The sequence below is a fragment of the Peromyscus maniculatus genome, chromosome 1 (genome assembly GCF_049852395.1).
Source record: "Peromyscus maniculatus bairdii isolate BWxNUB_F1_BW_parent chromosome 1, HU_Pman_BW_mat_3.1, whole genome shotgun sequence".
NCBI lineage: Eukaryota > Metazoa > Chordata > Mammalia > Rodentia > Cricetidae > Peromyscus > Peromyscus maniculatus.
The window spans coordinates 229,694-301,782 of record NC_134852.1 but is presented as its reverse complement, the minus strand read 5'-3'; the positions used below and the strand labels follow the sequence as shown (position 1 = coordinate 301,782).

The 72,089-nt window shown below is 37.3% G+C and overlaps 1 pseudogene; it reads right to left on the bottom strand.

The window, feature by feature from the left end:
* Positions 1-33,868: 33,868 nt before the first annotated feature.
* Positions 33,869-69,922, bottom strand: LOC143271861 (vomeronasal type-2 receptor 116-like; annotated as a pseudogene).
* Between the last annotated feature and the right edge of the window lie 2,167 nt (positions 69,923-72,089).

Genomic DNA, 72,089 nt, shown 5'->3' with positions numbered 1-72,089 from the left:
TCTGTTGAGAATTCTCTGTTTAGATCTATAGCCCATTTTTTAATTGGACTCTTGGGTATTTTGATGTCTACATTTTTGTCTTCTTTATATATTCTGGATTTCAACTCTCTGTCAGATGTGTGGTTGGTGAAGATCTTTTCCCATTTTGTACTCTGTCGTTTTGTTTTATTGACTGTGTCCTTTGCCCTACAAAAGCTTCTCAGTTTCAAGAGGTCCCATTTATTAATTGTTGCTCTCAGTGTCTGTGCTACTGGTGTTATATTTAGGAAGTGACCTCTCATGCCAATGAGTTCAAGATTAATTCCTACTTTCTCTTCTATCAGGTTTAGAGTAGCTGGATTAATGTTGAGGTCTTTGATTCACTTTACTTAAGTTTTGTCCACGGAGACAGATATGGATCTACCTGCAGTCATTTGGACATCCAGTTATGCCAGCACCATTTATTGAAGATGCTTTCTTTTCTCCATTGTAGAGTTTTGGCTTCTTTGTCATAAATCATATGTTCATAGGTGTGCAGATTAATAGCAGGGTCTTCACTTAGATTCCATTAGTCCACATGTCACTTTTTATGCCAGTATGAAGCTGTTTTTATAACTGCAGCTCTATAGTAGAGCTTGAAGTCAGGAATCATGATGCCTCCAGAGGTTGTTTTATTGTACAGGATTGTTTCAGCTATTCTGGATTATTTGTTTTTCCATATGAAGTTGAGTATTTTTCTTTCCAGGTCTGTTATGAATTGTGTTGGGATTTTGATGGGGATTGCATTGAATCTCTAGATTGTTTTTGGTAAGATTGCCATTTTTACTGTTAATCCTTCCTATCCATGAGCAAGGAGAGCTTTCCATTTTCTGACATCTTCTTCAATTTTTTTCTTCGAAACTTAAAATTCTTTTCATACAGGCCCTACGCTTGCTTTTTTAGAGTAACACCAAGGTATTTTATGTCATTTGTGGAAATTGTAAAGGGAGATGTTTCTCTGATTTCTTTTTCAGTCCATTTGTCATTTGTATATAGTAGGACTACTGATTTTTTTAGTTAATCTTTTATCATTCTACATTACTGAAGGTGTTTATATGCTGTATGAATTCCTTGGTCGAATTTTTGGGGTCACTTATGTATACTATAACGTCATCTGCAAATAGTGAAAGCTTGACTTCTTCCTTCCTAATTTGTATCTTTTTTTTTTTTGGTTTTTTGAGACAGGGTTTCTCTGTGTAGCTTTGCACCTTTTCATGGAACTCACTTGGTAGCCCAGGCTGGCCTCGAACTCACAGAGATCCACCTGCCTCTGCCTACCGAATGCTGGGACTAAAGGTGTGTGCCACCACTGCCTGGCTAATTTGTTTCTTTTTGATATCCTTATGTTGTATTATTGCTCTGACTAGAACTTCAAGTACTATATTGAATAAGTATGGGGAGAGTGGACAGACTTGTCTTGTTCAATTTTAGTGGAATCATTTTGAGTTCTCTCCATTTACTTTGATGTTGGCTGTTGGCTTGCTGGTAATTGCCTTTATTACATTTAAGTATGTTCCCTGCATTCCTGATTGCTCCAAGACCTTCATCATGAAGGGGTGTTGCATTTTGTCAAAGGCCTTTTCTGCATCTAGTGAGATTATTATCTGGTTTTTCTCTTTCAGTTAGTTTATATGGTGTATTACATTGACAAATTTTCATATGTTGGACCACCCTTGAATCTCTGGGAATGAAGCCTACTTAATCACGGTGAATACTTGCTTCGATGTGTTCTTGGAGTATGTTTGCCAATATGTTATTGAGTACTATTGCATCAATGTTTGTGAGGGACATTGATCTGTAGTTCTCTTTCTCTTGCATCTTTGTTTTGCTTGGGAATCATGGTAATCATAGCCTCATAGAAGGAGTTTGGCAGTGTTCCTTCTGTTGCAATTGTGTGGAACAATTTAAAGAGTATTGGTATTATCTCTTCTTTGAAGATCTGGTCGAATTCTGTACTGGAACCATCTGGTCCTGGGATTTTTTTGGTTGAGAGACTTAATGACTGTTTCTATTTCCCTAGGGGTTGTTGGTTTATTTAAATAGTTTAGCTGGTGTTGATTTGATTTAGGCATGTAGTACCTATACAGAAAATTGTCCATTTCTTTTAGATTTTCCAGTTTTGTGGAGTACAGGTTTTTGAAGTATGACCTGATGATTCTCTGGATTTCCTCAGTGTTTGTTGTTATGTCTACTTTTTCATTTCTGACTTTGCTAATTTCAATGCTCTCTCTCTGTCTGCCTTTTGGTTAGTTTGGATAAAGGCTTGTCTATCTTGTTCTTTATCTCAAAGAACCAACTCTTTGTTTGATTGATTATTCTCATTATTTCTATTTTATTGATTTCAGCTCTCAATTTGATTATTTCCTGGCATCTATTCCTCCTGGGTGACTTTGGTTCTTCTTCTTCTAGAGCTTTCAGGTGTGCTGCTAAGTTACTAGTGTGAGATTTCTCCAACTTCTTCATGTGGGAATTTACTGCTATGAATTTTTCTCTTAGCACTGCTTTCATATGTCTTGTAAGTTTGGGTATGTAATATAATCATTTTCATTGATCTCCAAGAAGTCTTTAATTTCTTTCTCTGTTTCTTCCTTGACCCATTGGTAAATCAGTTGAGCATTATTCAGTTTCCATGAGATTGTAGGCTTTCTGTAATTTTTGTTGTTGAAATATAACTTTAAACCATGGTGGTCTGATAGAACACAGGAGGGTATCCCAATTGTTTTGTATCTGTTGAGATTTGCTTTGTGGCCAAGTATGTGGTTGATTTTAGTGAAGGTTCCAAGGGGTTCTGAGAAGAAGATATATTCTTTTTTGTTAGGATGAAATTTTTAGTAGATATTGATTAAGTCCATTTGATTCATAACAACAGCTATGTCCCTTATTTCTCTGTTAAGTTTTAATTGGCAGATGTGTCCAGTAGTCAAGTGTTCAAGACATCCACTATTAATGTGTGGGGTTTTATGTGTTATTTAAGCTTCAGTAATGTTTCTTTTACATATGTGGGTGCCCTTGTTTTGGGGCATAAATGTTCAGAATTGAAAGTTCATCTTGGTGGTTCTTTTTTGTGATGAGGATGTAATTCCTTTCTTGATCTATTTTGATTGATTTTTGTTTGAAATCTATTTTGTTGGATATTAGGATTGCTACACAGCTTGCTTCTTAAGACCATTTGATTGGAAAGACTTCTCCGAGCCTTTTATTCTGAGCTAGTGCCTATCTTGTAATTGAGGTGTGTTCCTGTATGCAGCAGAAAGATGGGTCCTGCTTTCCTATCCATTCTCTTAGCCTGTGTCTTTTTATAAGTGAATTAAATCCATTGATATTAAGGGATATTAATGACCAGTGATTGTTCATTCCTGTTAATTTTGGGGGGGTACTTTGTGTGTTCTTCTCTTCTTTGAATTAATTGTTATGAGGTTATCTATTGCCTGTGTTTTTGGGGTGTATCTGTTTTCCTTAGGTAGGAATTTTACTGCTAGTGCTTTCTGTAGTGCTGGATAGGTATTGTTTAAATCTGGTTTTCTCTTGGAATGTCTTGTTCACTCTGTCTATGATGATTGAAAGTTTTGCTGAATATTTTAGGCTAGGCTGGCATCCATGGTCTCTTAGTGTCTGCATTGCATTTGTCCAGGTACTTCTGGCTTTCAAAGTCTCCATTGAGAATTTGGGTGTTATTCTGATGGGTTTGTCTTTATAAGTCACTTGGTCTTTTTCCTTTGCTGCTCTTAATATTCTTTCTTTATCCTGTACAGTTAGTTTTTCATTATTATGTGGCAAAGAGACTATTTTAGGGAGTCTATTCTGTTTGGGGTTCTTATAGGCTTCTTGTATCTTCATAAGAATTTCCTTCTTTAAGTTGGGAACGTTTTCTTCTATGTTCATGTTGTATATATTTTCTGTGACTTTGAGTTGTGTATATTCTTCTCCTTCCTCTATCCCTATTATTTGTAGGTTTGTTCTTTTCATGGTGTCCCAGATATCTTGGACATTTTGTGTTATGTCTTTTTTGGCTTTGGTATTTTCTTTGACTGATGAATCTGTTTCCTCTATTGTATCCTCTACACCAGAGATTCTCTTTTCCATCTCTTGTATTTTCTTGGTTATGCTTGCATCTGTTTTTGCTCTTCCTTTACTCAGATTTTCTATTTCCAGCATTCCTTCTGTTTGTGTCTTCCTCATTGTTTATATTTCCCTTTTCAGGTCTTGAACTGTTTCCCTCGCCTGTTTAATTGCTTTTCCATGATTTTCTTTAAGGGATTTATTGTTTTCTTTCATTTTTTATTTGTCTTTTCCTCTTTTACTTTATAGAATTCTTCCAATTTTTTATTTCTTTTTCTCAATTTTTATTGATTTCTTCCACTTTTTTGTTAGGCTCTTCCTCAATTCCATTCTTCATTTTTTTCTTGAAAAGCCTCTAGCATCTTCATGATGCTATTCTTAATGTTGCATTCTTCTGCTTCTTCTACCTTGTGATGTTCAGGCCTTGCTGTTGGAGGAGGGCTATGTCTGGTGATGCTGTATTGCTCTTTATGTTGTTGTATGTACCTCTGCCTTGATGTCTGCCCATCTCTTCCTCTAATGGGTATAAGAGGTGCCTGTGTCTTAGCAAGTTGCTGTTTGTCCACTTTGTGCTTGTTGTGTCTTTGGCTCAGGGAGCCTTCTGGGTATGACAGACTCACTCACCTCTAGGACCAATGAGAGCTGTCAGAAAGTTTAAATTGTATACCTTAAAACCACCCACATCAGAATTCATTCCTATAATATACCTTAGGTTCATAGAAGTATACATCATTTATAAACTTCCAAAGCCATTTCTTTTACTACCAATAATACATCATCCCCACACAGATGAGGAAAATAGGCACACCCTTGTTTGTTTGAGAGATCTGTAAAGAATTATTGGAACCAAGGAATTTTCCTCTATTTAGTAATTTTTTTTTTTTACAAAACGTGCTTCATGGCTGGAGAATTGGCTCAACTGTCTATAACAATTTCTGCTCATATATAGGGTTCAAGTTTGACTTTCAGCACCCAATGGGTGGCCATTCACTGTGTCTACAACCCAGAGATTCAAGCCATTGTTTTGGCATCCATATGCACCGGGCATACCAGTGTTGCAGAGTATATATGCAGACAAGACATCCATACACATTTAACAGAAAAATAGGAACAAAGAAAGGAGAGAAACAGAGGGAAAGAAAGAAAGAAGTGAAGAAAGGAGGGACCAAAGACAAACAAAATTATAATTCATAAGGTATCTAAATGGGCCATGAAAATGTTACCTTAATATTTAGTAAGCAATGTTGGCAATTTAGGACCTGTTGGTACAAAGGCTTAAAACAAATTATTCAAAAATAATTAATGGTTTGCATGTGTTTACTTTACTCCTCCTTACATTTACCTTCAGTCTTTCAGCATCTATATCAAAGATTCAGCAGGAGAAAGGATAAGCACTGTGTAGTATTCAGAATGGTATCAAGCGGATATTGCACATTTTACTGGAAATAATATAGTACAGTGGTAACTATTAATTTTCTTTTTGTAATAAAAACAAGAAACATGTTCTGGAATGATTGAAAGATTACTCTATGCATGGTATGCATGTCTGATAACCTCAAAGAATTAACAAAATGTCAGATCAAGAACTGAAAAGAAAAAACATGAAGAGAGAAACTGGAAAATGCTTCTTAATGTGACAGTCTGTTTCAGTGCATCAGTTACAAGGCAGCACAAATGGACCCACTTGACAGTGTAACTGCTGTATGACAGAAATAATAACAATTAGGTCAAACCTATCTGTGTACTTCCTGTGACCCAATCTATCACGTCTTCATATAAATGGAGCTGTTGACCATGTGGAAAATATGGACTAAACTCTCCTATCTTCACCTTGAGTCCAAATCCATTTGGGAAATTCCAAATCTGGAAAATGTCATACTCTGCCTGTAGGTTTTCTCCCTGGCTCATATTCACGTTTTCTCAAACAAGACTAGTGAAATGAGTCTTCCTCAGAAAGGAGTGCAGCTGAAAGAGAGGCAGCATTCTATAGTGTATGTGTCCTTCCTTGAAGTCAGAAAGCATATACTGATTTCATCTTAAGGGCAATATTATTGAAGGTGTCCATGAGAGAAATATAATAAGAGAAATAAAAGCAAGTGAATAAATAAAAGTTTCATAGCATTCCTAGAATTTAATGTCTTTCATAGGAAACTACCAAACAGAAACCCAGATATACATGCAGACACAAAAATTTGTTAAGAAAAATGCACACACACACACACACACACACACACACACACAGATACATAGACTCACATCCATATAGACATATATACATAATACGGATAAATACAATATGCATACATGTATATATGTCAGACACACACATTAAAATACAGTCAGAATCAGACAGTCATACTAACCCAAACAGACACACAGAAACAGAAATCTGAAAAATACAGAGGCTCACAACAAATCCACATATTTATAAACAAATATACATGGGGAGTCATACACATATTGAAACACCCAGACTGAGAAACATTGACATATACAAATTTATACTCACAAAAAAGATTGACACACACACACAGAGAAAAACAGATATTCATATGTGCAAGCAGACACACAAAACACGCAGTAGTTACATGCAGCTGAACTGAAAAACACACAGGAAAATATACATAAATCAAACACACATACACAAAGACATTGACACAAGATAAATTTTTGCTCAATTCCTCAGATAGATATTCAGATAGACAGATATATATGATATACGCAGCAATGCAGATATACACAGATACACAGAAAAAAAGAATCATTCTCCCATACACAGTGAGAACAATTCATTCACAAACATGGATTCATGTATGTCCAGAAATAAATAACAGCACCACTGTTAAACAGTAATTCATGTGTAATTACTCACAGTGTGCTAAACAAGGTCCCTGAGCCTACACTAGGGCAGAATCAGTTGAGAACACTTGAGAAAACCATCTCATACACTTATTACCACATGTTTGAAAATAGATGAACAAGGGCTCATCTTCTTATCATGGAGAGGATTAATTAGGAAGGACTGCTATATTTCCAGTAAGAGAAAAAGTGAAATGATAATCAGGTGTTCTGTAATTATGTTACTGATATTCCTTGATAAATTCTATACTCCACTCCATTGCTTTGACATTAATATTTATATCAGACTCTAGATTTAATTCCTTACCAGTAAATAATTTCAAAATATTCCTATTTTGATTAAATATTTGCTAATCCAGTAAACTGGAGCATCTGACAGGCTCTTAAAGGCTATATTGATGGCACATAATTTTATCTAATAGAAAAAACACTACCTTCAAGCGGTTACCATGGTGTTCATTCCCATTATACACATGTTGAAGAAGAATCTCATGGGCAGCATGGACTGCAGTATACACAGCATTATATATGTCATAACTGTCATCACTATGACATCATGTCAATAGTCTGTCTCATTAGAAATTGTAATGAGGCATTGGATGAACAATTCTTCATTGTCTTACACTTAGAAGCTGAGACTTCACAGTTAAAGTTCATCCATCCGAGCCTTGCAAGGTATTTATCTGTGTATTTCAGAGGGTTCAATGTCTGGACAAAGGTTTTAAAACCAGAAATCTCAGGGTGGTCGTGTGCAAAAGATAGTGTCCCATGGGATGAGCCAAATGTGGAGTCTCTCTTCCTTGTAGTGACATCCCACTGTGATGTGGGCAAAAATATTCTGTGTATACCTAGAGATTCCCACATTCAAAAATTCACAGCTAGAGTACTGTCTATGTCACCATAAATGATAACTACATTTGCAGATGATGTTATGATTTGGTTATAATACACTTCAGCTCTTGACATGTATAAAGGGAAGTTGGCTAGGATCATGCTTACAAAGGCAAAGCAGACTGTATTTTTCTGCATCTCACTTCTCAAATGTGAAAGAAATTGGGTACCCTGGTCATTGCAGAGATGGCCAGTCCTATCCAGTTCCAGTTGAAGTGAAGCATCAAAGAGATCATTGCCAGGGGTAGAGCTGTGTCCTTGGGGGCCATCTGATATAGATAGAGAAATTTTTCATGATCACTCAGGATAGGATGGAAAGGTCTGTAGGTAAGCTGACGGATCTAGGACACAGGGAGCATTATCAGGTAGCATGCATTTCTAAGAACTTGTAAACACACTTTCAGCAAAGAGTTCTATAAAATTTCTTACCTATGATTTTTCCCTCATCTCAACTACAAAAAGGAAATGAAGTCACATCAAGTCTCTGAATAGTACTCTTGAACCACAATGTTTAGCATAATTCCACACACTCTTCTTAGCATCTTGGTATTGTTCCAACAGAGTCACAGTTTCTTGCAAAACCACACCACAAAAGCTCACCTGTTGCCAGGAAGTGGTGGTGGCCAGGTGCTGGTGGCTCACGCCTTTAATCCCAGCACTCGGGAGGAAGGGACAGGCAGATCTCTGTGAGTTCAAATCCAACCTGGACTACCAAGTGAGTTCCAGGAAATGCACAAAGCTGCATAGGGAAACCCTGTCTCGAATACGAAAAAAAAAAAACAAAAACAAAAACAAAAACAAAAAAACCTCACCTGTTGAGATCTGTAGGGGTCCAGCAATTTCCCAACCAGAGCAGATGTTTCCCAATGTGGTCCTGTCAGCACCACTATACAAGTGGGCTCTTCAATTACACTCATAATTAGGGTAGTAATCTTGATTTTCTTCAGTTAAAAGCATGAGACTGTATAATTTTGATACAGTCTTACAACCACCTTCAGCCAATTAAAATACTAATGACATATTATGTAAAAGTTCAGGGTTCCTATTGACTTCATCCATGGAAAAAGTTAAGGCAAATGGAAACTGGATGTTTTCATTTGGTGTTCTGTAAGAGGGTAGGATGGTTATTATGGACAGAGACCTAAAAATAATCCTTTGTAGTCAATAGAAGGACTATCCAGAACTGGATGGTATTCAAAACCAGACCCAAATACAGAATCAAATGTCTTGTGCTGTGAAGTTTGAATGACATAATAAGCTGGATGTGGCAATATTTTATTGTGTTGAAATGTAGTATTATTTTATTTCTATGTTAATAAATAAAGTTTGGCTGCAGATCAGAGGAAATAGCAAACCATTTTAAGTAAAGACAAAAGTCAGGCAGTGGTAGCACATGCTTTAATCTGATCGCTTGTCAGGCATGTCTCTCTGTGTTAAAGGCCATACTAGGGAACAGAACTAGGCATTGTGACACATGCCTTTTTCCCACTACCAGCCATAGAGTCCTAGAGGTCTGAACAGACAGGCAGTGACAAGGAAGTGAGGCAGCTAAGCTAAGAGCCAATGAGGGGACAGAACAGCAAGGTAATAAAGGTGCTGGAAAACAGGAAGTTGCACACACTTTGGAAGATTTTGCATGGTGAGGTAAGGTTAGCTGGACACAGCCAGAGCTGCAAGAGGACAGAGCTGCAGGTGGCTGGACTACTTTTGATGTTACTGTGTCCGTGGCACAGACCTGGTGTGGCTCTGGCCAGAGAAAGAGGCTAGAATTTTTTTTCCTCTGGAGTGTGATTTCCCACAACCTCTCTCTTTTAATTCCAATTTTGGACTATGAGACAAGTAGGTAGCTTTTTTTAAATTCCCTTGGAAGTCTACTGTTCTAAGCAGACTTTGTAAGACATTAAGATATTTTAAAGGGAGAAACAAGTTAAAAGACAATTTTTTTCCATATTAAAATCCCACACTAGTGACTTAACAGCACACCTGAAAGTTCTAGAACAAGAAGAAGCTAAGTCTCCCAGGAAGAATTGACGCCAGGAAATTATCAAAGTGGGAGGTGAAATTAATAAAATAGAAACTAAGAGAATAATACATAAAATTAATGAAACAAAGAGTTGGTTCTTTGAGAAAATCAACAATATAGACAAGCCCTTATTCAAACTAAAAAAAAGACAGAGAGAGAGAATCCAAATAAACAAACTCAGAAATGAAAAGGGGGATATAACAACAGACATTGAGGAAATTCAGGGAATTATCAGGTCATATTTCAGATCTTTAAAGAAGAGTTAATACCAATACTCTCTAAATTGTTCCACATAACAGAAACAGAAGGGACATTACCAAACTCCTTCTATGAAGCTACAATAACCCTGATTCCCAAACCAAACAAGGATACAACAAAGAAAACTACATACCGATCTCCCTCATGAACATTGATGCAAAAATACTCAATAAAATACTGGCAAACAGACTCCAAGAACACATCAGAACTATATTCCAACATGATCAAGTAGGCTTCATCCCAGGGATACAAGGGTGGTTCAACATACGAAAGTCCATCAATGTAATATACCATATAAACAAACTCAAAGAAAAAAAAAACACAAGATCATCTCACTAGATGCAGAAAAGGCATTTGAAAAAATCCAACACCCCTTCATGATAAAAGTCTTGGAGCGATCAGGAATACAGGGAACATACCTAAACATAATAAAGGCAATTTACAGCAAGCCAACAGCCAACATCAAATTAAATGGAGAGAAACTCAAAGCAATTCCACTAAAATCAGGAACGAGGCCAGGCTGTCGACTCTCCCCATATTTATACAATATAGTACGTGAAGTTCTAGCCAGAGCAATAAGACAACATAAGGAGATTAAGTGGATACAAATTGGAAAGAAAGAAGTCAAGCTTTCCCTTTTTGCAGATAAAATGATAGTATACTTGAGTGACTCCAAAGATTCCACCCAGGAACTGATAAAGCTTATAAACACCTTCAGCAACATAGCAGGATACAAGATCAACTCACAAAAAATCAGGGCCAGGCGGTGGTGGCACACACCTTTAATCCCAGCACTCTGGAGGCAGAGCCAGGCGGATCTCTGTGAGTTTGAGGCCAGCCTGGGCTACCAAGTGAGCTCCAGGAAAGGCACAAAGCTACGCAGAGAAACCCTGTCTCGAAACACCGAAAAAAAAAATCAGTAGCCCTCCTATATACAATGGACAAAGAATGTGAGAAGGAAATCATAGATGCATCACCCTTTACAATAGCCACAAATGACATAAAATACCTTGGGGTAACACTAACCAAGCAAGTGAAGGACCTATATGACAAGAACTTTAAGTCCCTGAAAAAAGAAATTGAAGAAGATGTCAGAAAATGGAAAGATCTCCCATGCTCATGGATAGGCAGGACCAACATAGTAAAAATGGCAATTTTACCAAAAGCAATCTACAGATTCAATGCAATCCCCATCCAAATACCAACACAATTCTTCACAGACCTGGAAAGAATAATACTCAACTTCATATGGAAAAACAAAAAACCCAGGATAGCCAAAAGAATCCTGTACAATAAAACAACCTCTGGAGGCATCACAATCCCTGACTTCAAGCTCTACTATAGAGCTACAGTAATAAAAACAGCTAGGTATTGGCATAAAAACTGGCATGTGTACCAGTGGAATCTAATTGAAGATCTTGACATTAACCCACTCACCTATGAACATATAATTTTTGACAAAGAAGCCAAAAGTGTACAATGGAAAAAGAAAGCATCTTCAACAAATGGTGCTGGCATAACTGGATATCAACATGTAGAAGGCTGCAAATAGCTCCATATCTGTCACCGTGCACAAAACTTAAGTCCAAGTGGATCAAGGACTTCAACATAAATACAGCTACTCTGAACCTGCTTGAAAAGAAAGTAGGAAGTAGTCTTGAATGCATTGGCATAGGAGATCACTTCCTAAATATAACACCAGTAGCACAGGCACTGAGAGAAACAATCAATCAATGGGACCTCTTGAAACTGAGAAGCTTTTGTAGAGCAAAGGATACAGTCAACAAGGCAAAGCGACAGCCTACAGATTGGGAAAAGATCTTCACCAACCCCACATCTGACAGAGGACTGATATCCGGAATATATAAGGAACTCAAGAAATTAGACATCAAGACGACCAACAATCCAATTAAGAAATGGGGTATAGAACTAAACAGAGAATTCTCAACAGAGGAAACCCAAATGGCTGAAAGCCATTTAAGGAATTGCTAAACATCCCTAATCATCTGGGAAATGCAAATCAAAACAACACTGAGATACCACCTTTCACCTGTCAGAATGGCTAAGATCAAAAACACTGAGGACACTTTATGCTGGAGAGGATGTGGAACTAGGGGAACTCTCCTCCACTTCTGGTGGGAATGCAAGCTTGTACAAGCACTTTGGAAATCAATATGGCGCTTTCTTAGAAAATTGGGAATCAATCTCCCCTAAGATCCAGCTATACAACTCCTGGACATATACCCAAGAAATGCTCAATCATACCACAAGAGCACTTGCTCAGCTATGTTCATATCAGCATTGTTTGTAATAGCCAAAACCTGGAAACAAACTAGATGCCCGTCAACTGAAGAATGGATAAATCAATTGTAGCACATATACACAATGGAATACTACTCAGCAGAGAAAAACAATGACATCATGAGGTTTTTAGGCAAATGGATGGATCTGGAAAAAATCATCCTGAGTGAGGTAACCCAGACTCAGAAAGACAAATATGGTATGTACACACTCACAGGAGGATAGTAGATGTGGAACAAGGATGACTGGACTGCTACTCACATCACCAGTTAGGCTATCTGTAAAACAGGACCCCAAGAAAGACACGTGGATCACCCAATGACGGAGAAATGGATGAGATCTACATGAACAGCCTGGACATGAGTGGGATCAATTAATGGCGAGGGTCGAGGGAAAGAGAGCTGGAGATCCCAGCTGGATCAAGAACAGAGAGGGAGAACAAGGAATAGGAGAACATGGTAAATGAAGACCACATGAGAAAAGGAAGAAACGAAGGGCTAAAGAGGCCCACAGAAATCCACAAAGATACCCCCACAAAAGACTGCTGGCAGTGGCCGAGAGACAGACTGGGACTGACCTAATCTGATGACGGGATGGCCAAACACCCTAATAGTTGTGCAAGAAACCCTATCCAAGGACTGAAGAATTTGTATGCAGACATCTACAGCTAGGGCCCCAGGTGGAGTGCTGGGAGTCTGATTAGCGAGAAAGACGAGGTTTTATATGAGCAAGAATTGTTGAAAACAACGTTGGATAAAGCACAGGGACAAATAGCCAAATGAATGGAAACACATGAACTATGAACCAAAGGCTGAGGGGCCCCCAACTGGATCAGGCCCTCTGTAGAGGTGAGACAGTTGATTGGCTTGATCTGTTTGGGAGGCATCTAGGCAGTAGTACCAGGTCCTGGGCTCGCTGCATGAGATAGCTGTTTGAAACCTGGGACTTATACACGGACGCTTGACTCAATATGGGAGGAAGGGACTGGAAGTGCCTGGACTGAGTCTATCAGGTCGACCTCAGTCCTTGGGGGTGGCATTGATCTGGAGGTGGTGGGAATGGGGGGTACCCTGGGGGGAAGGGGAGGGGGGCAGGAAGGGGAGAACAAGGGAATCTGTGGCTGTTATGTAGAACTTAATAGTATTGTAAAATAAAAGAAAAAAGAAAAATGGGAAGCATTTTTACAATGGAACAAAATTGGTCTTTTTTAGTAACACATTAGGTAGTCTGAAAAAGTAACAATTAAATGAGAGGATAATTATTGTTGATGGTATGCATATAACATCAATTATGAATGTTATTTGTTTAATCATCCTTATTATTTTATTAAAAATGTTGTTTAATTTAAGTGCCAAGGTAAAAGCTTTAGAAAAATCTGTAAAATGATTTATAGAGAAATTCAGACCCTGAGAAAAGAATTTAAAGGTGAAATTATTTCAGGATTGACTTATATGCTTACAGAGAGACAGCCTGTTTTCAAACAATCAAACTTAATCTATATGGTAACCTTACAGGAATTACCTGCTCAAAGGCATGTACAAGCTAACTGGACTCCAGTGGAAATGAGAGATTAAAGGAAGCTATAGTATCATATAGCATGCATTCTCCACTTGTAAAGCAAAAGTTAAACTCATGGCAAACTTGTAATAGGATTACTCCTCAGCACTGGAAAGAATTGTTAATAGCTGTCCTAGAGTCTGGAACATAATTACAGTAGAGAACAGGGTTAAAGGAGGAGGCTATGACAATAAAAAGCCAATGTAGAACAAGAAGTGTGGAAATTTACCAGGATCAACTGCTTGGATAAGGTGAATGTGCTAATATACAAAGATAATGTTTATATAATAACCAAACCTTAATTCTATGTCTCATGGCAGCAATGAATGCATGGAACAGAATTGAAGAAGCAGGAAAAATATTGAATCATTCACAAAAGGTCTATAGGTTCCCAGAGAATCCTTCCCAGATTTCTTACAAAGGCTGTCCTCAGCATTATATAGAATAATACCAAATTCAGAAGCTGGACAGATAATAATTGAATGATTGGCTTTTGAGAATGCAAATGCAGCATGCAAAAGAATAATCAGGCCATTGAAAGCAAGATCAGCACCCTTGGAGGATTGGATCAGGGAAAAAATTAATGTTGAGTCTCATGACCATGATGATATGTGGATACAAGTGATTTCAAAAACTTTGAGGGAAGAAAAGTAGGAGATTTGGTTGTTGTAAACAAAATTATTTGAAGGGGGCATATAAAAAGGGTATTCCTAGAAAGAATGTTTATTCAAAGAACAGTGGCCATCCTCCCCTGGACTTCCCTTCTGGACCAGAGGTGAGTATCCCAGCTCACCCTGGACCCCATCCCTGGGTACCAGCCACTTTGGGGAGGACCTGCCCAACAAGGAAGTTTGGTGAGGAAGATCTGTGTGATTCACTGCAGAAGTTGATGCAGCTGGCTGAAGCAGGTGATTGTCTACAGAACTGGGTATATGATATGGCATTGCTTTATGAGGAACTGAAGGAGAGGCAAATATTTGCAGTTAAGTTTTATGCTTCCCTGTATGGAGTGGACTATAAGTATCCATGGTATGTCTCCTTGAATTTGGGGATCTGATAAAGCAATGAGTGAGAGGAGTAAAGTTAGGAAGGGGAGATTCCTGTGTTCCATTGGCAACAGGGTCAGAGGTAGAGAATTGAGTGCCCAACAAGTAGTCTGCTGCTGAGATGGGGAAGGGAATGAGAGATTGGATTTGTTGGATTGGAGGGGAAAGTAATGATCTGCAGTTGGTCTAATAATGTGCAATATTTAATGGAACACGTGATGAAAACCATACTTGATGTGTGTTTATAACAGAGGCTGCAAGGAAGTCCTATGATGCAAATTGTATAGCACGGTGAGAATCATCTGAGTACTTTTATTTAAATATTTACTTACTTTTTGCTAATTGACTGTTCAGAAAAGTTTTACTGTTTTCACATGTGCTTTGAATATTGTGGTTTCTTGGGCAGATGAACAAATGTCTGTTAACCACAGATAAAGCACCAGTGACAGAGCAAGTCAATTATTTAACCCAAACATACATTTGTCAATCAAGACTCTACCCTTTCTCATGCCTGCCAACAAAACTCTTTATAGGCCATTTGCATGGTGAACTCCCCAGGCCTCTCATTCTTTTAGTATCAGCCTAGTCTATCACCTGTTTTCATAACTGTTTCTACATTATCCCAGACCCCAAAGGGTCAGAGTTTTCGATCTCTATCAGAGACAACAATGGCCACTAGATTTCCAGGTAGGCCACCATCCTTGAACATCCCCCACTCTTGTTGTTCCCCCCCAAAGCTATCACCCATCCATAACCCTCCAGAACACAATGCAACAGACCCAAAATACTAAGTGAGTCTCTGATCAACTGGAGAACATGTAGGACTATAATATGTCCACATTGGAGGCCCAACTCTATACTATCTCACATTATGGTGCTCAACTCTATCTATAATCACAAATCACTGTGCATCAGAGTTCTCCAGCCCCAACCTGGAAAGAGTCCCCCTGATGGACCAGAGGCAAATTCAGACACCAGAACTTTTTCCTCCAGTTCAAGTGGAGATGTTTTAAAGAACCTCAGGTCAACTGGATGGAAAAAGGAGAAAACAAAAACAAAGGAACAAATAAGATGAACATAAAAATAAGCACTTGGCTTATATTCATCACAAACTTAGAATCCTAGACACAAGTGTAAGTATACAGTCAACAACCACTGAGGCAATATGTCACTAGCAATGCCAGCTATCTTACTACAGCAAGTACTGACAATTCCAACACAGTTAAGTAGAATAAAAAAGACCTTAAAACCAAATTCTTGGAGATGGTTGAGGACCTTAAGTGAGAAATGAAAAAAAAAAACCCTGAAAGAAATAGAGGAAAAGACAAATAAAACAGTGTAGAAAATGAGTAAATTCTTTAAAGAAGGTGGGAAATCAGTTGAAAGAAATGAATATAACTTTAAGACCTGATAGGATGGAACTTGAAAATGTCATCCTGAGTGAGGCAACCGAGACTCAGAAGAATAAACATGACTTGTCCTCACTCATTCGGGGATACTAGATATAAAGCAATGAATAACCAGAATACAACCCACAGCTCAGAGAAGTTAGCTAACAAGGACAACCCTAAGAGAGATGCATGAATTGCCCTGGGAAAAAGAAATAGATGAGATCTCCATGAATAAACTGAATGGGGGAATAGCAGGCATGGGATCAGGGATGAGAACATGAGGGAACCGAAGGTTTCAGCTGGAGCATGAACAGAGTGGGAGTGCAATGAAAGGGATACCAAGCTAGAGGGAGACATCATGGGGATAGAGAGAAACTGGGTGCTAGGGAAGTTCCCAGGATTTCACAAAAATAACCCCAGCTTAGAGTACTAGCAATACTGGAAATGGTACCTGAACATGACCTACCCTAGTAATCAGATTGGTGAATACTCTAACTGTCATCATAGAGCCTTCATCCAGTATCTAATGGAAGCAGATGCAGAGAACCACAGCCAAGCACCAGGCCAAGCTCCAAGAGTCCAATCAAAGAAAGAGAAGAGGGATTCTATGAGCAAGGAACATCATGATCATGATGGGGAAATCTACAGAGACAAACAAATCAAGATAAATTTTAGACCAATACCTGTAGATATTCCACGGGAATCAACTAGGCCCTCTCCATAATAAAGGCAGTTGTTTACCTTGATCTGTTTAAGGGTCCCCTTCTCAGTAGAATCAGGGTCCATCCATGATGCATGAACCAGCTTTATGGAGCCCACTACCTACAGTTGGATACCATGCAAATACTTCATGTGGGGGTGGGGTGTTGGACTTGCTTCAATGAATGCACCAAGCTCTGCTGACTTACCATAGGAGGCCTTACCTTGTCAGAGGATGGAATGCAGAATGGGTTAGGAGGGAATGCTCAGGGGCAGGAGGAGGGAAAAAATGGGAGTCTGTGGTTGGTATGTAAAATGAATAAATTTCTTAATAAAAGAGACTTGAAAATGAATTAGAAACAATAAAGAAAACACAAACTGAGGGAATTCTGGAAAAGGAAAATCTAGGTAAGTAAACAGGAACTACACACATCAGCATCACCAACAAAATACAAGAGATGGAACAGACAATCTGAGGCATTGAGATATGAGAGAAAAAATAGATTCAATTATCAAATGTTAGATCCTAAAAATCCTTGACTCAAAACATCCAGGAATACTTGAACATTATGAAAAGGCCAATAATAAGAATAATAGGACTAGAAAAAGGAGAAGCCTATCAAGGTACAAAAAAATTTTCAAAAACTCCAAATAGATTGGAACAGAATAAAGATGCCCTTGCAAAATAATCTAAAGATTAAATATACCTAACAAAGAAAGAATATTGAATACTGCGATGAAAAAGTTGTAGTAACATTTAAAGGCCAACCTTATCTGAATTTCATCTGACTTTTCAATGGAAACTATAAATGCCAGAATGATATGATCAGGTGTACTGCAAATGCTAGGAGATCACAGATGACAACCCATACTACTATACCAGGTAAAACATTCAATCAATTCTCATGAAAGGAGAAAATAAGATACTCCATAATAAATCCAATTTAAACAATATCTACCCACATATACTGTTCTACAGAAGGTAACAGAAGAAAAACTGACACTAGGAAATTTGAATTCATCCATGGAAACACAGGATAAATAATTTCTTACCAGCAAAGCAAAGAAGCAAAACACACACAAGTGCCACCATCAACCTCAACATTAAAAAAAAGAAATTAACAATCATTGGTCATTGATATATCAGTGTTATCAACTTCAAAATAAAATGAGACAGACTAACAACAGTAATGATGTAGAAAGAGTACTCATCCTTCTTCTGGAAATAATAAATATAGCATAAAATCGAAATAGTCATGCCTCAGAGTTAATGGCTGGAAAAATATTTTAAGCAAAATGAACTAGAAAACAAGATAGTGAAGCCATTCTAACATCTAACAAAATGCACTCCTAACCAAAATTAACAAAAGGATATGAGAAAGGGTACTACATATATATTATATGAGAAATCCACATAGATAACATTTTACTTCTTAACATCTATGCTCAAAATGGAAGGGCATTCACATTTATAAAAGAAACATAATTGAAGCTTAAATCACACATTGATTATCATACATTGATAGTTGGTAATTTCAATATCCCACTCTGTCCAAAGGACATGTCATCTAGACAAAAGTTAAGCAGAGAAATTCTCAAGCTATTAGACGTTATAAATCAAAAGACCTAACAGATATCTACGGAACATTGCACTCAAACACAAAAAGTACTTCTTCTTTTCAGGACCTCATGGAACTTCCTCCAAAACTGACCACATGGTTGGTCAAAAAACAAGTCTCAACTGTTGCACGAAAATTGAAATACCCCCCTGCATCCTGTCAGACCACTACAAATTAAACCCAAACATTGACAATAAGAGAAAAAAACAGAAAGCTTTCAAACTCATGGTAACTGAATTCTTTCATGAATGACTAAGGGATCCAAGGCACGAACATGGATATGAATGACTTCTGAGAATCAAATAAATATGAATATAGCATACACCAAAAATTATGGGACAAAGTGTCAGTGTTGGTAAAAGAAAAGTTTGTTTATCTAGCTCTTTTACCAAAAAAAAAGAAATTGGAGAGAACAAATACTAGCAATTTACAATTCTCTTGAATGCTCTAGAACAAAAAGAATTAAGCCCCATCCAAGAGGAATAGAACCTATTATAATCAAACTAAGGTGTAAAATCAATAAGATAGAAAAAAAGAGAACAATAAAAAAAGATTTGATCTAACACGAATTGGTTCTTTGAGAAGAGGAACAAACTCTTATCCAACATAATGTAAAGATAGACGGAATATCCAAATAACAAAATCAGAAATTAAAAGGGAGATATAATAATAGATATCAAGAAAATCTGAATAATCATTAGATCACATTTGAAAACTTGTAATTAAAAAATTGGAAAAGCTAAAAGAATTGCATGATTTTCTCAATAGATACATCTTACCAATTTAAATAAATATCAAACAATTGAAATGCACCTGCAACCCCTAAGGAAATAGAATCAGTCTTTCACAGTTTCCAAAACAAATCAATCCCAGTGCCAGATGGCTTTAGGATAGACCAGATATTTTACCAGATATTACAGTAAGACCTAATATCAGTTTTCTTCAAATTATTCCACAAAATATAAACAGAAGAATGATTGTTTCTTCACTTTATGAAGCCACAGTCATCTGATACACAAACCACAAATAATTCCACAATAAAAGAAAATTACAATTTCCCCTTATGAACATAGATGTAAAATACACAAATAATTGCAAACTGAATCCAAGAACATATCAATAAGATCATCCATCATGACCAAATAGACACTATCCCAGATTTTGAGGGATGGTTCAACATATGAAAATCACTGAGTGTAATCCACTGTATAAACAAATTGAAAGAAAAACACCACATGATAATCTCATTAGATGCTGAAATAACGTTTGACAAAATCCAACAACTTTGATGGTAAAAGTTTTGGGGAAAGGAGGAACACACGAACATATCTCAACATAATACAGGCAATGTACAACCATCCTATAACCAAAATCCAAGTCAGCAGAAAGAAACTCATAGCAACCCCACTAAAAACAGGAAGAAAACAAGGCTGTCTGTTCTCTTTATATCTACTCAATATAATATTTGAGATTAAGAGCAGTAACACTGTTGAATTAGATCATGAGGTTACAACAATACACGTACAAACACGCACACACATTGCTACACACAGAGATACTCACATCCATACAAATATACATACATAATACAGCAACATACTCATTTACACACATTCCCATACATGCTAAGACACACAGAGAAACATGATGTCACATATAGACACAGAGATGTATACACCAAAATAGACACACAAAAAGAGAAACAATCAAAATATACCCAGGCCCACACAAACATACATATTCTCAGAAAAATACACAGAGGGAGAGATACACAGATACAAACAACCACACTGAGAGACATTGAAAGAGACAAATTCATGGCCACATGCAAAGACATACCAACAGACACACCCATATACACCAACACAGACATATGGATGTGAAACACTATACAGAAACTTGCAAAATACCCCCATAAGCATATGAAGACACATACACTGACAAATACACACAGACAGATACACAAATAGACACAAACCCACGTATATGTAAAGCAACACAGATATATACACAGACACACAGAAACACACAAACATACCTCCATATACAGTGAGATGCATCCATTCACATACATGAATATGCATGTATGCACCATACTGAATCACAGCACAGTTTCATTCTTAATTACTCCCCAGTGCCTAGAGTGGGGGCAGAATTAGCTAAGGACACTTGTGAAAACCATCTCCTACACTGATTATAACATATTTCAGAATTAATAAATAAGGGCTCATCAGAGCCTCATAAAAGATTTAATGACAAAGTGCTGATATGTTTTCAGTATTAGGATGGACTGATGGTATTTGGTTGCTTTGTAATATAATCACTGATTTTCATTGATAAATTGTTTCTTCCACTTAATTGGCTTTGCCTAGGAGACTAAAACCGACATCTACATGTACTTCCTCAGAAAGAAAATATGTTCAAAAATCTTTCCATTTGGTGATTATTTCTTAATACACTAGATTTGCACATCTGAGAGACTCTTAAGCACTATGACAATGATGACACCAAATATCATCCAATAGAAGAAACACTACCTTCATGAAGCTAATATCAGGTATTTTCCTATTGTGCATTGGCTGATTATCTTTTGCTGACAAAGCATCTCATGTAGGGCAAGGAACACAGCATACACAGAATTATATACATCATAACTTCCATGACTAATGGCCATGCCAATAGTCTGGAACATTGGCCATTCCAATGAGGCATAGGATGAGCAGTTTTTCAGTGTCTTACACTTCGATGCCAACAGTTCACAGTTAAATTTTATTTCCCAGCCTTGCCAGGTATTCATCTGAGTATTTGAGATGGGTCAATGTCCAGATTAAAAAATTAAAACCAGAAATCGAAGGATGATTTTGTGCAAATGCTAGAGTCCCAAGGAATGAGTCAAGTGTGAATCTTCTCTTACTTGTAGTGACATCCAACTGTGAGGTGGTGACTCATATTCTCTGTATACCTAAGGAGTCTCACATACAAAAGCTCAAAGCTAGAATACTGTTTGTGTCAGCATAAATAATTACTACATTCATGGCTGGTGTCATGATTTGGTATAATACACTTCAGCTTTTGACATGCTGCCTGGGATCATGCTCACAAAGATGAAGCAGACTGTATTTTTTCCATGTCTCTTCTCAAATGTGAAAGAAATTGTATAGCCTGATCATTGTCTAAGATAGACAGCCCAATCCAGTTCCGGTTGAAGTGAAGCATCAAATAGATTATGGCCAGGGGTAGAGATGTGTCTTTAGGGCCATCGGAAACAGATATGGAAATTGATCATGATCACACAGGATAGAATGGAAGGGTCCATAAGTAAGCTAAAGGAACTAGGACACAGGGAGTATCATGGTGAATCATGCATTCCTAAAAATTTGTAAACACTGTTCTGCTAAATATTCTAGAAAATCTCCTTCCTTGGTACTTCTTCCCTCATCTTGGTTCACACAAGGAAATGTGGATGTCCCATTAAGTCTCTGAATTGTACCCTTGCACTACAGAGTTTTACATAAGTGTGAAGTCAGTCTCCTCCTCACACACTTCTTAGATTCTGGGAATGGTACCAGTGGAGACAGAATTTCCTGCAAAATCACCCTCAAAACAATCATCTGCTGGGATTTGTAGAAGTCCAGGAATATCCCAATGATGACAGATGCTGCCCAATAACTTCATAAAGTTCATGAGAGTTCATCTCCCATAAAAAAGATGGGACATTGCATTTTCCACAGAGAGGGCTCTCTACTCTATAATTGTTAGCTTGCTCAGAAGGTAAATTCAAGGGCACAGTCCTTGACCAAACAATAAACTTGATCTTGAATTCCTTTTGAAATTATAGCATATGACATGTGATGCATGAGCCAAGTTTCTGGTAATTTTGGGAAGAATAATAACTCCCATATCTTCTTACTTGTTTCATATCATATGAACAATAAACATCAAACTCAAACATATTCTTTCATTCTGAAAAATTCATGCACAGTTAAATACAATCTATTTTCCACTTAGAAATTGAATCACTGTGGTATCTTTATGAATAAATACAAATGTTTATCTGTACATTTTTAAAATAAAAAAGATCTTAGAATATACTTTATTACCACATGGAAAAATGTCATTCAAATTTTCAGTACCAGTCAACCCAGAATTGGAGAGTATAACTTATGAATCTCAAACACCAACTCCTGCACACTAAACAATAAGAAACATCAATGACTTGAGCTGTTACTGTTGCCTACTGGACTAAAGTGCTATGTGTGAAAACAACTATCAGTAGTATACAAAATCAAAATGTATATTATGCGCAAATTGGTAAAATATAAAGCTATAACTAGTAAAAGTACAAAAAGAGAAACACAAGAGGTAAATATAAGTGTCCGAGAAGAAACACATTAGACACAAAGAGAAAAACCGTATGCTTCTTAAATAATGTTAGAGATGTGCTTGTATGTAACTATTTTCAAGTGTAGCCAAGTATCACATGCCACAGCTGTCACTCAAGCAAGTGACAATGAAAGTAAGCAGTCATATGAGGGAAGAGGGGGATCTGTGATTGGTATGTAAAGTGAATAAAAAATTTCTTAATTAAAAAAAAAGAAAGTAAGAAGTCACCACTCTTAGTTACAGCCACACCTTTAAAGAATGCAAACATATTATTTAAATGTCCATGTGTCTTTGGTGGTATTTTCTCTTCTCTTCTCTTGCCCACATCTACCGCTCAACTTACTACTCATTTCATTCCTCTGTCTAAGCAGTTTCCTTCTAACTTTCATATGTTTGGATGTGTGTATATAAGATTAATGAGACAGTGTGTTATTTTCTTTATATTTGTTTCACATGGGAACCCATCCTTAGATCCATAGGCCGTAAATTGTCAAATAATACATGTGGTGATATTTTATTTATTCTTAAATGTGATTTTATTTATATGTTAATAAATAAAGTTGTCTGGGAGTCAGAGCTAATAGCAAGCCATTTAGCAGAAGTCTGGCAGTGGTAGGACAAGCCCTTAATCCAATCACATGGCAGGCAAAATCTCTGTGGGTTCAAGGACACAGCCAGCATAGTGATACACACCTTTAATGCCAGTACCAACCACAGAAAAATGGAGGTTTGTATAGACAGGCAGTAATGAGGAAGTCATGTGATTGAGTTAAAACCAATGAGAAGGTGGAACAGAAAGGCAATAAAAAGACAGGTCACACAGGAGATATCTTCATTATGTGTAAATAAACCTGGTGAGGATTTCCTCTGAATTATAATAGGTCTAAGAGAAGTCAGGACTCAGTATACTTTTTAGTTTATCTTCATCTTTGGTTTCAATCATTTATGAATTACATAGAATCAATTTGTCTAAATTTCTCTAAAATCCATGTATATGGTTTAGTGAAAAATCACTGTGTATATATTTAAGTGTGGTAATTCATGATACAAAACTTTCAAAATTCTAATAATGCATGGCAAATAACAATAGTGAATCTTTGTACACATGAAAATAAAATCACAAAATTTAGCTGAAGTCTTTTCTTTACTTCTTCTTTTTTTTAGAATCATTGTGACAGATTCCATATCTAGCATATTCTGAATAACAGTGAAATAAACCTGGGCAGACAAATATATATGTGCTATGGTGACTCACTTGCTTTCAGAAGGTTTCATGAAAGGTGTGCATGGACCATAAGATATTCCTACATTTACTGACTGAAGTAGCTATATGTGCTTACCACAATGGAGCTCTAGGCTTCAACTCACCCTAGAAACATTCACTGTTATTCCCACAACTCCTACATACTCATTCATTTATTGTAGGTCAGATTTTAGTCAACATTTATCAAAATGATAGGGAAATCCCATCTTTACTATGGTTTTCCCTTTATATAGCTAAAACAATTGAGTGTATTTTTATACTCATGTTGTCTTTCACAATTTGAAAAAATTAATGTTAAAATCTAACACTGGTTATGAAGAAGTCAGCATTTCTAATATTTTAGTGTTGGCCATGGACATTCTTTAAATTGCATTAACCACATAGAGGTATGTCCAATTTATCCCTAATTGTCTCCATGACTTTTTCAACTAAGTGGTGTTGTATTCTTTCAAAGGCTTTTCTTCATCTCATGGGATGATCATATGTTATTTCCTTTTTTTCAGTTTGTTTATGTGATAGATTATGTTAGTTGATTTCTTGTATTGAACCATCCCTCCATCTCTGGGTTGAGGCTGACTTGTTCATGTTGGATCATATTTTTGATGCATTATTGGATTTGGTTTGCTTGAATTTTATTGAGTATTTTTGCATCTACTTTCTTAAGACAAATTGGACTATAATTCTCCTTTTTTATTCTATATTTAGGAGATCTGCATATCAAGGTAACTTGACTTGTAAATGAATCTAGCATGTTTCTTCTATCTTTGCTTTGTGGAGTAAATGTTTGAGTATTGGTGATAGCTCTTCTTTGAAAGGCTGCAATAATATTTTATGACCCAGGCTTTTTTTTTTGGTTGGGAAACATTTAGTGACAGCTTCTATTTTACTAGGGATTATAGGTCTATTTAAACTGTGTATATGATCTTGAGTAGACTTTTGTAGGAGATACATATTGAGAATAATGCCTGTTTATTATAGATTTTCAATTTGGTAGAACATAGTTTTTTAAAAGTATTTACTTATGGTTCTCTGGATTTCCTCAGTGTCTGTTCTCTTCCCCCTTTTAGTTTCTGAATTTATTTAATCTCTATTTTATTTCTGTGACTTTTACTTAGTGTGGATAGTGATATGATAATCTTGTTGATTTTCACCAAGAACCAACTCTTTGATTCTTCTTTTCTTCTATGTATAGAGCACTTTGTTTCTATTTTGTTGACTTCATCCCTGGGATTGTTAAATTTTTGTATCTACTCCTCTTGGGTTACATTGTTTCATTTTGTTATTGTTCTAGTTTTCAGGTATGCTGTATTGTTCTTAGTGAGAGATCTCTCCAACATTTTTATGTAGGCACTTAGTGATATGAACTTGCCTCTTGGAGCCACTTTTCTTCATGTCCCACAAGAAAGAAGATGAGGAAGTCAGATGGGGAAGAACTAGATGGATAAGAACGAGATGAGTGAGAAAGACCAAGATGGGGCAGAACTAATAGTCTTAGAGGGAACAGTAGAATGAAGTAGAGAGTATTGGGCAAGAAAGGAGCTAAGTAAGAGAGCAAATGGAAGGCATGTAGACACAGAGCTGACTCAGAAAAATAAAGTGTAGAGACTAAAGAGCTCTGTGTACATTGATTTATCAGAGAATCTCTCAGATTAATCCACCACCAATATCAAGTCTTATGAAATTCTGGATAAATGTAATTCAGGGGTTGGATCCCCATAGCATTCATTACCTGGTGCTTGTCATGATAACCATACTAATCAGAAGAGTAATTACCCAAGTACATCCAGAAAGAGAGGAGTCACTTAGAGGAGGCTGTTCAGAGTAGAGTCAGTTTCCCTGAGGATCATAAAGATGACCTCCAAAGTCTTCAGCTACCAAGTGGACCTAATCAAAGGGTGCTGCAGACCCCACGGACATGGTACCTCTTGGAGTGTTGAGTAGTTTGAATAATACCTTACCTCAGTCCCCTAAGAATATTTTTCAACCCATCGATCAGAACAAGTCTAAAGAGATGGAGCTTCTGATAGAACTTACAGGACATAGCCTGGAGATAAGAGGCATTTCAGCCAGCTCCAGTCAGTTTACAAGCTTAGATAAAGAAGCAACAGACTATTTTTCAGGCTCCCAGAAAAATGTAAAGAAAGATTTAAAGGTCCCCTAAGGGCCTCAGACCTGGTGGGATGGTTTCCTTGGCAGACTATGATAAGTGGCAAAGATTCTAACTTTTCCCTTCTAGGGAGAAACATGCTGTTATTTCATTCAGGGCCTTACAAAGAAATAACACACTATTATCACACTACTTGACCTCCTGAGAGTGTAAACTACAGCTAATGAAGTCTACTAAGTCCTCTGAAGTGGCAGCCTCCTGCTACATACAGCCTTTTTTTTTACTATGACTCATTGGAATCTAAAAGGATAACTTGAGCCATAAAATTTCTAACCTGCTCTGGAGATAGCCCTGGAGCTCCATCCAGCAGCCTTCATTTAATAACAATACAAGCCTCAAAGCCTTGCTTGAGACAGTTTTAAAATTATGGCAATTTCCCAGCATTCCTAAACTAATTCTTTTGCTCTCCTATCACTGTTTTACAAAAGTGTCTGTTTTTCTTTTTCTTTTTCTGTGTTGCCTGTACCTATGAGGTTCTGGGTTATTTACTAAAATCTTAGCCAAATCTAAGAACATCCAGTTAAATCATTCAAACCAGACTTGGAGAAAAGAGACACTCTTCCAGGATCTGGAAATCCTATGGGTTTTCTGGACCCCAGAGACTTCTGGAGACTGAGAAATCCTACCTAAATAAATGCTTCCTGAACATCTGCCTTCTTTTGTCTCTGAGCCTAACTGCCTGCCTGTAATTAATATCCTTGCATTTCTGCTGTGTCTCAGGTCACTTCAGCCTGCATCTCAAGTCCTTCTCTCACCTTGCCCTGCCCAGCAGTTACCTGACTTGATTACAAACTGGAAGAATTGGCTGCTACAGATAAAGACAAAAACAAAAACAAAACTTCTCCCTTTTAATTTTTTTACTGTGCTTATCTTATTTTATGATACACCATAAAGGATTTATCCAATTGTCACTCTTTACATACAATAATTCTGAATAAGAGCTCTTGTCCCTATATTAAAATAACTTCAGTACAGGCTCATTGTTTTCTAGCCTAAACCTAACATGGTTAAAACTTAAAGTTCTAAGTTTATAGGACAACTAATATATAAACTATTAAGAATAAGTTTACTTAAATTATAATCTATGAAAGATAATTAAGATATACAATGTCTATATGTCTGTCTATATGTCATCTCCTCCATACCTAACACTCTATGGGAAAGAGATGTGCTACAACTAATGGGTGTGTTATTAATCTCTGTTAATGAACTAGTTTCAACTCAAATGCTTCAGATGGTTTTTTAACAGTGAAAGGGACTTGGATAAACAAGCCCAAGGCAAAATTGAGCCCATTATTCCAGAAATTAAAAAATGATAGACATGGCCTAGGGTATCAAAATATATCCTAGGGACCATTGTTCTCACTGTTGACCTCCATTACATGGAAGTCTGATGCTCCTATAAGGGTTAAACAATGCCCTAAAATGCTGAGAAATATGAAGCTGCTACCTGTCTGGTGGAAGATAGAGCCTCCCCACCAGCTCTTGGAACACATTAATATTTGTTATTATGAAAAAAATCAGGCTATTGAAGGATGATACGAGATCATAGAAAATTAAATGGAATTCATTGGAGCCTATGGACACTTTACAGCCTGGTTTGCCATCTCCTATGGCCATTCCGAGAAATCAAAACATAATTGTCATAGATTTGCAAGATTGCTACTTTACTATACCTCTACGTCCTAAAGACTGTCAATGTTTCACCTTTTAGCTTACCTTTTCCAAATTTTCATAGACTCTATCAGAGGTATGAGGGAAATACTTTACCTCAAGGAGGCAAAACTAGCCTGAACTTATGTCAAAAACATGTTTTTGCAAGTTTGTTAAATGTATTCTGAGGTTTATCTTGTTCATTATATGAATGATATATTGATTTCACATGCTGACAGAGCCTATTTACAAGAAGCATTACATTTTCTGGTCCAACAATTGACTTTATATTGGGCCTCAAATGGCCCCAGAAAAATCCAAATTCAATCTCCTTTCTCATATTTGGGACATGTTATTCACACAGATATTGTCTCTCCTCAACCATTTCATTTGAGAATGCACTGTTCAAAAACTTTATATGATTTTCAAAAACTGTGTGATGATGTCTCCTGAGTACATACTTATTTAGATATACCCAAACCTTTATTTGACATTCCTCTTTGGTGACCCTAATCTAAGTTCATCATGAAAATTATACAAGGAGGCTAGAGCTACTTAGCTCTGTTTGTGGGAGGGACTTAATTCAAAAAAACTGGGACTAGAAAAGGAAATTAAACCAAAAAAGATAAGAATTATTTGGGCAAGATATTCATGTGATAATCCTCCCTTATTGGCCTAACAGCCTAACATTTTGTATCATGAGCCTGAAGATTGGCAAGTAACTCAGATAGGATAAATTGGCATCTTTTCATATGAACTACATGACCACTATTTGTTCATTATTGATGGTTTGTAGGAATACTAAACATGATTTTATAATTTCAGGTGTTAATTCAATCTACAGCATTTGGGTCATTGATTTTCAATATCAGGAATGCCTAGAGCTCAGAAAAAGGACAATGGCAGGCATTCTTACACTTCAAGAACTTTTAAGAACTGGTGCTCACCTTTCCTATCACCCACTAAGGCATTCCTTATAACTCCCAAGGTCAAGCTATGGTAGAAAGATCTCATCATACTTTAAACACCCAAGTATCCCAATTGCAAAGTAAAGATTTTAATATTCATCTGCCCACCATAACTTAAATCATGTTCCATTTTAATCATATGAATATATATCTGAGGACAATACAAGTTCTTTCCTCAGACACTTTTCCACAAAATTACACTTGAGCCTCTTGGACCTCCTCACTGGTAATTTGAAGTTCCTGGTGTTTTAGTAATGACAGGAAGAGAATATGCTTGCATGTTTTAACAGGACACTGACTCCCCTTTATGGATCCTGATCACTTGATCACAATACATAACCAGGCCACTGCAGGACAAAGGCACCCCTAGCTGCCAGTCTGGTTACAAGCTGTAATTTACCTATAGATTCTTAATATTTAGACCTCGGCTTTAGTAATAAATTGATCAGAAAAAAAGGTTCCTCCTTAAAAACTCCTTAATTGTATGTTGTACCACTGATATATATTTGTTTCCAGCAGGAATTCTAATCACTTAAAGATTTAAAGGTTGTCAACTTCTTGCCAACTTGTGTGCTGTCTAGCTGCAGCCCTGCACCCCACACTCTAGCCCACATACCAAGGAGTCCTTCTGCACTCCTGTTTGTCTCTCAGCACAGACTGATTCAAATTGCTGTCTGCATGGACAACACGTGCAAAAGCCAACTCTTCCCTGAGCTTCCACTGTGTTCCAGCCTTCTGAATTCCAAACTTTGCCCTATTTCAGCATAAAGCAACTATAAGAAAATTCCATGCCCCCAAATGTCACTCCGCTTCATTTCATTTTGCTTAAATAACCTTCCTACACAGAGACTAGATTACCTTTTTTTTTTTTTTTTTTTTTTTTGGTTTTCGAGACAGGGTTTCTCTGTGTAGCTTTGTGCCTTTGCTGGAACTCACTTGGTAGGCCAGGCTGGCCCTGAACTCACAGAGATCTGCCTGGCTCTGCCTCCCGAGTGCTGGGATTAAAGGCATGTGCCACCACCGCCCTGCCAAGATTACCTTTTTTAAAGGTTTTATTATTAATTGTTTGAAATCTATCCATGATCCTGAATTGAATGTCCTATCAGACACACTCTTTTGTGTCTTGTGTGCTTGTGACAATTGTTCTGTATGTCTTTCTGTGTATACCCTGACACAGGTTATTACTGCCTTCTCAAAGTTAAATGGGTTACCGTTGCCTTGATTATAAATTTGAACTATTAGGTCAGCTTCAACTGAAACCTTGGTCCCACAGATGCTCATGACTAGCTCAGGTTACTCTTTGTCTAACAATACTTCATTAAAATACAGATTAACCAAATTAATATCACTAATCAGAAACTAAAAAATATACTTAATATTCCAAATTAACTATTTTTGATAACTCAGAATCATATTATTTAGACACACTGTACCATGTTATGTCACACTGACTAATGATAGATTTTTATGCTACTTCTCTGCTCCCTCCTTGGGAAAGGGATATTCTAATTACATACGACTACACCTATTTGCTGTGGAATGTAATTCTGTATGATGTGGATGTGTGCTGCTCTGATTGGTTGATAAATAAAATGCTGATTTCCCAGTAGCCAGGCAAGAAATATAGGTGTAATGAGCAAACAAGGAGAATTCAGGGAAAAGGAAGGCTGAGTGAGGAGTCACCAGTCAGACACAGGGAAAGCAAGATGACAAGGCAGAACTGAGAAAAGGTACCAAGTCATATGGCTAAACATAGATAAGAATTATGGTTTAAATTAACTGTAAAAGCTAAGTCAGTAATAAGCCTGAGCTAATGGCCAAACAGTTATAATTAATATAAGCGTCTGTGTGCTTACTTGGGGAATGATAGTGGAAGAGACTTGTCCCAACCACTGGGACACAGTAAAACTTCTGACTACACCTATTATATGGTTAAACTAATCCTCAGGTTTTCATCTATATAGATTATTTATTATAGATATATTTAATTAAATATAATTGTATATTATTGATAAAAATATTGATTAAATATCAATATTAATTAACCATTACCATTTATCCAGTCATCTCCAAATTTAAATTTATCCCCATTGTTTGCTTTCCCAGAGAGAATTAAACATTCTCCTTTTCTTTGCTAAATGAAAACACCAGAACTATTGCAAGCAACAATAATAAGTAGCATTTCAGCTGATTATGAATAGCTATTACCTGGAAGAAACCAAGGTCAAGCCGGGGCTCAAGGAGCCTTGGTTATATTGCCCATTGATTATTAGCCTTTTCCTGCTATGAATTTCACATGTGTTGTTGTAGCATTTCCATCATTTATTAGACACAATTTCCCCTCTACTAATGGACTATTTAGATAACCTACTGTGCAGTAACACAGCCGGGATTCCTAATTTCAGACTTTTCTGTAATTATCATCATTAGCAGCATCCATCCAGGACCATCTCTGGATGGAGAGAGTATCTTAGCTGAGATACTTCACAGATTCTCTAAGAACAGACTTAAGCATCCAGATTACCTCTTTGAGAAGGCCTGGTGGATGTGTTAATTAAGCATAACTTTCTCCTTTCTGGGTTTAGATCAACCCTTCCCTACGGTAAAACCAAATGATAGTGTTCTAAAAAAGGTCATAATAAATCTTGTAATTGCATTGTTATATTCAGGGATCAACATCTTGCTCAGTTATGTTCAGAGAATCTTCATTCTATAGCAAACAGGAACAAATAGCAAACAGAAATCAACAGCCAGACATTATGGTTAGAGGAAGATAACTAAGTTTATAAGGGTTGCCTTCTTCACATATCTCCCTCAAGCCACAGAAAATAGAACGGACCCATATGTAGAAAGAGATTCAGAGGCAGACAGAATGGAGGACTATTAAGGTCAAAGCATGTGAGTCTATTTAATGGGCAATATGAACTTATTAAGATTTAAATTTAGAAATATACTCCCTAATTCAGACACAAGTAAACATCTGAAGTCATCTTCTATTCTGTAAGTGAGCAAATGGACCTGGCCAACAGATCAAGCCAGTAAGAGGAAGAATGTGACCTCTCTCCCTTTCTTTTATGAGGTCACATATGATGGCAAAAAGCACAGCACAACCTCTTTTGTTCCGTATATCCCATGTTCATGGGTGGAGCAGATACCACGACAGAGGACACGAAAGAAAAATATGTCTTATAAATGAACAGGATTGATAAATAAAAGAAATCATAGAACCTAGGAAATAGGAACAGTGCAAACATAGTTTTTTCCCAGTTTTGTCCCATACCTGAAAGTAGAAGTGATCAAAAACCTCATCCCTAAACCAGAAGCAATCTCCAATTGATCACCACTAGCTAATGAGAATTCACTTTCCGTCAAAGGATTCTTAAGAGGGAATCAAACTACTTTTAAGTGTAGACTGCATGCCCAGAAATAGATGGGAACAGAAAATTGAGTCAACTTGATTTTTGGAAGTTTTTGTCTCCTAGTATTGTGTCAGAGTTTCCACATTGTCCCACTTTTGTAGATTTTTCATGCTGTGTGTGTGTGATTATATATATACATATATATATGTGTGTGTATATATAATGTACACACCTTTATATATATATATAATATATATTCAACTTTAAACTACAAATTGCTTGCATATGTGTTATGGTTCAACGAAAGTTTTTGGGGGATTTCTGAGTGTACAAACACATATGTTTAATTATCATGCTTTCTCTTGTGCTCTTTTCCTTATATTTTCACTTTGACCAAATCCAATGGGTTAGACTTTCTCTATCATAGTATGTTTTTTATTATTATCTCCTAGAAACCTTGCTTTTTTCCAATGAGAGATAGAAATGGGGTTAATTCAGATAGGAAGTCATGTGGGGAGGATCTTGTAGGAGCTTTAAGGAGCTGGGAGGCAAAACCATAATCAGGATATTATGTGAAAGAAACACTATTTTCAATGAATGGGAAAGAAAGAAAACAGGTGTTCCGTTGTAGTGCTATGTAAACTTCAAATTAAAATTTTCATTTAATTTCCCTTATGTGTATGTGTGCTTTTTGAGTGTGCTCTTATGTGCACACCTGTGTGTAGGTGTTCTTGAGAAACAGAAAAGATATCTGATCCATTGGTACTATTGTTATAGTTGCCTATTAATTGTAAGATGTAAGGATTTGATAGTGAACTCATCTCCTTTGAAAAAGCCGAACATGATGTTAAATGCTGATGCATCTCCACATCTTTCACAATATTATTTCTATCTATTTAACAAAACATCTTTCTTTCTCCTAAGTTTTATTCCTCTAACTCCTAGTATGCAACAGCAGTCTCTTGTCACCTCCAGAAGGGGTAATTAGTCTGCAAATATTCATTCCCTCTACTACAAACTTTCTCAGTTTTTCTCTTACATTAAAAGTCACACATTAATTCAGATATCAAAAGAATTACTCTAAGTTTATTTCAAATATTACTTTGTATTAGAGAAATAAAAGAACACATCCCTTATGCACTAATCTCCAGTAAGCAGGTCTTGTAAAATAAGTGTTGGAGTAGAACATTATAGGATACAATGTACAGACAAGTAGTGCACCTGACATTTCTGGGCATTATCATAGAAGAAACAAAGAGAATAGATAGCTAATACATACATCATGCATTGTATCACAACTGGTGTCTCTGTACCATCACTATACTTGTCAGTAACATTTTATGAAATGAGTGTTCAGGAAGATGTTTTCTCCCTTAACTTTTGAAGAGAATTTCTCTCAGGTCGGAACAAAATTATGTAGCACTTGGGGATAAAGATGCATCCCAGCAGACCTGCACTTGAGGACAAAATGGAGAAGACCTCCACCACCACCATGACCTTGCCCTTGGTGCTGTGGTAGACAGGGAGAAAGGTGATCCACACACTGCAGAACAACAGCATGCTGAAGGTCAGCAATTTGGCTTCATTAAATTTGTCAGGGAGATTCCTGGCCAAGAAAGCCACAATAAAGCTTGTAAAGGCAAGAAAGCCATGGTATCCCAAGACACAGTAGAATGCAGTAACTGAGCCCTTGTTGCACACAATGATGATTTGGCCATACTCAGAGTGTACATCAATGTCAATAGAGGGAGGAGAGACTAGCAGCCATATTGCACAGACAATAATTTGGATAAGGGTACATAGGACAATGATGTAATTGGGTGCCCTTGAAATCATGAAGAACCTCATCCTTCTTCCAGGGGCTATGACTATGAAAGCCAAAAGCACAGTCACTGTTTTGGCCAGCACAGTGGAAATAGCCACAGTGAATACAACTCCAAATGTGATTTGCTGTAGAATACAGGTAGCTGAGCTGGGATGGCCAATAAAGAGCAAGGGGCACAAGAAACAAAACATGAGTGAAATGAGCAAGATGTAACTAAGATTCTGGTTGTTTGCCTTCACAAGGGGAGTGTCATGGTGCTTGACAAAGACCACAAGAACAAGCACTGTGAATGCAGAGAAGCACAAGGCTATTGAGGCAAGAGTCTTCCCCAAAGGGTCTTCATAGGTCAGAAAGACCACAGATTTGGGAAGGCACTGGTTCTGCTCTCTGTTGCCATACTGGTCCTCTGGACACCTCACACATTTTTCCACATCTGATGGAGAAAGGAAAGTATGATTAATGCACCTTTAGCCATTTATTGACTGGATATTTCAATTGAATGTGCTGAAGTAGCATTGCACTACATGCATTTGTTTCTGAGAATGGAGTGGAAGGACATTGCTGAATAACAATGCTTCCATTTCATAATACTCATTCGTTATCTCTATGGGGAATGAAACCAAACACACCGTGTATTGTCTAATTTATGATGTGTGGGTGATGTCATTTGATATGTTATCAGAAAGCACAGATATTTTCAGTACATGACTTAAAAAGGTGAATTGACAGAGGGTAAAATCATTAACTATTATTTTGCACAGAGTGTATTTTAAAGTATCAGATAACATGGTTATAGTGCCTCCTGATGTCTTTCTGTCTGTGTTATATATTTTCTTCCTATAATAGATGCAGACTTTGTCTTCTATTGGGATACTTCCTGTGATATGTTTTCTAGTTTGAATTTACTAGCCCAAATCCATTGACATAGAAGAAATACTAAACAAAATCTGTAGGGACACTTAGAATTCACACATCGCATGCCAACACAAAGTAGATTTATTTGACCCAAAGAAAAATGAGCAGGGAATAGGAGAGAGAACCAAGAGATAGAGAATGAAGGAGAAGAGGAAAACAAAAAGAAACAGGGGGAAGAGGTTTTTGGCCATGGAGGACAAAGAACTGCTCTGGATAGAGAAGACATAGACATGGCCTCTTTAAAATTGGCAGTTTATAAAGATGAAAGTGAAGCCCCTGGTTAGGTTGAAGTGTTTAATTTTGATTTGACAGTTTAATTGGGACAGACAAAACAGAGTTTTTGGAAGCTGGACTTCAATACTTTGAATGCTGGACCTTGATAGTCAGCCTCAGGAGGAGGAAGTGCCCAAATAAGGCAATAGACATTGGTGACTAGCTTTAGGAATATAATAGTCTTAGTTAGCATTTCTATTGCTGTGAAGAGAACCATGACCCCAGTAGCTCTTACAAAGGAAAACATTTGATTGAGTGGCTTATAGTTCAAAGGCTCAGTCCATTATATTCATGGGAGGACATGGTGCTAAGCATGCACACATAGTTCTGGAGAAGAAGCGAAACATTTTACATCTTTGATCCATAGGCAACAGGAAGAAAACTGTGTCACTTGGTATGGCTTAAGCATAGAAGAGGCCTCCAAGTCTTCATCCACAGTGGCACAAATCCTCCAATTAAGCCCACACCTTCTCCAACAAGACCAAACCCTCTAATAGGGCCAATTTCATTCAAACTATCACTGAAATCTCATGATTTTTAACAAGGTAAACGGATTGGTGAAGAAAGGCAAGGCTTGCTAGAGCCATATTTCCATGCTTATTGTAACTAAAGTTCCCTCATAATTAGTAAGTTGTGTGTGTGTGTGTATGTGTATGTATGTACATGCAAAAGTAACAACAGAGCTCTAATATGAGAGTGATTGTGTTTATATGGGGGAAGCAGGAGGGTGAGAGTGAAAGAAGAGTGTTACATATATATAATTTTTATGTTTATAAATGCAAAAATAATTAATCAAGAAAATCTGTCCCCAGTTGTGTCCTTATCTGGAAGTAGGGATAGTTTGTCCATGAGTCTTGTTCATAAGAAGCAGTAACCCCCTCCTGAAGGCAGAAACCTCTGTATATACTTATCATTAACAAGCCTTTCTTCCTGATTCTATCACCTTTCAGAACAGACCACCACCTTTATTCCTCTTTCACTAATTTCCATCTATGAGAGTCTCAGATTTTGTGAGTGTACTAAAGTGCTAAGTAGATATTGATAAAATACCATGATCACAATAAAAGAAGAACACTCAAGCAAGAGTGATAGGATAGAGGTTTGTTTGGAGGAATCATATCCTGCCCATAAGTTGCAGTCTCCACCATGGAAAGTTTAGGAAACTTGAGTACAATTGCTCTGAATCATTGGACAATTGCATAGAGTCATGATGTGCTTCTAGGTTTCAAGTGTTTTTATCTAGAACAATGCATTTATGGACACATGTAACTAGTTATTTTTTTAAGACATAGAAATTTTTCTCAGTAGTGAAGAGAATATACTGCTCTTACAGAAGAACTGAATTCAGTCTAAAGACCCGTGTCAGGTGTCTCACATCTGACTGTACTCTAACTGCCAGTGCCTTGATGCCTCTCACATGCACATGCAATTGTGTACACATAAACACCCATTTCACACACACACACACACACACACACACACACACACACACATATATATATAATTAAATAATAAAAATATTTTCTGTAATTTGTGCTGTATTTATTGTTGTAAATACCCTTTATTCTTATATATTTCATATGTAAAACAATTTCCTTAGAGTTGATTTAAGTAAATTGCAGTAAGTTGTATGCACAAGTACATAGGGATCAGAACACAACCTCTAAGACTTGGCAACAACTTTCTATTAAATGGGCCCAAGGAATGAACTCATCATCAGGTTTAGTAGAAAGGGATTTAACTTCTGATCTGTTTTACTGGCCATAAATGTTCTTTAATAACTTTCATTATATACGATGATACGCAACAGGATAGAAAATGTAAGTATCTTCCATTGTTATATAACCAACTCTAAATAATCATTTGACGAACATGGGCTGTGTAGGTGGCAACACCATTTGGATAACTGGAGATAGTTGCTATCATTCAAAACCATTGTGTCTTCTACTTTTTATTTTATTAACAATTCTGTATATAAAAATACTGATTATAGTACTCCATATTTTCTACTTTATGTGGGAACAATTCTCCACACTCCTCTAGATTTCAAATCACAATGAAACTTTGAAAGGGGGATCTCTGGATATAGCTTGAAATCCTTTGTATCATACTGATCAGTTTCTTATTATTTCCCAAGAATTTGTTTCTACTCTTCATTAATCTTACAGAGACAGAGGGCTTATATTTGGTTTCTAAAACCCACATTGCAGAGTTCAAGGGATCAGAAGCCCTAGTTGCTTTTCCATTGATTCCCTGCATATACATGGTGCCTACCAACTTATAAAATTATAAAATTACAAAGATGTAAATATAAAAATAAATATTAATAAAATTTCGGGATTAGAATCTAATCTACTTGTAGTTTCAAAGGAGATTAGTCACTAGTAAAGACCTTCTATGGAATTCCCTCACATTGTGGTTTGATTATCAAAATTTCTATGAGAAAAGGCCACCTACCATGGATTTTCAAGGAGTCCAAGATGTATGTCATGGCATAACATGTTGCTTAAAGTGACATTGTTAATAATCATAGTATTATCAAAACTAACTTGGGAAAGTGATATGGTTTATTTTTACACACATCTTTTAGAAACTTTGATCATCCCAGTGTGTTTGGGAGAGGATGTTCTATGTGAAGGATTTATCTAACAGCAAGCACTCACTTGTGTCATTAGAAACTTCATTTTCTGGGCAGGGGATGCAATCAAAACAGCAGGCAGAAATTCCCTTCTGCATGAATTTTCTGAATCCAGGACCACAATCAGCACTGCACACAGAGGGTGGCATCTGAGGAAAATTACACATATGCTGATATCAGGAGTTTTACTTACTTCTTCCATAACAAAATTATATTAGTATGAAGAAATACCAATGAGTTTATTTTATGTATACCAAATGAGTGACCACATTAAACTTAGTATATTTTATAATGCCAAACAAGCAAATGTGGTGGTATCGTGTTCCCCAAAATATAGTGCACCCTAATAAACTTATCTGGGGTCAGAGTCAGAACATCCACAATATTAAACATAGAGGATAGGCAGTGGTAGCACATGCCTTTAATCCCAGCACTTGGGAGGCAGAGCTAGGCAGAAATCCATGTCTTCAATGATACTGCCAAGCATGTTGTTTGAAGCCTTTAATCCCAGAAAGTGAGCCTTTCATCTCAGGGCATGGTGGTAGCAAGCAGATAGATATATAAGGTATGAGGATCAGGAACAAGAAGCATTTGGCTGGTTAAGCATTTGGCTGGTTAAGCTTTTAGGTTTTGAGCAGAACAGTTCAGTTGAGAGCTATTCGGATATAAGAACACAGAGGCTTCCAGTCTGAGGAAACAAGATCAGCTGAGAAGTTGTCCAGGTGAGGTTAGCTGTGTCTTGTTCTGTCTCTCTGATCTTCCAGTGTTCACCCCAATAACTGGCCTTAAGTTTGGTTTTATTAATAAAAACTTTTAAGATTCATGTTATAAGCAAATGTATATAAAAAATCAGATGTAAGTTGAGTAGCTTCCCAATCTTAGAAATTTAGGAATAAGAATGGGTTCTTTGCTGTGGGCAAACACCATAGAGCTTGCAAACTGAATTTTCTAGTTAATTTCCCCTTGACAGAAAGTACATTACAAATGTTAGAGAGAAGTGTAACTAAAATATTTCTCTCCATTGAACTAGGCAGCTGTCATAATATTTATTCATTTTATTACTGCATAATTGAGGTATGAGTCCCCAGTATACTGTGGGCAGTGCTGTCCCTAGGCAGGGCTATAGGAGAAATCAACCAGAGCAAAGCAGTAGACAATGTTCCTTTCGGGTCTATACTTTAGTTGAAGAATCCAGATCCTTGCTTTGTCTTCCATTTACTGTAACCAATGAACCTAATCAACCCTTCCTCCTGAGTTTCCTTATGGTCAGTGTTTAATCACAGCAACAGTGCAACAAAGTAGGATAAATGGATATCAGAAACATGGGAAATATCTCTTCAAATCTCTGACAGCAAACATGACTCCAATAAATAGCACTGCAAAGCATGACAAACAGAGTGTAAAGAGAATCACAGCTAATTAGGCAGAGCCTGGTGTATTTCTTGTGACAAAGTGTTGAACTAATATGCATTGAACTGAAAGGTGGAATGTTTCCTGAGGTGAAAGGGCCATATGATGCCAGCAAATATTTGGGGAACTGGAATAAAAGTGAGATTGTTGAAAGTTAATTTTTGGATTTCTTTTTTTTTTTTTTTTTTTTTTTTTTTTTTTTTTTTTGTTTTGTTTTTTGTTTTTTTCGAGATAGGGTTTCTCTGTGTAGCTTTGCGCCTTTCCTGGAGCTCACTTGGTAGCCCAGGCTGGCCTCGAACTCACAAAGATCCACCTGCCTCTGCCTCGCGAGTGCTGGGATTAAAGGCGTGCGCCACCACGCCCGGCTAGAATTTTTGGATTTCTTAAAATTTAAAATATAAAAATTTTATATAATCAAAAACCTGGTGATAGGGATCTATATACTGTTTAACACAGCTGCTGATGATCAGGTGCTCACATGCCATCCTTTGTTGCGTATTGAGTACTGTGTCAGAACCAGAGTGTCTCTGATGCAAGGCCTCTTTCATGTTCTCCACAGTGTGATTAACTACAAATATCCTTTTTGTGGTGGTTTTCTTGAAACAGGGTTTCACAAAGTATTATTGGTATATCTCAACTAGCTATATATAGTAGGTTAACTAAGATCACATAGAGATCTGACTCTCTTGCCTCCTGAATGCTAGAATTAAAGGTGTAAGCTACATGTGGGCACATTTCTTTCCTTGTTTCTGTATTTCATGTTTATCATTTCTTCTTGTACTTGCTATGATATTAAGGACTATTTTGAAGGTGAGTGGAGAAAATGTATCTTCTCATCCAATTTCTTTTTTATTCTTCATTAAATTATTTAATTTATTTGCCAACCACAGTTTCCCCTCCCTCCTCTTATCAAGTTCCCTCTCCACCATTCCTCTCTACTACAACACCCACTCCTCAGAAAGGGTAAGGCCTTCCATTAAAGTCAACATAGCATGGCATACTAAGTTGAGGAAGGACCAAGCTTCACCCACCTTCATCAAGCAGAGTGATTAATCCCACCATAGGGAATAGGTTCTAAAAAGACAGTTTATGAGCCAATGACAGATCTTGGGCCCACTGCAAGGGAATACAAACAGACCAAGCTATACATTTATGACCCACATGCACAGGGATTAGTTAAGTCCCATGAAGGCTGCCTAGCTGTTGGTCTACAATCCCTCAGCTTCCACTACTCTGGTCACCTGTCTCTGTGGGTTGACCTGTTATGATCTGGACGCACTTGCTCATATAATCCCTACTCTATTCAACTGGATTCCCAGATTTTGGCTCAGTTTTTGGCTGTGCATCTAATCATCTGCTTCCATAGTTACTAGATGAAGACTCCATGATACAATTAGGAAACTCACCATTATGATTAAAGGAGAAGGCCTGTTCAGGTACTCTTTCTAGGCATCTTAACTGGGCCCTTCTTGTAGAATCCTAGGTGTTTCTCTGGTACCAGTTTTCTCCCTATCCCCATAATGCCATAATTACCTCTTCTCTCAATATATATCCTTCATTGCTCTCCCTCTCCATCCCTCCAACAACTGGGCCATCACAAAACCTCATGTCCCGTTCACTCAGTTTATTCAGGAGATTCCAGCAATTTCCCCTCCTAAGGTGATACATGTGTCCCTCTTTATGTCATTTTTAGCTTACTTCTCTGGTGCAAGTGTTATCGTTTGCTTTACATCTTATGTTCAGTTAATGAGTGAGCACTTCCCATGTTTCTGTACCTGGGTCATGGTTAACTCACTCAGGATGGTGACCCTCATGCAAAGAATGGATAAAGGAAATGTGATACATTTACATAATTAGCAGCAAAAAACAATGATATCATGAAATTTTAAAGCAAGTGGATGTAACTAGAAAAAAATCATCACTGTCTAATTTTTGCTCATTTCTTTTGAGGGAGGATCTATATATGCAACCCTAGCTCACATGGAATCACTATGTACACCACACTGGCCATAAACTGAGAAGGTTTGCCTGCCTCTAAATCCAACAGTTTGATTATAGACATGCACCACCACATACACCTGGCCTCACTAGGAATTTATTGTAATTCTTTGAGTTTCTCTTCCTGTAATATAATGGTGTCAATAAGATTGCCATAGGAAAATCCTCTTATGTGATTGGGCTGGGAAAAATTAATTAATGAAAAAGAAAAGTTCAATAAGTCAAGATGTGTTCCTTCTATTATGTTAGGTTTTTGGTTTTTTTGTAACTTTTAAATCTGATTGGAAACTGGACTTTGTTAAGAGCACATTCTGCACACATTTGGATAATAATGTAGTCCTATGCTTGAATCTGTTTATGTGCCCCATTTACTTAGTTGACCTGCATATGCTGAACCATCCCTTTATCCCTGGAATGAAGCTATATTTGTCACAGGGACAAAACTTTCTGTTGTGTTGTTGACTTATATTAGTCAGTGTTTATTTGAGAATTTTTCCACCATGTCCATCCAAGTGTTTAGCCTCTCATTTACTTTATAATGTTCTACTTCTTTAAAAATCTTTACCTCCATATTTACAGAAGGAATCTCTCTACATTTGTAAGTAAGGTTTGTTTTTAGAAGAAAAAATGAATGTTGGTTTGACAAAACAATCTTTTTGTTCATGTATTATGATTAGAGAATGTGAAGATTGACATTAATTTTATATTGATAATTATTTGCTAATTATTGACCATTTTGTTATTGCAATATTTGATACAGTTTGATAACATTTGATTTTCTATCTGGTTTTGTAATGGTTGCTGTCTTTCTCTTCTTTGACCACTCATATTTATCTTACTTTTCAGTGTGTAGTAGTTCTTCAAGTGTCTTTCATAGAAATGTTAGTGGTTATGAATTCTTAAAACTCATATATATCATGGAACATTTATCTGTCTTAGTATTTGTTAAAGTCCTTAAAGAACTTACAGAATGAATCTTTCTGCCTCTCTGTCTCCCTCACTCTGTTTCTCTGTCTTTCTCTCACACATATACATATATACGGATTCACACAATTTATTAGAAAGTCTTCTAGGATGCAGTCTAGCTAATCTAGAAATCACTAGGCATCAAAGACAATAAAAAATGTAGAAACTTCTCATTCTGTGATGTGGAATGTGTGAGCTGATCTTCAGAAAACACTTAAATACCATAGATGGTTCTAATGCCAGTGAAGAAATGGATTTGCTAGAAAGATGAGAGAGAGCAAAGAACACAAGTTTCCTTTTGAATTGTCCTCATATAGGCTTCCAGCACAGAGGGGGACTTTCAAAATCAAATGATGTAATTCTAAGTTGTGTCTTTCCAACTTAATTTCCTGATAAAAGATGTGTCTTTTCTCAGGTTAAACGATGCCAATTACATGCATGACTTCCTTTTTCTTCTTTTTTGGGTTTTGTTTTAAAGACATGGTTTCTCCTTGTAGCTCTGGCTGTCCTGGAGCTCTCTCTGTAAAAGAGGCTGGCCTAGAACACAAAGATCCCTCTGTCTCTGACTCTTGAGTGCTCAGATTAAAGGCATGTACCACCGTCACCTAATATAAGGCCTATCTCCCTATCTCAAAGATCTGGGTAGCAAATTGATCTTCCTACTTCAAGTGAAGTGAAAATATCTCTCAAGTGTGCCCTCCATTTTTGGTTTCGATAAATTCCAGATGCACTCAAGCATATACCCCTGAAGAGACTCACAGCCTCCTTTGACTATAAATAACTTTGTTGGGTATAGTAACATCTTTAGCTGCTTGGATTACATCACTGTTACTCTCCCCTTTTAAGAAAGTTCATGAAGAAATCTGATGTTAACTAGAAGGGGCCTCTCTATGAAATGGGTTTCCCTCTCTGCAACTGATAATTTCCTTCCTTTATATGCATAAATCAAATTTTAAGTAAGATATGTGACAGGAAGCTTCTTTTCTGATATTAAATGCCCTGCCTCAAAATGGCCACCTGTCTCACTATATTTTGGAAAATTCCCATTGTATTTTACTGGATATACTGTTGATGTCATTGTGAGTCCTTCTTCTTCTCTTCTGCCGATTGTTTGTAAATTTGATTGTTTAATGGTATCCCCGTCCCTGGTCCTATACATATTTCATTTATCCTAATTTTTATCTTTGTCACAATTTCAGTTTTCTAATTATTCTGCTTGGTCTTCAAGGCTGCCAACTTGTCTTCAACTTTAAATATTCCTCTGGAGAAAAGTTTTCCTGAGATATTTTGGATTTATTTTATTTCCTTTGCATATTTTAGTTTGACTTTTTCATAATTTTGTACATTTAGGAATGCATCTGTCATATGTTCTCTCAGTTCCTTTGTGCGTGTAAGTTTTTAATCTCATTACATTATCCTGAAGGTGATTTGTGTCCTGTTTGGCATTGTGGAACATTGTTATAATCATTCTATGAATTCTTGTTTCAGTATGTCATTGAACATACTTATATTTAAGGCTATGACTGGAACTGCGTCCTGACCACTGTCTACCACCCCCCAGCTCAACTGCTCACCTTTTGTATTTGGTTTTCTGGAAATGCAGCAGCCTGGCCAGAGTGAACATTGCCATGGATCCATCACTGCCTAGCCCTTGCCTGGGATGCTGGAAATGCAGGGAGTCAGTGCAGGAAGCACAGCAGGTTTCAAGGGCATCAGATGCTACCACAGCTCGAGTGCCCCAAACAGACAAGATGTGCTGCCCCTTGAGCACTGAGGCACCAAGCCTAGACTCTGGATAGATAGCAAATACCGAGTATATGGAGGTTTATTAATTTTATATTTTCTTTTATTTATTTATTTTGGTTTTTCGAGACAGGGTTTCTCTGTGTAGCTTGCGCCTTTCCTGGAATTCAATCCGTAGCCCAGTCTTGCCTTGAACTCACAGAGATCTGCCTGGGTCTGCCTCCCAAGTGCTGGGATTGTTTTTATAAATATTTTTATTTTATAATTAATTTAATTGTACCTATTAGTCATGGATTCCCCTGTCCTCCCTTCTGCCATCCACCAACCTAACCCCCCAATACACCCCCCATTCCCACCTCCTCCAAGGCAAGGTCTGCCCTGGGGATTCAGCCCAACCTGGTAGATTCCATTGAGGCAGGTTCAGTTGCCTCCTCCCTATACCAATGCTGAAAATGTGTCTCAAAAAGGCCCTAGGTTCCAAAAAGCCAGCTCATGTATCAAGGACAGGTCCCAATCCCACTGTGTGTGGGGAGGGGGTCCGAAACAGTTCAAGCTCATCAATTGTCTCACTTATTCAGAGAGCCTGGTCCATTTTCATGGGGGCTCCTCAGCTATTGGTTGACAGTTCATGTGTTTCCACTAGTTTGGCTATTTGTCCCTGTGCTTTTTCGAATCATGGTATTGATATCTCTTACTCACATCATCCCTACTCCCTTTTTCTCAGGTTTACTCCTGGAACGCCACCTGGGGATTAGCTGTGGATCTCTACATCTGCTTCCACCAGTCACTGGATGAGAGTTCTATCATGACAGTTAGGGTGTTCAGCCATCCCATCATCAGAGTAGGTCATCTCAGGCACTCACTTGACCATTGCCAGTAGTCTATAGTGGAGGTATCTTTGTGGATTTCTGGGGACCTCTCTAGCACTCTGCTTCTTCCTATTCCCATGGGGCCTTCATTTATCATCATGTCTCTTTCTTTGTTCTACCACTCTGTTCCTGACCGAGCTGGGACCTCCTGTTCCCCTAAGCTCACTTTCCCCCTCCCTTGCCCTCCACTACTTCCCCTCACATCCAGTTTGCTCCTGTAGATCTCTTCCATTTCTCTGTCGCTGCATGATCCCTGTGTCTTTCTTAGGGTCCTCTTTACTAGGCAGCCTCCCTGGAGTTGTGAGTTGCAGTCTGGTTATCCTTTGCTTTACATCTAGTATCCACTTATGAGTCAGTACACACCATGTTTGTCTTTCTGAGTCTGGGTTACCTCACTCAGGATGATATTTTCTAGTTCCATCCATTTTCCTGCATATCTCATGATGTCATTGTTTTTTCTCTGCTGAGTAGTACTCCATTGTGTATCTGTACCATATTTTATTTATCCATTCTTCAGTTAATGGGCATCTAGCTTGTTTCCAGGTTCGGGCTATTACAAATAATGCTGCTATGAACATATTGACCATGTGTCCTTGTGGTATGATTGAATATTCCTTGGGTATATGGTAAAGAGTGGTATAGCTGGGAGGTTGATTTTGAGGGAGGTTGATTCCCAATTTTCTAAGAAAGCACCGTATTGATTTCCAAAGTGGTTGTACAAGCTTGCATTCCCACCAACAGTGTAGGAGTATTCCCCTTGCTCCACATCCTATCCAACATAAGCTTTCTTGAGTATTTCTGACCTTAGTCATTCTGCCAGGTGTAAGATGGTATCTCAGAGTCATTTTATCCTACATTTTCCTGATGATTAAAGATGTTGAGCAATTCCTTAATGTCTTTCAGCCATTTGAGGTTCTTCTGTTGAGAATTCTCTGTTTAGCTCTATAGCCCATTTTTTAATTGGACTCTTGGGTATTTTGATGTCTAAATTTTTGACTTCTTTATATATTCTGGATATCAACTCTCTGTCAGATGTGGGGTTGGTGAAGAACTTTTCCCATTCTGTAGGCTGTTGTTTCATCTTATTGCCTGTGTCCTTTGCCCTACAAAGCTTCTCAGTTTCATGAGGTCCCATTTATTAATGGTTTCTCTCAGTGTCTGTGCTACTGGTGTTATGTTTAGGAATTGATATCCTATGCCAATGAGTTCAAGACTAATTCCTATTTACTGTTCTAGCATGTTTAGAGTTGCTGGATTAATGTTGAGGTCTTTGTTCCACTTGGGCTTAAGTTTGGAGCCTGGTGAAAGATATGGATCTATCAGCAGTCATGTTGACATCCAGTTATGCCAGCACCATTTGTTGAAGATGCTTTCTTTTCTCCATTGTACACTTATGGCTTCTTTGCAAAAAAATCATATGTTCATAGGTGTGCAGATTAATGTCATGGTCTTCACTTCGGTTCCATTAGTCCACATGTCAGTTTTTATGCCAGTATCAAGCTGTTTTTATAACTCTAGCTCTATATTAGAGCTTTGAAGTGAGGTAGGAATTTTTTAGTGCTTTCTGTAGTGCTGGATTTGTGGATATGTGTTGTTTAAATCTGGTTTTGTCTTGGAATGTATTCTTCAATCTGTCTATAAAGATTGAAAGTTTTGCTGGGTATATTAGTCTAGGCTGGCATCCATGGTCTCTTAGTGTCTGCACTACATCAGTGCCAGTGCTTCTGGCTTTCAAATCTCCATTGAGAAATCAGGTGTTATTCTGGTGCGTTTGCCTTTATAAGTCACTTGGTCTTTTTCCTTATTCCTGCACTTAGTATTCTTTCTTTATTCTGTACATTTAGTTTTTCATTATTAAATGGCAAAGAGACTTTTTTAGAGAGTCTAGTCTGTTTGGTGTTCTATAGCTTTTTTTATCTTCATAGGTATTTCCTTCTTTAAGTTGGGCAAGTTTTCTCTTATGATCTTGTTGAATAGATCTTCTGTGCCTTTGAGTTTGTATTCTTCTGCTTCCTCTATCCCTATTATTTGTAGGTTTGTTCTTTTCATGGTGTTCCACATTTCTTGGACATTTTGTGTTATGACCTTTTTGGCTTTGGTATTTTCTGTGACGGACGAAACTATTTCCTCTATTGTATCCTCTAGACCAGAGATTATCTCTTTCATCTCTTGTATTCTCTTGGTTATTCTTGCATCTGTGTTTCCTGATCGATTACTCACATTTTTTATTTCTAGCATTCCTTCTGTTTGTGTCTTCTTCATTGTTTCTATTTCCCTTTTCAAGTCTTAAACTGTTTCCCTCGCCTGTTTAAATGATTGTTCATTATTTTATTTAAGGAATTTATTGTTTTCTTCCAATTCTTTATTTGTCTTTTCCTTGTTTTCTATATAGACTTCTTCCAATTTTTTATTTCTTTTAGTCAATTTCTTTATTGATTTCTTCCACTTTTTTGTTATTCTCTTCCTCAATTACATTTTTTCTTGAAAAGCCTCTAGCATCTTCATTATGCCATTCCTAATGTTGCTTTCTTCCTCTTTTTCTACCTTGTGATGTTCAGGTCTTGCTGTTGGAGGAGGCCTTCATTCTGGTGATGTTGTATTGCTCTTTATGTTGTTGTATATACTTCTGCTTGACATTGGCCCATCTCTTCCTCTAATGATTATAAGAGGGCCCTGTATCTTAGTGAGTTGCTGTTGGTCCACTCTGTGCTTGTTGTGTCTGTGGCTCAGGGAGCTATCAGCCCCATCTTATTCATGGTCTAATTGGAGCAGGCAGATTCGGTGTCTTGGGGAGCTTCTCTTGGATCAATGCAAGCTAGTTGATTCTGTGGCTCACTGATCCACTCTTGGTCTTATCAGGGCTCTCAGTCCAGTCAGATTTGACAGATTCGATGTTTCAGGAAGCCTCTCTTGGTACACTGAGAGGTGGCAGATTCTACTTCTCCAAAAGCTACTCTTGTTCTGATGAGGGCTGGCACATTCCCTGTCTCCTGAGGTTACTCTTGGTCCAGTGACAGCTCTTTGTACAATGAGAGTTCTCTCTAGGCCTGATGATAGCTGGGGGTTGTTTTCCTAGCTTCAGGAAGAACCCTCGGTTCTCTGTAGGACAGGTATTGGGACAGGGCATGTAGATTGCAGGGTGCACTGGGAGGTCATGGTGAGGGAAGGGCTTTCCTGAAGGAGCCCTGCCTACTGGCCATCAACTGAGGCCGAGTTGGGCCAGTGTTCCTGGGGGAAATGGTTGTGGCCAGGAATTGGTCCTAGGGGCAGGGCTCACTGGGTATGAAGAGTCACTCACCTCTAGGACCAATGAGAGCTGTCAGAAAGTTTTAACTAGATACCTTAAAACCGCCCACATCAGAATTCATTCCTATAATATACTTTAGGTTCATAGAAGTATACATCCTTTATACATTTCAAAAGCTATTTTTTCTACCAATAATACATCCTCCCCACATAGATGACAAAAATAGGCACATCCTTGTTTGTTTGAGAGAATTATAAAGAACTAATGGGACCATAAAATTTTCCTCTATTGAGTATTTTTTTAAGAACATGCTTTTAGGCTGGAAAATTAGCTCAAGTGTCTATAACAATTACTGCTCATATACAGGGTTCAAGTGTTACTTTCAGCACCCACTGGGTGGCCCTGCACTCTCTCTACCACCCAGAGATTCAAGCCATTGTTTTGGCATCCATATGCACCAGGCATACCAGTGTTGCAGAGACATATATGCAGACAAGTCATCCATACACATTTAATAGAAAAAAAGGAACAAAGAAAGAGAGAGACAGAGAGAAAGAAAGAAAGAAAGGAAGGAAGGAAGAAAGAAAGAAAGAAAGAAAGAAAGAAAGAAAGAAAGAAAGAAAGAAAGAAAGAAACATAGTTACAATTCATAGGGAATCTAAATGGGCCATGAAAATGTTATCTTAATATTTGGTTAGAGATGTTGGCAATTTAGGACCTGTGGGTACAAAGGTTTAAAAAATTATTGAATAATAATTAATGGTTTGAATGTGTTTACTTTACTCCTCCTTACATTTACCTTCAGTCTTTCAGCATCTATGTCAAAGGTTCAGCAGAAGAAAGGACAAGCACTGTATAGTAATCAGAATAGTATCAAGAAGATATTGAATGCTTCACTGGAAATGATATAGTACAGTGATAACTATTAATATTCTTTTTGTTATAAAAACAAGAAACATGTTCTGGAATGATTGAAAAATCACTGTATGCCTGGTATGCATGTCTGAGAACCTCAAAGAATTAACAAAATGTCACATCAAGAACTGAAAAGAAGAGACATAAAGAGGGAGGCTAGAAAATGCTTCTTAATGTGGCAGTCTATTTCAATGCATCAGTTACAAGGCAGAACAAATGGACCCACTTGACAGTGTTACTGCTGTATGACAGAAATAATTACAGTTAGGTCAGACCCACCTGTCTACTTCCTGTGGCCCACTCTATCACGTCTTCATATAAATGGAGCTCTTGACCATGTGGAAAATATGGGCTATACTCTCCTATCTTCACCTTGACTTCAAATCCATTTGGGAAATTCCAAATATGGAAAATGTCATACTCTGCCTGTAGGTTTTCTCTCTGGATCATATTTACTTTTTCTCCAACAGGATTAGTGAAATGAGTCTTCCTCAGAAAAGAGTGCAGCTGAAAGAGAGGCAGCATTCTATAATGTATGTGTCCTTTCTTGATGTCAGAAAACATATAAATATTTCTTCTTAAAGGCAACATTATTGAAGCTGTCCATGAGAGAAATATAATAAGAGAAATAAAAGAAAGCGGATAAATAAAATTTCATAACATTCTTAGAATTTAAATTCTTTCAGAGGAAACTACAAGGAGTAACCCAGACATACATGCACACACAAAATTTGGTAAGAAAAAAGCAGAGAGAGAGAGAGAGAGAGAGAGAGAGAGAGACTCAAATCCATACAGACATATGTACATAATACAGATACATACAATATACACACATGTATATATGTCAGACACACACATCAAAATACAGTCAGAAACAGAGAGTCATACTAACCCAAACAGACACACAAAAACAGAAACCTGAAAAACACAGAGGCTCACACACAAATGCACACATTTTTAGACAAATACACACAGGGAGACATACACATAGTGAAACACCCACACAGAGAAACATTGACATATACAAATTTATGCTCACAATAATTTATTGACAGACAGACAGACACACACACACACAGAGAGAAAGAGAGAGAAAAAGATATTCATATGTGAAAGCAGATACACAAAACATGAAGTAGTGACATGCAGCTGAACTGAAAAACACAGAAAATATACATAAAACAAACACACATGCACAAAGACATTGACAAAAGATAAATCTATTCTCACTTCCACAGATAAATATGCAGATAGACAGATATGTACAATATATGCAGCAATGCAGATATACACAGAGATACACAGAAAAAAAGAATCATTCTCCCATACACTGTGAGAACCATTAATTCACACACATGGACACATATGTCCAGAAATATATAAGAGCACCACTGTTACACAGTAATTCCTGTGTAATTACTCAGAGTGTGCCAAATAGGTCCCTAGAGCCTACACTAGGGCATAATCAGTTGAGAACACTTGTGAAAACCATCTCATACACTGATTACCACGTTTGAAAATCAATGAACAAGGGCTCATCTTCTTATCATGGAGAGGGTTTTTGAGGAAGGATGTTATATTTCCAGTAATAGAAGACGTTAAATGATATTCGGGTATTCTCTAATTATGTTACTGATATTCCTTGATAAATTGTGTCCTCCATTCCATTGCTTTGACATTAATATTTATATCAGAATCTAGGTTTAACTCCTTACCAGCAAATAATTTCAAATTATTCCCATTTGATTAAATATTTGCTCGTCCAGTAAATTGGAGCATCTGACAGACTCTTAAAGGCTGTATTGATGACACATAATTTCATCCAATAGAAAAAAAACACTACCTTCAAGCAGTTATCATAGTGTTCATTCCCATTATACACTTGTTGAAGAAGCATCTCATGGATAGCATGGACTACAGTATACACAGCATTATACATGTCATAACTGTCATCACTAAAGGCCATGTCAATAGTCTGTCCCATTAGAAATTGTAATGAGGCATTGGATGAACAATCCTTCAGTGTCTTACACTTGGAAGCTAAGACCTCACACTTAAAGTTCATCCATCCCAGCCTTGCAAGGTATTCATCTGTGTATTTCAGAGGGTTCAGTGTCTGGACAAATGTTTTAAAACCAGAAATCTCAGAATGGTGGTGTGTAAAAGCTAGTATCCCATGGGATGAGCCAATTGTAGAGTCTCTCTTACTTGTAGTGACATCCCACTGTGATGTGGTCAAAAATATTCTGTGTAAACCTAGAGATTCCCACATTTTAAAGCTCACAGCTAGAGTACTGTCAATGTCACCATAAATGATGACTACATTTGCAGATGATGTTATGATTTGGTTATAGTACACTTCAGCTCTTGACATGTATGTAAGGAATTTGGTTGGGATCATGCATACAAAGGAAAAGCAGACTTTATTTTTCTGCATCTCAGTTCTCAAATGTGAGAGAAATTGGGTACCCTGGTCATTGTCAGAGATGGCCACTCCTATCCAGTTCCAGTTGAAGTGAAGAATCAAAGAGACCATTGCCAGTGGTAGAGCTGTATCCTTGGGGGCCATCTGATATATATAGGAAAATTTTTCATGATCACTTAGGATGGTATGGAAAGGTCCAAAGGTAAGCTGAAGGACCTAGGACACAGGGAGCAGCATGAGGTAGCATGCACTTCTAAGAACTTGTAAACACACTTTCAGCAAAGAGTTCTATAAAAACTTCTCACCTATAATTTTTCCCTCATCTCAACTTCAAAAATGGAATTGAAGCCACATCAAGTCTCTGAATAGTACTCTTGAACCACACTGTTTCAAATAATTCAACATACTCTTCTTAGCATCTTGGCATTGTTCCAACAGAGTCACAATTTCTTGAAAACCCACACCACAAAAATCTCACCTGTCGAGATAGCCCGGGGTCCAGATGTGTCCCAAATAGCGCAGATGTTTCATAATCTGGTCCTGTCAGCAACACTATACAACCAGGCTCTCCTTTACACTCATAATTAGGGGAATAATCTTGAATTTCTTCACCAAAATGTGTTATTCTGTTTAATTCTGACATATTCTTGGATCTACCCTCCAGCAATTCAAATACTAATGACATATTTGGCAAAAGATCAGGGTTCCTATTGACTTCATCCATGGAAAAAGTTAAGGCCAATGGAAACTGGATGTTTTCGGGTGATGTTCTGTAATAGGATATGGTGGTTAATATGGACAGAGACCTAAAAATAATTCTTCGTATTCAACAGAAGGACTATCCAAAACTGGATGGTATTTTCAACCAGACCCAAATACTGAATCAAATGTCCTGTGCTGTGAAGTTGAAATGACATAATAAGCTGGATGTGACAATATTTTATTGTGTTGAAATGTAGTAATATTTTATTTGTATGTTAATAAATAAAGTTTGGCTGCAGATCAGAGGAAATAGCAAGCCATTTTAAATAAACACAAAAGTAAGGCAGTGGTAGCACATGCCTTGATCTGATCATGTGGCAGGCAGGGTCTCTCTGTGTTCAAGGCCATGCTAGGGAACAGAATACATGCCTTTAGTATGACTAACAGCCATACAGACCTGGAGGTCTGAACAGAGAGGCAGTGACAAGGAAATGAGGCAGCTAAGCTAAGAGCCAATGAGGGGAGAGAACAGCATGGTAATAAATGTGCAGGAAAACAGGAAGTAGCACACACTTTGGAAGCTGTTGCATGATGAGGTAAGGTTAGCTGGACACAGCCATAGCAGCAAGGGGACAGAGCTGCAAGTGGCCGGACTACTTTTGGGGTTACTGACTCCGAGGCTCAGGTCAGGTGTGGCTCAGGCCAGAGCAGAAGGCTAGAATTTGTTATTTTTTTTCTCCTGGTGTGTAATAGCTCACCCCCTCTCTCTTGTAATTCCAATTTTGGACTACCAGCCGACTAGATATCAGCTTTTAAATTTCCTTGGACATCTACTGTGCTAAGCAGACTTAAGTCATAAAGATACCTTAAAGGGAGAAACTAGTTGAAAGACAACTTTTTCCCATATTAAAAATTGGGAAACATATATACAATGGAACAAAATTGGTATTTTTGATAACACATTAGACAGTGTGAAAATGGAACAATAAAAGAGAGGGTGAATATTGTTGATGGGATGTATATAACATCAATTATGAATATTATTTGTTTAATCATCCTTATTATAGTATTAAAACTGTGGTTTAATTTAAGTGCCAAGATAAAAGCTTTAGTAAAATCTGTTAAAATGATTTATATAGAAATTCAGACGCAGAGAAAAGAATTTAAAGGTGAAATAATTTCAGGATTGACTTAAATGGTTACAGAAAGATAGCCTCTTTCCAAACAATCAAACTTAATCGATCTGGTAACTTTACAGGAATTACCTCCTTAATGGCATGTACAAGCTAACTGGACTCCAGTGGAAATGGGAGATTTAAGGAGATTTAAGGAAGCTATTATATCATATGGCATGCATTTTCCACTCGTGAAGCAAAAGTTATACTCAAGGCAAACTTGGAATAGTATACCTCCTCAGAACTGGAAAGAACTGGTAACAGCTGTCCTAGAGTCTGGAGCACAATTACAATGGAGAACATGGTTAAAGGAGGAGGCTTAGCCATTAAAAAACCGATGTAGAACATGAGATATGGAAATGTACCAGGATCAACTGCTTGGATAAGGCGAATATGATGATATACAAAGATACTGTTTATATGATAACCAATCCTTAATTCTACGTCACATGGCAGCAGTGAATGCATGGAACAGAATTGAGGAAGCAGGAAAAATTTTGAATCATTCCCAAAAGGTGTACATGGTCCCAGAGAATCCTTCACAGATTTCTTACAAAGGCTGGCCTCAGCAGTATATAGAATAATACCAAATTCAGAAGCTGGACAGAAAATAATTGAATGTTTGGCTTTTGAGAATGCAAATGAAGAATGCAAAAGAATAATCAGGCCATTAAAAGCATGATCAGCACCTTTGGAGGATTGGATCAGGGACAAAATTAATATTGAATCTCATGACCATGATGAGATGTGGATAGAAGTGATTTCAAAACCTTTGAGGAAAAAAGGTCAGAAATTTTGGTTGTGGTAAACAAAATTATTAGAAAAGCGAGTATAGCCGGGCGGTGGTGGCGCACGCCTTTAATCCCAGCACTCGGGAGGCAGAGCCAGGCGGATCTCTGTGAGTTCGAGGCCAGCCTGGGCTACCAAGTGAGTTCCAGGAAAGGCGCAAAGCTACACAGAGAAACCCTGTCTCGAAAAACCAAAAAAAAAAAAAAAAAAAAAAAAGAAAAGCGAGTATAAAGAGGGTGTTCCTTAAAAGAATGTTTATTCAAAGAATAATGGCAAAAGAATGTCCCTCCATTCTGGACTATGCAGAAGGTGTGGTAAGCATTAACGTTAGACCAACAAATGTAGATCAATAATAGACAGACAATGTAATCCTTTGCCTTTGCCTTCAGGAAACTCCCAGAAGACCTTCATATAGGCCCCCACAGTAAATTCAGTTCAGAACTTTATGCCATCATAAAAGAAACCCCTACTCAGAGCAATTAAATAACCAAATAACTATTGAAATAAACCAGACTGCTCGGGAGGATAGAACAACTACAGCAGAAAAATCGAAAATTCTGGAGGAACCATAAAGCAGATTCTTGACAAACTTCTCTAAATGAAGAAAGACCAAAATTAAAAGTACAAATAAATTGTGGTTTCTTGGAAGAATTAGTAGACATGGGTATGGATGTAAAAATAATTGCATCAGAATTTTGGCATCCAAATTGGCCTCTGCAAGAGGTAAATTTTCAGCTGCTAGGGAATAGAACATCATCTCAAGTGAAACAGAGTGCAAGATGCCTCAAATGTGTAGGACAAGCAGGACAGAGAGGAAAATGAAAGCCATATGTGGCTAATATAGCTATGAACTTATGGAGCTTTGATCTATTACAACAATGGAATACTCAGATTACCATTCCTCCAACCTCAGAAACAAATTATAAACTAACACATGTTTCTGAGAGAGAAAATAGAAGGTATTATTCTAAAGAGCTGTCAATAGCCACCCAGATTGTACAAGAACAGGGCACAACAACTGATGATCCTCCAAAGACACCAACAGCTCTACCTTTAAAATGGTTAAAAGACAAGCCTATAGATGTTCAGCAATGACCTTTAACAACAGAGAAACTGCAGGCTTTAGAAGAGCTGATATAAGAGCAGTTAAATGTCCAGTATATTGAAGAATCAACCAGCTCTTGGAATTCTCCTGTGTTTGCTGTTAAAAAGAAATCTGGTAAATGGAGTAAATGGAGAATGGTAACAGACATATGAGCAATTAACAAAGTAATTCAACCAATTGGCTCTCTACAATCTGGAATTCTTTTGCCTACTCTGTTACCTGAAGGATGGCCACTTATAGTTATCAATTTAAAAACTGTTGCTTTTCACTAGTTTGGTTGTTTGTCCCTGTGCTGTTTCCAATCATGGTCTCAAAAATTCTTTCTCATACAACCCATCTTCTTTCTCGCTGACTGGACTCCTGGGGCTCCACCTGGGGCATGGCTGTGAATCTCTGCATCTGCTTGCATCAGTCATTGGATGAGAGTTCTAGCATGACACATAAACTATGAAACAATAGCTAAGGAGCCCCCAACTGGATCAGGCCCTCTGGATAATTTAGACAGTTGATTAACTTGAACGGTTTGTGAGGCCCCTAGGCAATGGGACTGGGACCTCTCCTTATTACATGAGCTGGCTGTTTGGAACCTGGGGCCTATGCAGGGACACTTTGCTCAGCCTTGGCGAAGGGAGGAGTGGACTGGACCTGCCTTGATTGAATCTATCATGTTAAGCTGAATCCCCAGGGGAGTCCTTCTCCTGGAGGAATGGGAATGGAGGATGGGCAGGGGGAAGGGGGAGGGGAGCTGGAGAATGAGGACAGTGGAATCCGTGGCTGATATGTAAAATGAAATAAAATTATAAAATAAATTTTAAAAAAGACTGTTGCTTTTTAATACTCTTACAAGAAAAAGACAGAGAAAGATTCACCTTTGCAGTCTCTACATATAATAATTCTCAAAAAACAAAGAGATATCAATAGAGGGTTCTCCCAAAGGGAATGTGAAATAGCCCAACTCTGTGCCAATATTGTGTACCACAGCCATGGGAATTGATACATAAACAGTTTCCTAAGTCTATAATTTATCATTGAATGGACAATATTTTACTGGATGATTCAATGCCGATAATTTAGAATGTTTGAAGAAATAAAGAAAACATTGCCATGTTGGGGATTGCAAATTGTTCCTGAAAAGATACAAAGAGGATATTCTTTTAATTATTTGGGATGCAAAATAGGTCTACAAATATTAGACCCCAAAAGCACAAATTAGAAGAGGTCCATTGCGGAGTCCTAATGACTTTCAAAGATTATTTGAAAATATTTCCTAGCTGTGAACCATTGTTGGGGCAAAAAATGATGAACTGAGTGATTTTTTTCAAAACCTTAGACAGTGACAAGGACTTAAATAGTCCAAGAGATTTATCAGCTGAAGCTGAGATTTCGCTTTGGTGGAAAAGGAAGTACAGGAAGTACATGTGGATTTGTGCATCCAAGCTTGATTACATTTTGGTTATTTTACCCTCTAAGCATTCTGTTAAAGGAATTTTAATGCAGAGTGAAGATATATTGGAATGATAATTCTACCATATAAATAGAGAAAAATTTAAAACTTATGTGGAAAAGATCTCTGACTTGATTTTAAAAGGAAAACTGAGACTTAATCAATTAGCAGGTATAGTCCCAGCAAAAACAGTCATACCGTTAACTAAGGAGGATATTGACAAATTATGGGCAGACAATGAAACTTGGTAAAGAGGTTGAAATAATTTTTTGGGAAAGATTAATAGCAAATATCCCAACAGTGATAGAATTCAACTTATAAAGAGAGCTGATTGGGTTTTGCTTCACATTGTACAGGAAACACCCATATGTAAAATTCATAAATTTTAGACAGACACAAAGAAACAAGGAAAGGCAGGTTACACATCAGAAAAATTTAACTAAAGTGGTTCAAAGTGCTTAAAATTGTGTACTAAAATGAAATTGTGCACTATTCTGTTGATTTTTATGGATTTTTCAGAACCTCTCAACAGTTACTGACTCTCAATATGCTGAAAAAGTGGTATTACATATTGAGACTACAGAATTTATGTCTGATGAGTCAGAACAAACTTCACTATTTATTCAGTTATAAGATGTAATGAGGAATAGGAGTCATCCTTTATATGTATAGCTAACATATGGGTCTGCCAGGCCGTCTAGCACAAGGTAAAGATGAGATTGAAAAATTATTGATAGGAACTGTGATGGAGGCCTCAGAATTTCATAAAAAGTGTCATGTCAATAGGAAAGGTTTTAAAAGGTATTTTTCCATAGTATGGCAACAAGCCAGGGAAATTCTAAGGAAATTTCCTACTTGTTTGCCCCACCTGCAGGGCTTCAATGGGTTCTCGACAACCCTAAGGAGGGAATCTAGGGACAGGAGATACAAAGGAAAAGACACCAAGTCTGGAATCTGATCAAGGTGCCACTTTATTTCTCTTCCAGAAAGGTTTATATTGTTCCACAGGGTGGGTGGAGCAAGAAGCTGTCATCAGCATAAGGTGGGGCAAGCTAACAGGATGTTTGTATTGGATGTTTACAGGGTGAGAGGTTCAAGGGCTCTGACTCAATGTCCTGTTCCTAGGCAACCTGACTGTAAGATGATCTAGTTCCTTGTCTTATTGGGGGTCTGTATTTTTCCACTAACTAGAGATTCTGTCCTTGTCCCTGACACTTGTTGTTTTGGAAATCAGACTCTGCTACCAGCAGGATGTAACCCAAAGTGTACTCAGAGGAATGAAATCGGGCAGATGGATGTGTTTCACTTTTCAAAATTTGAAAAACTAAAAAAAAGTACAACACACTATTGATACTTATTCAGGATTTCAAAGGGCCAGTGCTCTGAGTTCAGAAAAGGGCGATTTCGTTAATCAAGAATTGCTAGTAGTTATGGCCCTCATGGGTATGACTTCACAAATTAAAACTGAAAATGCACCATCTTATGTGTTAGCTAAAATAAAACAGTCTTTTGCTTACTACAATATAAAGCATATTACAGGTATATCACATAATCTGACAGGCTAAGCAGTCATAGAAATATCAAATCAAATTCTAAAGGACAAGCTAAATAAACAGAGAGGGTAACAAAAAAATTTCCATTCATTTACACACCAATCAAAGATTGCCTTCTAAACTCCTCCAGCTCCCTCCACCTCCCCCACCCAACTTACCCTCCACTCTTCCTAACAATAAGACAAGGTCTCCCATGGGGTGACATATGCAGTAGATGCAAGTCCAAGCCCTTCCCCCTGGCCAAGGTTGTGCAAGGTGTCCCATTATAAGTATTTGGTTCCTAAAAGCCTGCTGATGCACCAGGGATGGTTTTATTCTGTTATTTTAATTTTGTCATTGTAGATTTTGGTGGCTGTATGTTGCCTGGTATAAACATTTCTGCTATCCTGAGAGGCCTAGTCACTGAGGTTCCCATGAAAAATAAATCTTTAGTTACTAGGAGCTGAGAAATATTAAGGAAGAATGGCAAGGTAGAAAGATGGAAAGGGTTGCTTCCTTTGAAGCAAGGAAACTAGGTTTTTCCACCACTATGTCTCAGTCCCCTAGGAATGTGTTAGAGAGTCAGGAAAGGCCAGAGCAGAAACTGTTATAAAACTGAGAATGGTAATGTGTGATTTGACAGGTGAAGAATGGAAGCAGAGGTGAATATCTGTGGGTAGCCAATCTGCTTCTCTGGCCATAGTTTCTCGAGTGTTCCGTAGGTATAGTTTCTCAGGTTGCATGACTAGGAAAAAAAGCATAAAATATGGACAAGGAAGTTTGTTGAGGAAGATCTGTATGATTTACTGGAGAAGTTGATGTACTGGCTGAAGCAGGTGATCAGGTACAGAACTGGGTATATGACATGGCATTGTTTTTTTTTGTTTGTTTGTTTGTTTGTTTGTTTTTGAGGAACTGAAGGGGAGGTGAACATTTGCAGTTAAGTTTTAGGCTTTCCTGCCTGGAGTGTAATATAAGTATCCAGGGAATGTCTCCTTGAATTTGGGGCTCTGTTAAAGCAATGAGTGAGAGGAGGAAAGTTAGGAAAGGGAGATTCCTGGGTTCCATTGCCAACAGGGTCAGAGGTAGAGAACTGATTGCCCAACATGTAGTCTGCTGCTGATCTGGGGAGTGGAATGTGGGAATGGGTTTGTTGGAATGGAGGGGAAAGTAATTACCTGCAATTAGTATAATAATGTGCATGATATAATGGAACACATGATGCAAAACATACTTGTGTGTTTAAAACAGAGGCTGTAATACATTCCTATGATGCAACCTGTGTAGCACTGTGAGAATCTTCTGATTACTTTTATTTTAATATTTAATTACTTTTTGCTAATTGACTGTTCAGAAAAGTTTTACTGTTTTCACATGTGCTTTGAACATTGTGGTTTCCTGGGCAGATGAACAAATGTCTGTTAACAACAGATAAAGCACCAGTGACAGAGCAAGTCAATGATTCAACCCAACCATACACTTGTCAATCAAGACTCTACCATTTCACATTCCTGCCAACAAAACTCTTTATAGGCCATTTGCATGTTGAACTCCCCAGGTCTCTCACTCTCTTAGTATCAGCCTAGTCTATCCCGTTTTCATAACTGTTTCTACATTATCCCAGACCCCAATGGGTCAGAGTTTTGCATATCTATCAGAGATAAAAATGGCCACCAGAATTCAATGTAGGCCACCCATCCTTGAACATCTCCTACTGTCTTTGCCCCCCAAAGCTATAACCCATCCATAACCCTCCACACAACAAGGCAGCAGACACAAAATACTAAGTGATCTCTGATCAACTGGAGAACATGCGGGACTATAGGATGTCCACATTGGAAGCCCACCTCTATACTATCTCACATTATGGTGTTCCACTCTATCTATAATCACAAATACCTGTGCATCAGAGTTCCCCAGCCCCAACCTGGAAAGAGTCCCCCCGAATGACCAGAGGCCAATTCAGACACCAGAACTTTTTCCTCCAACTCAAGTGGAGATGTCTTGAAGAATCCCAGGCTGACTGGAGGAAAAAAAGAGAAAACAGAAACAAAGGAACAAAACACATCCAAATAAGATGAACATAAAAATGAGCGCCTAGGCTTATATTCACCACACACTTAGAATCCTAGACACAAGTGTAAGTATACAATCAACAACAACTGAGGCAATATGACACTAGCAATGCTAGCTATCTTACTACAGCAAACCCTGACTATTCCAACAGAGCTGAAGTAGAATAAAAAAGACCTTAAGACCAACTTCTTGGAGATGAATGAGGACCTTAAGGGAGAAATGAAAAAAATCCCTGAAAGAAATAGAGGAAAAGACAAATGAAACAGTGTAGGAAATGAGTAAATCCTTTAAAGAAGGGGGAAAATCAGTTGAAAGAAACGAATATAACTTTAAGACCTGAAGGGATGGAACTTAATAATGTCATCCTGAGTGAGGTAACCCAGACTCAGAAGAATAAACATGACATGTCCTCACTCATACGTGGATACTAGATATAAAGCAAAAATAGCCAGACTACAACCCACAGCTCCAGAGAAGTTAGTTAACAACGACAACCCTAAGAGAGATGCATGAATTACCCTGGGATTGGGGAAATAGATGAGCTCTCCATGAATAAACTGAGAGGGGGAAAAGCAGGCATGGGATCAGGGATGAGAACATGAGGGAATGGAAGGGTTGAGCTAGAGCATGAACAGAGTAGGAGAGCAATGAAAGAGATACCATGTTAGAGGGAGACATCATGGGGACAGAAAGAAAATGGATGCTAGGGAAGTTCCCAGGATTTCACAAGGAGGATCCCAGCTTAGACTACTAGCAATAATGGAAATGGTACCTGAACTGACCTACCCTAGTAATCAGGTTGGTGAATACCCTAACTGCATCATAGAGTCTTCATCCAGTAACTAATGGAAGCAGATGCAGAGAACCACAGCCAAGCACCAGACCAAGCTTCAGGAGTGCAATCAAAGAAAGGGAACAGGGATTCTATGAACAAGGAGCATCATGATCATGATGGGGAAATCTACAGAGACAACCATACCAAAATAAATTTTAGACCAACACCTGTAGAACTTCCATGGGAATCAACTAAGCCCTCTGCATAATTGAGGCAGTTGTATACCTTGATCTGTTTAAGGGGCCCCTTCTCAGTAGGATCAGGTTCCATCCATGATGCATGAACCAGCTTTATGGAGCCCACTACCTACAGTTGGATACCTTGCATATCCTTTATGCGGGGCCTGGGAGGTTGGACTTGCCAAAACTGAATGTACCAAGCTCTGCTGACTTCCTATAGGTGGTCTTACCTTGTTAGAGGAGGGAATGCAGAATGGGTTACGAGGGAATGCTGAGGAGTGGTAGGAGGGAAAAGAGGGAGTCTGTGGTTGGTATGTAAAATGAATAACTTTTATAATAAAAGAGACCTGAAAATGAATTAGAAAAAATAAAGAAAACATAAACTGAGGGAATTCTGGAAAAGGAATATCTAGGTAAACAAACAGGAACTACACACATCATCATCACCAACAAAATACAAGAGATGGAAGAGAGAATCTGAGGCATTCAAATATGAGGAAAAAATAGATACAACTATCAAATGTTAGATCCTAAAAATCCTTGACACAAAACATCCAGGAATAGGTCAACACTATGAAAATGTCAATCATAAGAATAATAGGACTAGAAGAATGAGAAGAATCATATCTGAAATTCCCAGAATGTATTTTTTTTTAAATTGTAGAAGAAAATATTCCTAACCTAGAAAAGGAGACAATCTATCAAGGTACAAAAAAATTTTAAAAACGCCAAATAGATTGGAACAGAAAAAGGATGGCCTTGCAAATTAATCTAAAGATTAAATATACCTAACAAAGAAAGAATATTAAATCCTGCAATGAAAAAGCTGTAGTGACATATAAAGGCAGACCTATCTGAATTTCATCTGACTTTTCAATGGAAGCTATAAAAGCCAGAATGATGTGGTCAGGTGTACTGCAAATGCTAGGAGATCACAGATGACAACCCATACTACTATACCCAGCAAAACATTCAGTCAATCCTCATGGAAGGAGAAAATAAGATACTCCATAATAAATCAAATTTAAACAATATCTACCCACATATATTGTACTACAGGAGGTAATACTAGAAAAACTGAAACTAGGAAAGTTGACTTCATCCATGAAAACACAGGATATAAATAATTTCTTACCAGCAAAGCAAAGAAGCAAAACACACACAAGTGCCACCATCAACAACAACAATAAAAAAAAAGAAATTAACAATCATTGGTCATTGATATATCAGTGGTATCAGCTCCAAAATAGAGACAAACAAGAGTATGAATGAGTAAAGAGTATTCATCATTCTTCTGGAATTCATAAGTGTACCTCAAAATCAAAATAGTCATACTTCAAAGTTAATGGCAAGAAAAATATTTTAAGCCAAATGAACTAGAAAACAAGATAGTGAAGCCATTCTGACATCTAACAAAATGCACTTGAAACCAAAATTAACAAAAGGGGATGAGAAAGGGTACCACATATGTATCATATGAGAAATCCACATAGATAACTTTTACCTTCTCAACATCTATGCTCTAAATGCAAGGGCATTCACATTTATAAAAGAAACATAATTGAAGCTTAAATCACACATTGATTATCAGACACTGATAGTTAGCAATTTCAATATCCCACTCTGTCCAAAGGACAGGTCATCTATGCAGAGAAATGCTCAAGCTATTAGATGTTATAAATCAAAGGAACTAATAGATATCTACAGAACATTGCACTCAAACACAAAAAGTATTTCTTCTTTTTAGGACCTCATGGAACTTTCTCCAAAACTGACCACATAGTATGTCACAAAACAAGTTTCAATTGATGCACGAAAATAGAAATAACAAACTACCTCCTATCAGACCACTACAAATTAAACCCAAACATCGAAAATATGAGAAAAAAACAGAAGCTTTCAAACTCATGGTAACTGAAACCTTTAATGAATGACTAAGGAATCCAGGGAAAGAACAAAGAAATTAATGACTTCTGAGAAACAAATGAATATGAATATAGCATACACCCAAATTTATGGGAGAAAGTGGCAGTGTTGGTAAAAGAAAAGTTTGTTTATTTAGCTTTTTACCAAAAAAATGGAGAGAACCAATACTAGCAATTTACAATACACTTCAATGCTCTAGAACAAAAAGAAGTAAGCCCCATCCAAGAGGAATAGACACTATTATAAACAAACTCGGGTGTAAAATCAATTAGATAGAAAAAAAGAGAACAACAAAAAAAGATTCAATCTAACAAGAATTGGTTTTTTGAGAAGAGGAACAAACTCTTATCCAACCTAATGTAAAGATAGACAGAATATCCAAATAACAAAGTCAGAAATTAAAAGGGAGATATAATAATAGATATCAAGGAAATCTGAATAATCATTACGTCACATTTGAAAACTTGTAATTAAAAATTTGAAAAAGCTAAAAGAATTGCATAATTTTCTCAATAGATACATCTTACCAGTTTAAATCGAGATCAAACAATTGAAATGATCCCGCAACCCCTAAGGAAATAGAATTAGTCTTTCACAGTCTCCAAAGCAAATCAATCCCAGTGACAGATGGCTTTAGGATAGACTTCTACCAGATATTCCAGTAAGACCTAATATCAATTTTCTTCAAAATATTCCGCAAAATATAAACAGAAGAATGATTGCCTCTTGTAGCTAGAGTTTTCCTTCTTTGCCCACAGTCAGGACAAATCTTTGTCACCCGCCAGTCCCACAGCCGCTCAGACCCAACCAAGTAAACACAGAGACTTATATTGCTTACAAACTGTATGGCCGTGGCAGGCTTCTTGCTAACTGTTCTTTTATCTTAAATTAACCATTTCCATAAATCTATACCTTGCCACGTGGCTGGTGGCTTACCGGCGTCTTCACATGCTGCTGGTCATGGCGGCGGCTGCAGTGACTCTCTACGTCAGCCTTCCACTTCCCAGATTTCTCCTCTCTCCTTGTCCCACCTACTTCCTGCCTGGCCACTGGCCAACCAGTGTTTTATTTATTGACCAATCAGAGCAATTTGACATACAGACCGTCCCACAGCAGCCTCTTCAATTTATGAAGCCACAGTCATCTGATACACAAACCACAAATAACTCCACAATAAAAAAAATAAAAATTCCCCTTATGAACATAGATGTAAAATACTCAAACATATAATTGCAAATTGAATCCAAAAACACATCAATAAGATCATCCATCATGACCAAATAGACTCTATCCCAGATTTTGAGGAATGGTTCAACATATGAAAATCAGTCAGTGTAATCCACTGTATAAACAAACTAAGAGAAAAACACCACATGATAATCTCATTAGATGCTGAAATAACGTTTGACAAAATACAACAACTTTGATGATAAAAGTCTTGGGGAAAGAAGGAACACAGGGAACAAATCTCAAAATAATACAGGCAATCTACAACCACCGTATAGGCAAAATCCAAGTCAGCAGAAAAAAACTCAAAGCAACCCCACTAAAATCAGGAAGAAGACAAGGCTGTCTGTTTTCTCTATATCTACTCAATATAATATTTGAGATTAAGTAAGAGCAGTAACACTGTTGAATTAGATCATGAGGTCACAACTAGACACATACACACCCACACACACACATTGCTACACAGAGAGATACTCACTTCCACACAAAGATACAAACATAATACAACAGCATACTTATTTACACACATTCCCATACATGCTAAGACACACAGAGAAACATGCTGTCACATATAGACACAGAGATGTATACACCCATATAGACACACAAAAAGAGAAACAATCACAATTTACTCAGGCCCCTCACAAACATATATGTTCCCAGAAAAATACACATGGGGAGAGATACACAGATACAAACAACCACACTGAGAGACATTGACAAACACAACTTTATGCCCACATCCAAAGACATACCAACAGACACACCCATATACACCAACACAGACATAAGGATGTCAAACACTACACAGAAACATGCAAAATACCCACCTAGGCACATGCAGGCACATACACTGACAAATACACACAGACAGACACACAGGTAGACACAACCCCACATATATGTAAAGCAATACAGATACATACACAGACACACAGACACACAGAAACACAGAAACATACCTCCATATAGAGTGAGATGCATCCATTCACATACATGAATATGTATGTATGCACTCTACGGAATCACAGTACAATTTCATGCATAATTACTCCCCAGAGCCTAGAGTGGGGGCAGAATTAGCTAAGCACACTTTTGAAAACCATCTCCTACATGGATTACAACATAATTGAGAATTAATAAATGAGGGCTCATCTTCTAAACATGGAGAGCATTAATGACTAAGGGTTGATATGCTTTCAGTATTAGGATGAACTGCTGATATTTGGGTGCTTTAAATATAATCACTGATTTTCATTGATAAATTGTCTCTTCCACTTAATTGGCTTTGAATTAGAGACTAAAAACAACACCTACATGTACTTCCTCAGAAAGAAAAAAATGTTCACAAATCTTCCCTTTTGGTGATTATTTCTTAATACACTAGATTTGCACATCTGAGGGACTTTTAAGCACTCTGACTTTGATGACAGCAAATGCCATCCAATAGAAGAAACACTACCTTCATAAAGCTAATATCAGGTTTTTTCCTATTGTGCATTGGCTGATTATCTTCTTGTTGACAAAGCATCTCATGCAGGGCAAGGGACACAGCATACACAGAATTGTATACATCATAACTTCCATCACTAATAGCCATTTCAATAGTCTGGAACATTATCCATTCCAACAAGGCATTTAATAAGCAGTTTTTCAGTGTCTTACACTTAGAAGCCAACAGTTCACAGTTAAACTTTTTTCCCCAGCCTTCCCAGGTATTCATCTGAGTATTTGAGATGGGTCAATGTCCAAACATAAAATTGAAACCAGAGATCAAAGGATGGTTTTGTGCAAAAGCTAGAGTCCCAAGGGATGAGTCAAGTGTGAATCTTCTCTTACTTGTAGTGACATCCCACTGTGAGGTGGTGACTCATATTCTCTGTATACCTAGAGAGTCCCACATACAAAAGCCCAAAGCTAGAATTCTGTTTGTGTCTCCATAAATAATTACTACATTCATGGATGGTGTCCTGATTTTGTTATAATACACTTCAGCTTTTGATATGCTGCCTGACATCATGCTTACAAAGGTGAAGCAGACTGTATTTTTTCCATGTCTCTTCTCAAATGTGAAAGAAATTGTATAGCCTGATCATTGTTTAATATAGACAACCCAATCCTGTTCAGGTTGAAGTGAAGCATCAAATAGATTATGGCCAGGGGTAGAGATGTGTCTTAGGGGGCCATCGGATACAGATATGGAAATTGATCATGATCACACAGGATGGATAGAAGGGTCCATAAGTAAGCTAAAGGAACTAGGACACAGGCAGTATCATGAGGTATCATGCACTCCTCAAAACTTATATACACCTTTCTGCTAAGTGTTCTAGAAAATCTCTTGCCTTGTTACTTCTTCCCTCATCTTGTTTCACACAAGGAAATATGGAAGTCCCATCAAGTCTCTGAATAGTACCCATGAACTACACAGTTTGACATAAGTGTGAGGCCAGTCTCCTCCTTACACTCTTCATAGAATCTGGGAGTGGTATCAGTCTAGACAGGATTTCCTGCAAAATCACTCTCAAAAAAGTCATCTGCTATGATTGGTAGATGTCCAAGAATGTCCCAATGATGACAGTTGCTGCCAATAAGTTCATAAAGTTCATGAGAGTGCATGTCCCATAAAAAAATGGGACATTGCATTTTCCACAGAGAGAGCTGTGTCCTCTGTTTTTTGTTAGTTTGCTCAGAAGGTAAATAGAAGGGCACACTACTTGACCAAACAGTAAACCTAATCTTGAATTCCTTATGAAATTATAGCATATGGCATGTGATGCATGAGCCAAGTTTCTGGTAATTTTTATGAAATAAACTGAATTGGATAAGGTATTCAAAGAATGACTGGTGTGTGCACAGTAATCTTTCTGGGGCAACATTTGGCTCCAATACTTATAATTCATTAGAATTAGTGGGCAATGTAGTTATCATATTCTTTCATATGCATCCTCATCTTTTTCTTTTTTCTTTCTGATGTGTCTATTACAGGCACAATTTTTTAAAAGATTTATTTTTAAATAAAATTAAATAACAGAGTATATTTGGTAAATATATGCATCTGTGTATGGACATGAGAACTACTCATTTATGCCATAAAAGGATAATGGATTCCCTGATTTTAAATGACACTTGGCTTTAGACTGGACTGGCTTCAAATGCACAGTAATACTCCTACTCCATTTCAGGAATGCAGAGATTAAGGGTATGTACCACAGTATTGGTCATCTATTTTATGTTTACAGAGGTGTGTTCAATGTACTCCTACTTGGTATATCTGAACAACATAAAATTTGCCTACACAAAGCACATTTTGTGTACATTTCCACATACATATGCACAACATTAGCATATTACTGAGAACTGGGAACATCTGGAAATTGCACTGAGATTTCTTTGTGCCAATATTACATGTTTGTATAATAAAAGATTATAGAGTCTACAATATATGGAAAATGTTTATGAATTTTGAAAAAATAGTCTAAAAATTAGTAGGAATAGAAAAATATAATTTTCTGTTTATTTGTATGACTAGAATAATAACTCCCATATCTTATTACTCATTTCATATCATCTGACCAATAAACATCAAACTGAAACATACTTTTTCATTCTGAATAATTCACTCAGAGTTAGATACAATCTATGTTCCACTTAGAAATTGTACCACTGTGCTATCTTCATGAATAAATAGAAATGTTTATTTATGCATTTTAAAAATATAAAAAATCTTAGAATATTCTTTATTACCACATGGAAAAATGTCATTGAAATTTTCAGTACCAGTCAACCCAGAATTTGAGAGCATAACTTATGAATCTCAAACACCAACTCCTGCACACTAAACAATATGAAACATTAATGTTTAGAGCTCTTACTGTTACCTACTGGACTAAAGTGCTATGTTTGAAAACAACTATCAGTAATATACAAAATCAAAACGTATATTATATCCAAATTAGTAAAATATGCAGCTATAACTAGTAAAATTACAGAGAGAAACACAAGAGGTAAATATAAGGGTCAGAGAATAAACACATTAGACAAAAAGAGAAAAACCATATGCTTCTTAAATAATGTTAGAGATGTACTTGTATGTAACTATTTTCAAGTGTAGCCAAGTATCACATGCCACAGCTGTCACTCAGGCAAATGACAATGAAAGTAAGAAGTCATATGAGGGAAGAGGGGGATCTGTGATTGGTATGAAAAGTGAATAAAAAATTCTTAATTAAAAAAAGAAAGTAAGCAGTCACAACAATTAGTTGCCGCCTCACATTTCAAAGAATGCAAACATGTCATTTATAGTCCACACATTCCTTCTGTTGCCTATAAAGAGAGGGAAGAACTAGACTATGAAATTAAAGGTAAGTTGTTACACATGTCTATAAGTGATATATAGATAAACAGGAACATATATGAAGTTCACAGTGGACAGGTCTCCACTTTTGTTCTTGATGCAGCTTTAGAAAGCACAATGTGATTGCGTGAAATATATCTGAGAGAGAAACTGAATAGCTATGTAAAAATTCTCTGAGGCTAGGGAGACCACAAATATTACAAACACTAGTTGTCCTCCCACATGCATTATGAGAGACATAGTGATCAAAGCGTCATCACAGACTCATTTGACAGTCATTCCGTTACACTCATTTATAATGATACTCCTTGAATAGTGTGGAGTTTCTTATAGTGAGACATCACCAGCTACTGTGCTGTAGAAACTGTCAAGAGGAGCACTATGTGTGAGGGACAAGATACAGAGAACTTTTTCACTCAGCTTCCAGCCTAATAAGTAGGAGGCTAACGGGAGGATAACAAACCATTTTGGACAAAGTAAAAGTAGAAAAATAGAATTGAGTCTCTATAAGAATCTGGAGTTGTTTCTTGGTGTGCAGATTGGGTAACAGGACAAAAGACTGAAAGCAATGTTATGAATCTCATCTACCTAACCATCTACTTCACACATTTACATAGAAGATACAAAAAAACTTACTGTGTATTCAGAATGTAGTTGAAAATATCTTTCTCAACATGCACCTTCACAACCCTAAGGAAGAAGATACAACCTGTCCACAGGTCTCCATCCTTGTCTGTTTTCTGCTTCATTCTCCAAAAGCACCTGGGATGAATGAAACTGGCAACAAGAAGTGGAATGTTCAGGAGGAAGAACAGAAAAATCAAAGTGAACATCTTTGTCTTACTTGACACCTGGGCAATGTGAATTGTGAAGTGCTATTCAGATCAACACATGATTTGTGCACCCATATTTCCCTTGCTTTGTTCCTATAGCCAAAGGAGGGACTACTTATGAATTCATGTTTTCCTTTTTTCCAGATGGTCCCTCTGCTCTAGAGAATCTTGGACACTCTCTTCCCTGGGGCTCTGCATCTGATGTCCATGTAATTAAATTTGGTTGATAAATATATATGAGAAGAGTTTAGCTAGTTTCATGACATCACTCATATTTGTGGAAATTAATGCTCTTTGGAGGATGCCAGTTTTGGAAAATTTGGTCCCAGGACTGACTCAATAATCTATGTATGTTAATGCCTTTAGAAATGATGTCAGTAGTTTTTGTTGGATGATCCGCATTGAGACCTGCAGTGATGGTTTAGGGGGGATTCACAGTCAGAATTCATGGTTACATACTGGGAATTGTATCACATAGTCTCTGGTAGGCAAAAGCAGCTTCATGTTTATAGCAATTGAGTTACACACACCATGCACAGGACCTACACCTGTGATAGTTAATGTCTAACTAAATCCTGTGCTTTCACATGTTGAGAAACAATAATCAGACCAAATTCCATAATTTCCTTAATCCTGCCATTTTAATACTATCAAGCTAAACATAGAGACAATGGTTACATTTATAGCATTACAAAAATGTTTTTAAATATTCAAAAAGATCCATAGAGATCTTCTGCCCTACCCTTCAAACACTAAATAAGATCTCTCATTTCTCCTCTACACCAATAATTATTAAAGTGTAGATAAGTTGAATATTTGATATCTAAAACATCATCTTTGTCCCCAAGCCTCAATTCTCATAGATCAATTTCTTTGTTGACTCATTTCTTCTGCTTTATATTTGATTCCCTACATTGTTTTAGTTCATTTTACAATCTAAAAAATGCTGTGAAGAAGGCTTTTGAGTATCTCAGAAGCAAATAACAAATGGGAAGTGGCCCTGTGTTTAATGTGTAAATTGTTCTTATAACATTTTCCTAGTTTTCTATTATTGTTTGCATTCCAGAACTTGCACTGCCAGTGTGAGAGCATTCTGATGAGTGTGGGCTGATCATCCTTCAGTGGATATGGACTACAGAGAAAACAGAACAAAAGTAGGGCACTTCTTTGGGGTGATTAGTGATGTGTCTTAATTAGTATTTGAGATGACGCACACATGGCTATTGTTCTTATCTGGATCTGATTTTATTATTCAATAAAAAACATTTAAAGAGTGCAAGACTTCAAGTTTGTGATGAGCTATCCTGGGAGTCTAAAATGTAGAAATAGTGGAATGTGACAGGAAGAGTCTTTCATAGGAAGACAGAGAAATATCACCTTTCATGAAGAGTGCAACTAAAAATTCCAGTGGTCCAGTTTGGGACCACTTTGTGATCCAGCTTTGTTTTGTGTGTATAATTAATTTTTTTTATTTAATATACTTTATTCTGGCAATTCACACATGTATCATGTGTCCTTTGGTGGTATTTTCTCTACTCTTGCCCACATCTACTGCTCAACTTACTACTCATTTCATTCCTCACTCTAAGTGGTTTCCTTCTAATGTTCTTATGTTTATATGTTTGTATGTGTGCCTATTAAATTAATGAGACAGTGTTATATTTTCTTTCTTTAGTTTCACATGGGAACCCATCCTTAGATCCTTATGCCTTAAATTCCCAAATAATACATGTGATATTTTATTTATTCTGAAATGTGATTTTATTTGTATGTTAATAAATAAAGTTGCCTGACAGTCCGAGCTAATAGCAAACCATTTAGCAGAGGTCTGGCAGTGGTAGCACATGCCCTTAATCCAATCACGTGGCAGGCAAAGTTTCTCTGTGTTCAAGGACACAGCCAGCATAGTGATACACATCTTCAATGCCAGTACCAAACACAGAAACCTGGAGGTTTGTGTAGACAGGCATTAATGAGGAAGTCATATGGTTGAGTTAAAACCAATGAGAAGGCAGAACAGAAAGGCAATAAAACGACAGGTCACACAGGAGAAGGTCTCTCTCAGGGGCAGAATGGCAGCAACTGGTAAGCTAAAGGCTATTCACTAGTGCTCTGACGTCTTGGGCTTTTAACTAATTATTTGGCTCTGTGTTTCTTACTTAATAAG